Here is a 72,089-nt window from a genome sequence, read left to right as displayed (position 1 = left end):
CTGCTCCTGGTTAATGCCTGGTCACAGGAAAATGAAATGGACAAATGGGACTCAGAGACCTGTCTCCACCACAACATCCTGGATCAAGCTGTTGCACTCAATGGGAGGACCGTGTTCCAAGCCAGAGTGCAGAACTACAGCAGGACAAGGCGAGGTGGACTCTGTGCTTACATCATTGATAGTTTGCGCTCATGCACAGTCAAATTTGCTCAGTGTTTAGCTGATGTCTAACTTTTAGTGTGAAGATTCCAACCATATTATCATCAAGCTCTTGTTACTGCTGTTAACATTCACCTTGACCCAAACTAGTCTGCTCAGTTCATGGAACCTCGCTGCTTATCTGTTAGCCAGATAGCATTATGCTATCAAGATTCAAAGTGAATAACATTGCATACAGTCAGCAGCATAACCAGCCATGGCGCTGTCTCCAAATCAATAAAATATTTTCACAAACAAATGACTGGCAGGCTGCAGCCTGAAGAGGTGAGTTGAAAAGCAAATGAGATGTGGGAGGATGACTCAATACAGTAAGCTCTGAGGGAAAGGGTAGCAGGGCTGAAGTGGGGAGAAAATGCACATATAGTCAGTTTACCCAGCTTTTTCAAATCAAACAGGGTTTTCTTAACTTATTATGGACAGTTTAGCCAGCAGATAGTTATGTTACCCACTTCATAATTTACAGCCCTGAGTGTAAGCTACTTGTTGCAGCTTGTCTGTTACAAGCATCACCCTGTGGTGTTCGGAGGATGATCCACAGAAGGACTACATTACGTGTTGTAAATAAGATATTCGGATTTATTTTACTTTCATTTTTTTCAAACGATGAGGTGTCTGCAGTCAGCTGACGACAATGCCACTCATTGTAGATGCAGGCTATAGCGCATTCATTTAGAAAAGTAAACAGGTAGTTTCACTGGAACTACTTGAGGCCTTCCAGATGTGTCCGTATATCAAATGTTAATTGACACCCTCCAGCCTTGAGTATTCACCCAGACCATGGTTAAAATGTATATAAATAACTGTATATACTGTGTGTTCTATGTTTGTTTGGCATGAAGGAGTTAACGAACTTTATATACTACATAGCTTTAAACCTTGAACCTTGAAATGAATCAGAAAATATATAAAATATCATAAAGATGCAAAAATATACTTGAGTGGGACTTTCAACCTATTACTTTTTCTGATATTCATTATGTGACATGTTCGAGAGCTGTATGATTCCTGTTGGTATTATTTGTGTGTGGTGTGTTATGGTGGCTGCCATTTGATTTGATTGATGATGCTTTCTGAAACACTTTGGTGTAACTGCTGTGTGCTATGCTATAGCACGCACTAATTCCTGTTGATGTAGTTAATGTGTGTTGTGTTATACAGAAGACTAATTCCTGGCAGGTATTAAAAGAAGAAGTCTGTCTAATTAGAGCGTTCCTGTGATCAGAGCAAGATAATTAATTATGAGTGATCTGGAGTCATGATCGTAGTGTCGTGGCATGAGATGTGTGTGTATGTGTGATCCTACCTTACACACACACATGCACAGACATGAACATACATGAATCTCTAGTCTCTAGCCATGTGTTGAGAGGACATAATGAGCAGCATCTGATTACTGCCACTAATTAATAAAACACACACAGTAATAACACACAGTGTGTCTCTCTCATCATCATTCTGTCATTCGTCATTGCAGCTCTGGCTGCATGATCTCTGTCATCTGAAAGGTTAATGGTTCCACTAAAAACTAAAGTTCCCTTTCAGGAGCATCTCAGCACACATACACAGCCTTAATTAACAGCGTGCACACACACACACACACACACACACACACACACACACACACACACACACACACAGTGTTAAGCAGCAGTCAGTTTATGATAAATAATGATAAACCATCTGACATGTAGGTAAGGGCCACCATTGTTCCAAATTAGCTATTAGCTGTTTCCTGTTTACCATGTACCCATGTATTTCTGGAGTTCTAAGATATCTAAGATGCATGTTTTTCCCTATGATTTCTGAGTTTATGATGTTTATGGACATTATTCATGTTGGGCGTAGATGGACAGAGATAATGATACTGGGAAGTAAACAAAACCTTAAAATACGCGTCTGTGTTTGACTCCAACAAGGAGATTTTTAATAGTTGCCTTGTTGGTGAGCAGACCAAATCAGTGGGATCAAACTACCAGTTTCATGCATTCATGGAAAGACAAGTGAAGAAGTTGCCCAGTCTCCAAGATAAAATGTTGCCAGTTAATGTTGCTGCAAACCACAGATACATTCAAATTTGTACGTGTCATAGGCTACGTGACATTTCCACGAAATGTGCTATGTTTATTATCTGATTTTTAGTGTAAAACCACCGGATATTTTTGACAAGATCTCCAGATGTGTTTGTGGTGAGCAAAACATGTATTTTAAGCCAAAACATATTTTCCCAATCCTAATGAAGTGGAATTGTGCCTAAACCTAACCAGAGAATAAACACAGCATTGTAAAAAGAGAAAAGTTGAAAACCAAACATAAAGTTTTAACTTATCTGTGGTTTGGCAGAAATGTACTTTGCCAACATTTATTCTGGTGATTGAGTTGGAAGGAGACATCCCACTCATTTGAAAATCTGAGTTTTTATTTAAATGTATTGTTAGAGAGTTAAATTCTGTTTAAAAGGGAGATTAAAAGAGGAATTCTACATGTAAAATTGAACCTTAAGAATGTAAATTTGCAACATAATATGTAAAGTTTTTGCTTATCTGTGGTTTTACAGAAATGTACTTTGCCAGAATTTATTCTGACGATTGGTTTGTTCTGTAAACTGTGTTGAAGTGTTTTCAGGTTAATTTTTTCTTCAAATTACATGTGTTCATGTGCTTTGGGTGTATTTACATGTGTATGTTTCCAACAGTATGTGTATAAATGTGTGTGTGTGTGTTTGTGTGTGTGAGGGAGAGAGAGAGAGAGAGAGAGAGAGAGAGAGCGAGCATGCACGTGCCTGTCCTCTCTATAATAGCCACATTGCTATCAGCCACAGCCTCTCACAGCTACTGTGAGACAACCAATTCCTTTTATCAGGCTACTGATAACAGGCTTTAGCTCTGCTCTGCCATCCCACATACACACCATCACACACACACAAGCCACTAAATAACTAATTAGCTTCTCTCTGGGGGTGAGGAGTGAGGAGGTGAGGGGGGCGACCCAAAGCCCTGACAAAGGCATGCAGCATTTTTAATGTAAAAAAATGAAATCAATAAAGGCGTGGGGCGTTGGGCAACTAGCAACCGGCCCCCTCTTAACATTAACAATTATAGTGATTAACAATGATACCCAGAGCTCATTATTCACAGGCAATGGTGAGAGAGAGAGGAGAGATAAGCTTGTTTATTGGAGAGGGCCCTTTTCACAAGGTGCAGTCGTTCATCATTTGGGCTGAGGGGGTTGGTGGAATGCACTGGGGGGTATGGGGGCTGAGGGGCACCACAATTAAAAACACACTGTGACCTTGTGGCTGGAAGGACCAAGGTGAAAAATTTAAACAGGGAGAAGAAACATCTGTATGGTGCAGCAGTTAGTGTCCTACCCTTCAACAGCCATCATCATCATCAAAGTATCAAAGTCGGTTACTGTTGTAGTGACTGATACTAATGATTTCTCAACTGCCATTCAGGCTCATGAGGTAGAGTAGGCTGTCCAGTAATCAGAAGGTTGCTGGTTCAATTCCCTGGCACCCCTGGCTGCATCCTGAGCAAGATACTGGACCCCAAATTGCTGAGCAGGTCCTGGATGGAAGCCTCTGCCATCAGTGTATGAATGTGTGTGTGAACAGGTGAATGTCACAAGTGTTTTAAAGCACTTGGAGCTGTCAGAAGAATGAAAAAGTGCTATAGAAATGCAAGCACATTGGACCATTTAATATAAAGCCTCTTTCAGAAATGCGTTTCATTATGTAAATATAGTGGCATTTTACATGTTGTCTCATTTCTAAACCAGTGTCTGAGTAATATTTGCAGTAACACCACATTAAATACAGACAGAAATATAAAATCCTCACCTTGTCTCATGCAGCATGGTTAATCATGCTTCCACTCGCCACTGTGCCTGATATGAATATGTTGGTTGAGTCTCTGTCACTTTGAATACGTACAGTGCCTATAATAAGTATTCACCCCCTTGGATGTTTTCCCCTTTTATTGCTTTTATGAATGGAGTCATGGACAATATACTTTTGCTTTTCTGACAAATACATTTACAAAAAAAAACAGTCTAATGTCAAAGCAAAAACAGATTTCTACAAAGTAATGTCAATTAATTAAAAATATATAATGTAAAATAAGTGATTGCGTAAGTATTAACCCCCTTCAAGTCAGTGTTTAGTAGATGCACCTTTGGCCTCAATCACAGCACTGAGTCTGTGTGAATAGGTCTCAATCAGGCCTGCACATCCCAACACTGCAATTTTACTGCATTCGTCATTGCTAAACTGCTCAAGCTCTGTCAGGTTGCACGGGCATCGGGCATGAACAGCCCTTTTCAAGTCCAGCCACAAACTCTCTATTAGATCGAGGTCTGGGCTTGACTCAGCTACTCCAGAACATTCACCTTGTTATCTTTAAACTATTTATGTGTAGCTTTTGCTGTATGCTTTGTCATTATGTATGTCATTGTCTTGCTGAAAAATAAAACTTCTCCGAGGTGGTAGTTCTCTTGCAGACTGAATCAGGTTGTCCTGAGAAGCATCCCCCACTACATGACGCTGCCACCACCATGCTTCACGGTAGGGAAGGTGTGTTCGTGTTGATGTGCAGTGTTTGGTGTCCGCCAAGCATAGCGTCTAGTCTGATGGCCAAAAAGCTTAATTTTGGTCTCATCAGACCGAAGAACCTTCTTCCAGCTGACCCTTGAGTCTCCCACACACCTTTGGGTGAACTCCAGTTGAGATTTCTCTTTGCCACTCTCCCATTAAGCTTTGACTGATGAAGAACCCGGGCAACAGTTGTTGAATGCAGAATCTCTCCCATCTCATTTGCTGAAGCTTTTAACTTCTTCAGAGTAGTCATAGGTGTCTTGGTCGCCTCCTTCACTAGTCTCCTTGCTTGGTCACTCAGTTTGTGAAACGGCCTGTTCTAGGCATATTTATAGGTCCCATATTCCTTCCATTTCTTAATGATGGATTTAACTGAACTCCTGGGGGGGGTGTTCAGTGACTTCAAAATGTTTTTGTATCCATCCCCTGACTTTTCTGTGACTTGACCTTCCAGACACAGGTGTTTTTTAATACAATCACTTGAGACACATTCACTGCACTCTTGTGATCTCCATTTCCCTAACTGTGAGACTACTAGCACTAAATGGCTGGAACTCTGTTGAAATAATACTTGTACAATACTTGTGCATCAATTATATAGTTTGAATGAATTGACATTACTTTGACATGAGTTTTTTTTTTTTTTTTTTTTTTAGTAAATTTTTTGCCAGAAAACCCAAACCATGATTCCATTTTTAAAAGTAATAAGAGGGGAAAACATCCAATGGAGTGAATACTTAGTATAGGCACCGTGTGCAGTTTCCTTTAAGGGAATGATGCACCTTAGATTCTTTCCAGTCTAACTTACCCATGTTAGCATATCTTTGTTGCTGAAGATACATGTACATATATATACTATGTATATATGAGTCTATTTCTATTTCTTACCTTTTTATTATATTGTTTATTTTTTACTATTATTATTGTTTATTGTTAAATTGAACTATCCTTTGGCTGCTGTGACACAGAAATTTTCCAGTTTGTGGGACAAATGAAGAATTCTGATTCTGATGTTCCAAAACAGGTCAGTGACAGAACTGTTTGGCTATTACCAAAGTAAAGCAACTCAACCAGGAATGTGGTGTCTTTATTTAACACAATGCAAGATTACACCTGTTACACTCGTACTGGAGCAAAATCACTTAATTATCATCGCTTATGCACAAAGAAAATAAAAATGAGGTTAATAAAAACACAAAACACTGAATGAGCCAAGATTTTGAGGAGATTTAGATCCATCTATAAAAATAATTTCTTCCTCTTGCGCTGTGCGGTGAAAGATTACGGTTCCAATGAGAATCTAAAATTATTTTTAAAACACAACTCACTGCTCCCTCTCCTGTACCAGGTGCCAAATATCATGTAGTATTGTGGCTCTTTTCTTGTCATGTCTGAATCCCCATTCACACTATATTTTCAAGGTGGGAATCTTGCGCTGATATTCCGCCTTGCTGTCTGTGTGAAAGATACAGAGGCGGAATGGGGGGGCAGTTTTGTTCCGCTTCTGATCCGTCACCGGATGTAGTAACAGACGAGACGACGTCTGTGTTAATGGAAATGCCAGCAGCGTGGGACAGGAGTGTGACTGTCTAATGTTGTTCACAGTCTGACAGCTAAACAGATCCTTCACTCATTAAATAAAAGAGAAGTGTCCCATACTTCGACCCACAAAGCAACGTTACCAGACCAAACAGTAATGTCGTACCAGGTAGTGTCTTCAACATCTTATATGAGGAATAAAATATGGAACTTATACGTGGAAAAGTGGCTGTCATCCTGTCTGTCCTACTGACTCTTCCTCACACTTCTTCCCGAAAAACAGTGTCTGTCCCTGGCAGCGAGAGGCAGGTGGCTCCCGCAGTTAAATGGCAGTGATTATGTGATGCAGTTTAGAGCAAAAAACATTAACTCACACATTTCTTCATCGCCTTCCACTGTTGTGTTGTTGTAGTTACTGTCTCTGACAACTTGGATGGAAAAAACTCACCGCGAACGTCAGTCTTCCCGACCGAGACTTCAGTGAACATTCCCCCGGAAAATAGCATCCCTTCTCATGAGTGAGAGCCAGACAGGATCTGCTATTTAATCATGGCAATTATGTGATGTAATTTAGAGCAAAAAACACTGTCCACGATGCATGGTAGGTCGGGATTTCAATTACAACACATTAAAACAGCATCCATATGAATATAAATAGTCAGCGGATACACCAGATTAACAGGTGGAAACTGGGGTGAAACGTTAAAAAAAACACAAATCTCAAGGTTATGATGTGTACCGTCACACCTCTTTTGGTTCCACAACGCTGGCATGCTGTATGAAATGACACAGTGGAGCAGCTTAGTGCCGGTGCTTCTTGGTTCAGCATGAACAATCAAAGGTTGCATAGAGGCAAGCCTTAGTTGCAGCGATAATGCAGAATCTCTGTTTGAAAACAACTTGAGAAAAGATCCACAATTGACACCCCTTACACCTATTGTACTGTATGTCTGAATGACAAAAAGCCATCACTATAACAGATACAGAGCTTCCAAGTCTCACGCATTGACCGTGAGAGTCACACAATTGAGTATCTTCACACGGTTACACGCGAAGCCTCCTATTTCACACAGTGAGAATGATAATCCCTTTTTATTTTATTCCTCTCTAATATATTTCCTCACTTGTTGCCTGCCATACCTGGGACCCTATTTGGCCTCTGATTGGCTTACCCAGATATTAACCCAAATCGATTGTAAAGGACTTTGCCAGGGTGTGGGCTACTGGTGGTCAAGGACCCCCCAGCTGATGCTTCTCTTCCTGCCCCGGGTGTCTTGGGGATGAACATTTTACAAAGATGCTACAGCACCTTGTTTGGGCAACATGGCTCTGCCCTGTTTAATCTGCCCACCGTCACTGAAGCACCAAAGTCTGTGGTGCAGGCATTGCAGAGATGCCATCAAGCCTCTCTGACCTCCTCTTCAGATGTCATTGGCAAGGTCAAGCTGCGAGGCAAGAAAGCTTGCCGTATCTTTGGTGGCACCATGCAGTTTGTTCCAACCACCTGTTCGGCCCAGTGCTCTGGGACTGTTGTGCTCTTTGAGCCCTTGGATCGGGGCCTTCCTGCTGGACTGCTCGCATCCCCAGCACTGGTTCGAGTTGAGGGAGGTACTGTGTACGTACCTGTTGTAAATGTGGGAACTGCTGATGTGTTGCTTTACCCTCGTACCGAGGTTGGTGCTTTGCGTGAGGTCTGTGTGGTGAGCTTACCTTCTGGTGTTAAGGAGGTTCCATCTTTCCTGGCCACCGTTGCATCCCAGGCTGTAGTTTCTACGCTGCAAGACCAAATAGATGCGGTTGACCTATCTGTTTTGTCAGCTGACGAACAGCGACTTGGGGTGCACCAACCTGATGGCGCATGAAATCCCGCTTCTGGATGACACTCCCATACGTCAGCGCTATAGGCGTATTCCGCCATCGGAATACGAAGTGGTCAAGGAGCACATTAACCAGCTGCTCAGTGCGCAGGTCATCAGGGAAAGCTGCAGTCCGTTTGCTTCACCAATTGTGTTAGTTAAGAAGAAGGATGGTAGCCTGCGCTTGTGCGTAGACTACTGGCAGCTTAACAACAAGACCCGAAAAGACGCATTTCCTCTTCCTCGGATCGAGGAATCGCTGGATGCACTCACAGGAGCCCGCTGGTTTTCCACTATGGATTTAGCCAGCGGGTACAATCAAGTCCCGGTGGCAGAGGCCGACCGACCCAAGACAGCGTTTTGCACTCCTTTCGGACTCTTTGAATGGAACCGCATGCCCTTCGGGTTGTGTAATGCACCCAGCACTTTCCAGCGACTCATGCAGCGGGTTTTTGGAGATCAACAATGTCAGTCATTGCTTTTGTACCTGGATGACATTGTGGTCTTCTCCTCCACCTTCCAACAACACCTTGAGAGGCTGGAAGTGGTGCTGCAGCGGTTACAACACGAAGGTCTGAAGGCGAAGTTGTCAAAGTGTTCTTTCTTTCAGCAAGAGGTGCGTTATTTGGGTCACATCATTTCGACCGAAGGTGTTTCCACCGATCCAAGCAAGGTTGAGGTGGTAGCCAACTGGCAGCCCCCCACCACCATCTTGGCGCTGCGGTCCTTTCTCGGGTTCGCAAGTTACTATCGTCGCTTTGTGGAGGGCTTTGCCAAGTTGGCTGCCCCTCTACATCGCCTTGTAGCTGAACTTGTGGGGTCCAAGTAGCGGCCCATAGCCTTCGCCAGCCGAAGCTTAAGGCCGACTGAACGCAACCCCGCCAATTATAGCTCCATGAAGCTCGAGTTTCTGGCGTTAAAATGGGCTATGGCGAATAAATTTCGGGAATACTTGCTTGGCCACAAATGCATTGTCTTCACAGACAATAACCCGCTCAGCCACCTGACATCGGCTAAGCTTGGAGCCCTGGAGCAGCGTTGGGCAGCCCAACTTGCGTCGTTTAATTTTGAGATCCGATACCGTTCTGGCAAGAGTAACACGAATGCGGATGCTCTGTCTCGCTTGCATCCTCCCAGAACCCTAGATCTTGAGACAATGGTCTCTGGCACATCACTTCCTCAGCCCTTGCAACAGGTTCTCCAGGTCAGTGGGCTTAGAGCCTGTCAGGCTGCTGTTCAGGCCCTGCCTCAGCATCTGCCGGCAGACATTGGCGAACTTCAGCGAGCTGATCCTGTGACCCAGGAAGTTCTTGTGTTTTGGCAGCAGAAACGATACCCGAATCATGACGAACGTAAGCAGTTATCTCCATCAGCCTTGGTGCTTCTCAAGCAGTGGGAGCGATTGATTGAGCGGACCGGAGTGGTGTACCGGCAAGTCTCTCGCTCCGACAGGGGGGAAGTAGTTCTCCAGGTGCTTTTGCCGGCTGCTCTGAGGGACAAAGTCCTCATGGAGGTCCACCAAAATCATGGCCACCATGGGGTGGGCAGAACTTTGGAACTGCTCCGGCAGCGGTGCTATTGGCCGGGGATGTCGTCTGATGCGAAGCGTTGGTGTCAAATGTGTGAGCGGTGCCAAGTGGCTAAGGACTCCAGGCCACCAGCTCATAGCTTTATGGGACATCTGCTGGCTTCAGAGCCTAATGAAATCCTTGCAATGGATTTCACCCTGCTTGAACCCACCCATAACGGGCTGGAGAATGTCCTGGTGCTGACGGATGTTTTTAGCAAATACACACTTGCCATCCCCACTCGTGACCAGCGCGCCTCTACTGTGGCACAAGTGCTCGTCACGGAGTGGTTTTCGAAGTTTGGTGTTCCAGCCCGCATTCATTCCGATCAGGGTCGCAACTTCGAAAGTGTACTTATTCAGCAGCTGTGCTGTCTCTACACTATCGAGAAATCCCGCACCACACCATACCATCCGGCAGGTAACGGTCAGTGCGAGCGTTTCAATCGCACTCTTCATGACTTGCTGCGCACTTTGCCTCCCTCTAAAAAGCGTTGCTGGCACTCCTGTCTACCTCAGATACTGTACGCTTATAACACTACACCACACCAATCCACTGGGGAATCCCCCTTTTTCCTCATGTTTGGTCGTGAAGCAAGGCTCCCTGTTGATTTCTTGTTGGGAAGAGTGCAGGATCCTGTGGACGGGACGGTGAATGACTGGGTCCGGGAGCATCAGACCCGGTTACACGTGGCGTTTGAAGGCGTCCGGGGTAGGCTAAAGGAGGCAGCTCAACGCCGGAAGGAAAATCATGACCAGTCTGTCCGGTCAGAACCGCTGGTGGTGGGCCAGTCGGTGTTTTTAAAGGAGTTTGGTTGGAAGGGTCGTCATAAGATCCAGGACAGATGGAATCCTGTGGTGCATCGGGTGATTAAAGCTCCCCCTGGTAATGGTGCAGTGTATACAGTTGCACCAGAGGACGACCCTGCCAAGGTCAAACGGGTACATCGAACACTGCTTAAAGCCATAGTTGGGATGGCTGCTTCAGGCGACAACCATGCTCCCCTCCCCATCTCACTTGGCCGACCAGCAGCGCTGGCGAGCTCGTCTGATGACGAGGACTTGATGGCTGTGGTAAGGGACACCATCCCCCCCCCCACTGGTCATGGTGCTGGAGAAGTCCAACCGGCTCTTGCCTCGGCAACACCCGTTGCCTCAACAGCCCCATTGACCCCTGCTTTTTCAGCTCCTTCGGCCTCTCCCTCTTCTGGGAGTAGCGACACCACTGTGCTACGTACAGTACCTTTACCCTCAGCACTTCCTGCCCACTCGACGGCACGGCCTCCTACTGTCAGGGCCGCTCCCTTGGCAGTCCCTCCTCTAGGGAATGATGAAGCTGTCAGGCGACGGACGACCCGATCTACAGCTGGTCAACATTCAAACCTTCATCACTTACCCAGGCCTGCCAATGAGGTGGCTCATGAGGGGCCTTCAGCCGTTCAGTCAAGTGCTGTGTCTGCTTTCTTTAGACCATGGTCTTAGAGTCAATCTTTCAAGTGCATCGTCGGGTCGACGATGAAAATGGGGGGGGTGGATTGTAGTGATATGAGGCATCATTGCCATATCAAACTTAGTTTTGCTGCACCACCGCCCCTCTGGCTCATTAGCCAATCGTTACGCAGACAGAGGGGATAAAAGTAGGCCGTGCTCCTCCTCCTGATCTCTCGCTTCCTGCCTCTTCGGCCCGTCCACTTCCGGGTCGTGGTACTCGCCGCTAGCATCTGAGCACAGGTAGGCGCACGTTGCCGTGCTGTTTGTGTACATTAGTCCGTGTTCCATGTAAATCAAACCGTGACTCTTTAATAGATCCGGCGTTTCCACTGCGGTCGAGGCGATTATTTGGTGTGTTTGCTGCTGCCGACCGGAGCATTGGTGAGTTATGACGTACTTCTGTTTATTGCTGTAGCCAGGTGCTAAACTCCCCTTCTGCTCCTCTCCCTCTAATAGTCTGCTGGTCGTGTGCTGCATGCATGGTGGTTGTCTTCCCCCGCTGTGTGATTTTCTTCACCCCTCTCCCTCTTTGGATGGGACGCTAATACACTCGGACTGATACCGGAGTAATTAAGCTAAGTAAGCGCTGCTGCTCAATCACGGCACCTTGGCCACTGCTACGTCACTACCGCTGCTTCGCCGCTTTTCTGCCACTGTGTTATTGCTGCCGCTGCTGCTGCTTTGCTGCCGCTGCTCCGACGGCTTGGTTTGGGTTGCTGTTCGGCCACTGTACTGTGCTGCTGCTTTGCTGCCGCTGCGCCGACGGCTTGGTTTGGACCCGGTCGGCCACCTTTGGTCCGCTTGCTTCCTGCTACTGACCCTGCGGGCCGCGTGTGTGTGTGTGTGTGTGTGTGTAAGGCAATCCGCCGAGGTTTGGTGTTATTGTTTACTTGTTTATCTTCTGTTTAATGGTTGAATTTCTTTTGGTTTTTATTTAGTATTTTGGGTGTTGTTTTTGTTGGGGTAATTTGTTTATTTTGAGAGTTGATTGCAATTTAAGTTTTTCTTCATTATTATTTGTTAAACCTAAGTAGTTATGGTTAATCCTTGAGTTGATCTCTGGCCAGAGACTCTTGACTTCTTGTCTTGGTTGGTTGATTTATGATTAATTCAATATTTTTTTAGTTTATTATCTATAGTTTGTTGGCACAAATTATATAAATATTGTTTGTTTTTCTTTAATTGTGGGCCCTCCTAATTGTGTTTTTCCTCCTCCCCTAGTGCTGAAGGCCGACGGTGTTGGTGGTGGTGGTTCCCCTGGGTGGTGGTGATCCCTTGTGTGTTGTGTGATCCCCGTTCAAGATTTTCTTTGTTGCACATCACCTTTTTGCTATGAGTGGGGTGTTCTCCTTTTTCTTTTTGGATGTCATCTCCCCTGTCACAACCCCTCCTCCAGCCGGTAAGCCTCAGCCTGTACCCCCCCCTTTTTCTCCAGTTGGGCTCCTTTCTCCTTTTTTTTGTTTACAGTGCCAAACCTTGTGAAATTTTAAACAATAAAAGTTTGTATAAGTGATCATTGAACTCCGTCTCCTGCCCTCCCCGAGTGAACGAACCTGAGTGTCCTTTTGTTGTAGGTAATGATTGACCTTTAGTACGGGTCCTTGGGCCCTAACCCAAGGTGGCGTTGTTGGTATTTGGTATATGACATAGTAATCACCCTCGTGTTGCCACATGTGTGTATATATATATATATATATATATATATATATATATATATATATATATATATATATATATATATATATATGTGTATAGGTCAGGCTTTCCAGAACCTCAAGACCTGCTTCACATCGGCCCCCAACCTTCAAGTACCTGACCCTGAGAGACAGTTCATTGTGGAAGTAGATGCCTCCGATGTGGGGGTGGGACCTGTCTTATCCCAGCAGGCTGCCAGCGACCAGAAGCTCCATCCCTGCACCTTCTTCTCTAGGCGACTTTCCCCCATGGAAAGGAACTATGACATTGGTAACCAGGAGTTACTGGCGGTTAAATGACCTTTGTTGGTTTGAACAGACCACAAGAACCTTGAGTATATTCAGTCCGCCAAGAGACTGAACTCTCGACAGGCCCAGTGGTCCCTTTTCTTCACCAGGTTTAACTGCTCCTGCTCCTATCTGCCTGGTTCCCGCAACATCAAGCCTGACGCCCTGTCTCACCAGTTTGTGGAGAGGAAGGGCTTCGCTATTGATCCTGACCCTATCCTGTCTGCTCCTCTCATAGTCGCTTCACTCACTTGTGAAGTAGAGGTGGAGGATCAGCTGGGTCCTAGCTCCTGCCGTCTAGACCGCCTGTTACCCTGAGATCCAACGTTCACCAATGGGCTCACAGTTCCAGACTAACCTGCCACCCTGAAATCCAGTGGACCAGGAAGGTCCAATGAAGGTTCTTACATTTTAAAAAAAAAAAATTTCTGGCGTTCCACCCTCGAGAAATACACCCAGGGGTTCATCTACGTCTGTCCCCTCTGTTCACATCTGTGCTCTGGAGAGAGTTCTGCACACTCATAGGGGCCACAGTCAGCCTATCATCAGGATTCCACCCTCAGTCCAATGGCCAGACTGAGCGCAAGAACCAGGAAATGGAGATGGCTCTACGATGCACAAGCATCCATCATCTTGATCCCACAAACTTCTGTGGGTAGAATACGCCCACAACACCCCAACCAGCTCAGCCACCAGTCTGTCCCCTTTCCAGTGCTCCTATGGGTACCAACCTCCACTGTTCCCTGCCCTGGAGAAGGAGGTTTCCTGCCCGTCTGTCCAGACCTACATCTGGCGCTGTCGTCGGACTTCGGCCCTAGCCAGAACTACTCTCCTTCGACCTGCCATTCGATATTCTGAAGCAGCCAACTGCCACCGCACCAAGGCCCCCACCTACAGGCAGGTTGTCAACCCGGGACCTACCCTGGCAACCTGGGACCTACTCTACCTATGGGTAGAGTCCAGGACAATGGTGCCCAGGACCATTTGTAATACAATCCCGCAGCAGTGAGGCTCAAGTTACCCCGGTCCATGCAGATCCATCCAACATTCCATGTCTCTAAAGTTAAGCCAATTCGAGAGAGCCCACTGGTTCCTGCTGCCCCACCCCCACCACCGGCTTGAATCATCAATGGAGGCCTGGTCTACATGGTATGCCACCTGTTTCTCTCCCACCGCCGCGGAAGAGGGCTTCAGTACCTGGTCGACTGGGAGGGGTACAGCCCAGAAGAAAGATCATGGGTCCCAGCTGGACATATTCTGGATGCCATCTTTATCAAGGATCAGGGATCAAGGGTTTTATTTTCATCTCAAAGAGATGTCTAGATCTAGATCTCTTTGGCTTGTCAATTAGAAAAGGTTCCAAGAAAACCAAGGGTTTTTAAGTCGAGAAAGTCCTTGGAATTCATTTTTGATATCACTACAACATGCCTCACATTAGGCAAGTGTCAGTCCATGCTGGTTGTGTTTAATTGGTGCTAATTAAATACATCTTTTCATTAGCGTAAATATTGTATGTATTCAGGACAAGGTTTTCACATCCCAGAGCCTCAGCTTTTCACCCGTCTTTCCATCAATCCTTTCCCTCCCCTCTGCTCTTGTCTCTGCTCTCCAGCACTATAGATGCTTAATGAGCCATAAAATATAATTCAGAAATGATAGTCATCTGAAAGCGATAAAGAGGGAGAGAAGGAGAGAGAGATGGAGAGATAGGAAGACAAAGACAGTCTATTGTCTAGTGTTTCCATATCAGCAAAATCTCTTCCTCTGTTTTCAAAGTGATCCAGTAGTCTGAGAAACCTGGATCAACACTGTTCTGGATTAAAATTCTGTGAAGGCAGATAGGTCAAATAGCTGCACTTTAAGTCATGTTTCCTTAATTAGACTCATGTTTCCTTAATTATTTCCTTAATCCTTTGCTTGGAGGGAAAGTTTAGTTTAGCCTCTAGTCCACTTCAGGGTTTAGAGTCTTCCTACCAGCTCCTTCATCATTTTGCCACATTTTACTCAGAAGATACTCATACTTGTAAAATGTTGAGTACTCAAGTATAATTAAAACAAATGAATAATTTACAGAGACACAGAATAAAGTATTTTTTATAGTCTTTCTTACTTAACATCTTTTGAAATGTTATCAAACAGCAACAGTTTATTTGTTGCATTCTTGCTTAACATCTTGTAAAATGTTTCATAGAAGAGAGTTGATTTTATTCTCTCACCACTCAACCATAGTAGTACAGACTCAGAGAGAAAGTGTTAAGTAATACAGTTATTCCATCTTGTTCACTTTTTCGTTAAATCCCAAATATATCATGAATCCATCCCGCTTTGCTGTGAAGAGATAGTAAGAATTAAATATTGTTCATACATACATGTTGAAGACATAAAAAGGAAAGAAAAGAAGAAGAGAGACAAAGACACACACAGTTATACTAATATTCTAATGTGCTCAGTGGGTTTCAATAGGCCACATTATGCAGCTTAATCCATTGATGTATTCTGCACCTTAACCTGCTGCAGTGTGACAATAGAAAGCTTTTTTCTTCCAGCTCAACTCTACAGCTCACACTGAGAGCTGGCCTTCATGTACCAGTCAATAATGGGCGAGACTGATTTTAATAGATCTACTGAGAGTGGAAGTCATACTTTAAGTGTACCGGCTTCACTGGGCAGCCCATTATGTTCTTTTATCTATTCCGGACAATATCAAGATAAATGGACAGCAGGACAGCAGAGTCTGTACAATTTCAAAGAATGAGGAGTTAAAATTAAACATTTCTGTTACTTATTAATATAGTTTACAGTGCTTTTATAAGTTCGGAAAAGTTGCCCCACAAATAAACACACTTAACTATAAAGCAATAAACTTCTGTTGGTCTATTTGTCTGTCTGTTATCCTTGTACTTTGAGAACCATTCATTCGATCTACTTCACACTTGATTGGTTTGTTGCCCAAGGACCCAAGGAAGTGCAGTGTCGAATTAAACAGTGAACAGTGAACATAGCTCTGTGCAGCAGCAGGGGCATGGCTTCAGTGCTCTGGTTTCATGGCTATGCAGACAGAAGCTGGGCTCACACGTGATCCTTCTCACTGGAGGTGCAATTTTAGGTTTCTGTCAACAGTAGTATGCTAGCTTACATTAGCCTCAAGGGCTAGAATGTTTACCGTTACTAGCTGCTCTGGGATGCTTCTCTCATTGTTTGTTGTGGTTGGGCTCAGAAAGTACTGATATAATCATCCAGATTTTAAATGGTTTTAAATGTTTGATATTATTGGAGTGACCTTGATGAGTCTGTGAGCAGTTCAGGAGGCTTAAGACTAGATCTGTAAGCCTCTACCATTACCAGATCATCTCTGCCTAATAGCCTGTTTTGAAGGGCCACTACACTAGCAGATTTAAAGACAATACTTAGACATATTTATTAAAATAATAAAGCTCCATGAAGAAATTTCTGGGATATTATGTTGAATCAAATCAGCAACCGTGAAGTTAAACACGTTTCTGGTATTGCCAACCACTCCCTGACTTTAATGAAGTTTGGTTCAACTATGAATTTATTGTAAGTTTTCTGAAAATGTGACCAAATCTGGTGGGTCAAAAATGTACATACAGCAACTCGAACGATCAAATTAGGTGATTATTGAAAGTTGTGTCAATCAAATTAGCTTTGTAGCATGGCCTCTTACCTTCTTCTGAGTGATTCTTATTGATAACGGCTAATGACTTCAATCAATCAGATTTGTACAGAAATAAAAGAAACATGACTTACTAAAATGGTGACCCTGTGAAACCCCCCCAGTCAACAGAGCAGAGTTGATATCCAGCAACATTAAGCAGTCCATTAATGATAAGAGCTAATTAAAGATAGAATCAACGCAGATGAAAAGATAGGTCCGTGAGGGTGTTAGCTTGCCGGCGTGTGTACAGTGACGTAGCACTTAGCCAGAGGGTTGAGGTGTTTGACCTGTGTTTGACCTAGTTATACCTCCTCCCTCATTCTATCCCTCTTTTGTCTCTCCTCTTCCTCCTCTTCTCAATCTGTCATCCTCATCATCAGAGGCTGACAGGGAGCAGGGACAAAGTCAAGGGTAAGCCTACCTCAACTCACTTCACCACAGTTTTACACAACCTGCATGATGCAATGGGGACAAATGTGACATGTCCACTTCATAGCATATTTCAGTTTGTTTACAAGTGAGTTTTCAGCCATGTCACAACAATGAACCAAAGAAGCAGCTAGCCGTGTGTGAGCTAAACAACATCAGACATTCTTACGATTCACATGCAAAATTAAATTCAGGTTGTGTGTTAGTGTGCCAAGCCAAGCACATTGTTACTGTATTAAAATGTGAGACAGATAATAAACGTTATGACAACAGGCTTTTCTTTTTTTTTTTTTTTACATTTTGCACCTATATTTGCTTTAATGCTCAGCTACTAGTTGCTATTATTATATTTTCTGTTATTCTGTTATTTCAGGTAGATTAAGTGGTCTAAAACTAAATGTAGCAAAATGAAGAGGGCTAAGAAGTCTTAAGAGAGTGTGTGTGGGTGTGTGTGCGAGTGTGTGTGTGTGTCGTCCTTCACATCATCACACATCAGCTCTTTCATTCACCTACTGCAACCAAGTGAAAGACATAGCCCTCCTTCTCTGCTACTCTAATCTTTTTCTTATTTTTTTAAACTTTCTCTCTTCTTATTATCTCCTCTCCTCTCTCCTATCTATCTGTCTTGGTGAAAGGCAAGTGTGAGCATAAAGGCCTGCTGTGGTAGGTGTTTATAGAGCTCCATTGTCAGGCAGCCTTTCTCTATCTGCTCCATCTTAATAAGAGCAGTCATCATTTAGAGTCTAAGTCGCTCTCAGCCTCCTCACTTTAATTATGACGTATCGATTGTCTCGTTAAGTCTAGTTTGGCTTAATGAAATCTATTGTTACCTCTAATTCTGTCTTCCATTGTCCCGCCCTGCAGGGCTCGGTGTGTAATGTGGACCGGGTTCTCTTTGTGCCATCTCTTCTGTTTGTCTCTCTATGTTTGTGTCCTGCTTTATCTGTGTGGTCGGTGTGTGTACATATTTGCCTCAGTGCCTTAAACCTGTGTGTGTGTTTTTCTTAAAAGTCATTGTGTGTGTGTGTGTGTGTGTGTGTGTGTGGTCTTTGCATCGATGGGTCTCTGCTCTAAAAGGCGCTGCTGTCACCGTTTATCTGCTGCTTCCTGATTCCCTTCCATCGACTCTCAGCCAATCAATTCACTAAATGATGCAATTATACGCCCTCCCTCTCCCCCCCACATTTAAAGTTGAGAGGTTTATTTTGGATCAATCCAGACCACTTTGTGTGCAAATTACACAATTGCATTGCCTTCAGATTCCTTAGGCAGCCCAATTGGAGCAAGCCCTGGGTGTGAATCCCTAATGAGAGACCCTGTCCTTCAAAAAGGCTCTGTCGAACATAGGCAGAGACAATTAGAGAGGCAGCAGTAAAAAGCAGCCGTTCCTGTTTCTTTGCAGTTCTCCTCTCCTCGAGCTGCCTTTACACCATATTGGATTCACAGGCAAGTTCCATTGACCAAAATCCATCAGTTTAAATGGTGCTGTAAGGTTGATAGCTCATGTCATTTTGAGCCTCTTGTCCACTGAACAAAAGAGGCCTTAATTTGCTGTAAAGAATCCATTGTAAGGGTTCTAATCATGGATGAAAATGCATATGGGTCATTCCATGTCAGCTCACCCAAAATCCAGAACTCTTCCCAGTTCACGTCTTGGATTTTCTTGAAAACATTAATGTTGAAACGTCCATTTAATTCATGAGACTCTGCAAAATGCTATAGCTGTACTCTAACTCTTGAAGTTTGGCCCTTGGAGCAAAATTTCAGCATTTTAGTAATTCTTTGTACATGTATTCTAAACCTCACCAATCGCTCATTTTTCACTGGATTGGGTTGAAATTTGTCCTGAATATCCAAGAGACCCTAAGGAAACTTGCCAACATGTTAAATAGTTGTTGCTGAATGTTTAAAGTAATATATTAAATAACAGGAACTATATTAAATAACAGGAACTTTTTTACCAGAACGAAGAATCTGTCCAAATTTTGGTTCTGTGTAGTATTAATGTAGCTCTGTTACATTTAGAAATTAATTGGTTCTACTAAAAATCATCATTGCATATATATATGTATATATATATATATATATGTGTGTGTGTGTGTGTGTGTGTGTGTATATATATATATATATATAAACAATTCAAATATGTTATATTACTCCATCATTTATAATTTTTTTTAAATTAGCTAGTTTTTAACAAATTTTCACTGGCTGTAATGTTACATTCAGTGGTTTTATTTCATCAGTAGTTATTTGTACTGTGTTAACTTGACTTGAAGTTTGGCTGAGTTGTTGTCAGAAATTAACTCAGATAATTTTCAAATTGTGAAATATGTCAGTATAACTGAAATTCATATTTTGTTCAGACATACAGCACAAGATGACATCAGCTTTATGCAATAAACCAAGTAATTTTAAGCTTTAACCTGCAAATAGATTGAAAGGAGTAATATAACATTTTTGAATTTGTTTTATATATATATACAATGAATATCAACACTTTCATATACAAAAGTTAAAAAAAAAAAAAAAATCTTTCTTGGGAAAATCTTCAGTCAAAAAAACCCACCAAAAGTGGGGTTTTCAGCTCCAAAGCTAAATTTGTGAAAGAATATTATTGATGGCAAACATGTCAAATTTTACAAATACATATAAACAGCAACTGATATAGGCTACTTCTTTGTTGCCCTTGGAGAAAGTCCCAAGACGCCCTCAAAAAATGGCTCGATTTTGAGAGTTGTTGCGTCAGGAGAAAGTTTATAATGCTTGTGAAACTGTAGGTTACATTGTAACCGTGGTTCTCTGAGTGAAGAGACTATCTCTCCACCCAGCTACATATTCCATATGTACGGCAAATGTCCCCACCTGACAGATGTAATTTATTTATGACACACCAGGTGTACTGGCACACATAGGTGAATAAGGCACAGGTGTGCGTGATCACTCTGATTTTAGTTGATCGACAAGAGATTCTGAGTGATCTTGAAAATGGAGAGATTGAACCACAGCGAAGAACAGAGGCTGTCTCAGAATCCCAGACCCATCAGCGGTGCTCTACCCACACACAACCTTAGGCCCATGCTACAAACAAACTATGTCCATTATGTACAAACCAGGCACGTGCAGAGGGCGGAGATAAGGGTGCTTGGGCACTTGCCCCTTTGCCCCTGATGTCCAAAGTGCCTTTTTGTCAAGGTGTATTTTATTGTTGTTGTTTTTTTTTGTAGTAGTTGAAGTTTTCAGTGTTTCCCGTAAGTTAACGAGACCAATGAGACTCTGGCGGCTACTTGCTGCGGCAAGGTCTCATATTGATCCAAAAATGTTTTTCACCTCTAAATATAGCGCTGAAGATCTCCATCATTTTGCGTACTTGCTTCAGCAAAGTGTCTTTCACTCCCAAACATTCTACGCCCCCACCCCCTTCTGTAGGTGGACACACACACACACATACACACACACATACTCTGGTACGAGGCCAGCAAATTACACCATCTCGCCCTCATGTCAAAGCTGTGTCAACAACTTTAGTGAGGTGGAACTAGCTATATCTTCTGGTCATGGAAAGAAAAAAGCATAAGAAAGACTTTGAGGAACAACTTCTTTTGAGCACCTAGAGTAACATGTAAGTGAAACATTTCGGCTTTAAACTGAAGCTAGCGTTTCAAAGACACTGTTAACATGCAGTGCACACAGGGAACATGTGTGCACATGCAAAAAACAACAGCCATGGCAAACAAACAAATCTCTGACCTAAAGGATGACATCCGTTGACTCTCCCAGGAACTGCAGGACAAACAGACCATGCTGACCTCCTGTCTGGACCTTGCACACAAACAATCACTGCACATTGCCTCGCTCAAAGCAGCCCTCCAGGATACTGCCCCATGGAACACCTCCACCTGTCCGCGGCCTTTCACCTCCTCAACACCCAGCCTTCAGTCATCCTGGGCCGAAGTTGTAATCCGTGACAGAAAGAGAGTCCAGGATGCGACTGCCTCTCCTCACCTGAGCCTCTCCAACCACTTCGAGGCCCTGGCCGACAACCAAGGTCTTCGCCCGGTGCCAGGAGGCCCCGCCGCGTGCTCTGCGCACACGGCTGCTGGTGGTCGTGCGACTCCTGGCTCTGGCGGCCCCATGACAGGAAAGGCCGCAGGCCCCACTCCGTCTGCGACGACTGCCGCTTCGGCCACTGGCTTGGACGACTCCGCGTCCGGGGTGGCTGGTCCTACACCTGCGGTTGATGGGGTCCCTGCGGCCTCCTGCTCCGCTGCCACCGCGGTCCTTGGTGCCTCGGCGGCTCCTGGTGTGTTGTCTCCCCGCTCCGCCTGCCCTGGCTCCGGGTCGGTCGCTGCGGCTCGCCGGCCCGGACAGTGGCTCGTCACCATCCCGCCCGGCCAGACCTCATCCTCGCCCACTTTTTCCACCAACCACCCTGATCATCGGTGACTCCATCACCAGGAATATCCGTTTCTTCAATGCCACCACCTGTTGTTTCCCCGGCGCCACAGCCCCGGAAATTCTGGAAAAACTTCCTGGGCTGCTGCAGTCACTCCCATCCTCCATAACGCGCATAGTGGTGCACGTAGGGACCAACGACTTGGCCCGGGGTGCCTCCGAGCTGACCAAAAGGGATTTTTACCTCCCTCCTGGACTTCTTGGGCACATGTGGAAAGTCCATATTCATCTCCGGTCCCATTCCCACACTTGGTCGCGGGGACGCGCGCTTCTCCAGATTGCTCCAGCTGGACTCCTGGCTCAAGCATGCCTGCTACGCTCGAGGTTTCAACTTCGCAGGCAATTTTAATCTGTTTTGGAACCGCCCCTCCTTCTTCAAGCCCGACGGCATTCACCCAAACACCACAGGTAGTCGCATGCTTGCAGCCAACATACAACACACTGTACATTATGCTCCACGTGACTGACTATTTACACCACACACCCCCTTCACCGACACTCTTCCTCATCCCTCGCCAGCAGAAGCACAGACCACTGTCCAGCTCACTAGCGCCCCCGTACGACCCAACCAGTCATTATCCCTCCCACCTGAAACATTCCCCATACAATCCATCATAACACAGAGACCACCCCGCCCATGCTGTACATCCAGGACTATGAACAACAACAACTTGCTCCCCATACACTGCACTCCTGCCACCCCCTCCTCGACCCAGACCCAAAAACACCTCAAACTGGTCCTACTCAACACCCGCTCACTGACCAACAAAAGTGCCATCCTACATGAACTTATCACTGACAATAAACTGGACTTCCTCTGTCTAACCGAAACCTGGCACAAACCTCTAGATTACCTCTCCCTAAATCAGACCACACCCACTGACTACACCTACACTGACAAACCACGCCCTGACGGACGGGGTGGTGGCGTTGCTGCCATCTTCAAGAAAACTTTCCATGCATCCACTATCTCCATCCCCTCCTGCTCAGGACCAAGCACCGTACCTGGGGGGACAGAGCCTTCTCCATTGCTGCCCCCTCCCTCTGGAATTCCCTCCCCAAACACATCCGCGACTGCCCAGACTCATCCACCTTCAAGTCATTACTCAAAACCCACCTCTTCAAATCCGCTTTTCATTTGCACTTGTAGCCGTTCGTTGTCCTCAACCTGTTCTCCCTAAAAAACCTGCACATATCCATATCCTTCATACATTGTTCTTTTTTTCTACATATTTCTCCTTTTATCGCACCATGCACTTGATTTTATGCACCATGCACTTGATTTTATGTATTCTTGTATGTATTTTATTCTTGTAAAGTGTCTTTGAGAGTTTTTAAAAGTGCTGTATAAATAAAATGTATTATTATTATTATTATTATTAAATATATAGTTTGGTACTTGAGAAATTTTAAATGGCACAGATGGTGCCAAAATGTCAAAATGGCACATTTGGAGATTCTGCCTGAGTACTAAAACCTCTCTAATTTTGTTCTGATTCACTTTATTGGCAAAAAAAAAGTTGGCAGAGGTAATGTTCAGATGTTTTGCTATGGTTTGCTAGAGATTTGGAGCTGCAGCTGCATCACTCCTCAGGGATATAATAAATAATAAATTGTAATTTTTTTAAATTTTCATTTATGCTGTGTGCCAACTTGATTTACTCAGTAACAGTAACATATATACTTATTCTTACACATCTGAACAAATATTTCAAGTGTTCTCTTTGTTATGATAGCTTGAATTATTCAAATAGACCTTGTAGTTGCAGAGACACAGTCCGTTAATTACTGAGCAGAGACACAAAATAGAGGCTTAGTTGTTCAGGTTGAGTTGATGTGCTAGCTTGTAGTCAATATCTCCCGAGTCTCTTTGTCTGTCTTGTTAACCCCGCCAGGCAGTGGTCTTAGCCTATATCTCTCTGTCTGTGTTTTATTTACCGGCCAGTATTTTACTTCCAGCACTGTTCTGTGACTCTGTGCCTGAAAAACGTGACACTGAAATACAACTCACTATATTTATTATGTTTGATAAATGCCAGTGGGCATTTATGAATGAACCACAGCTTGGAAAGATAACCCCGTTGCGGTGTACACACGTTCACATGCGCACACACAAAATGACCGTCACATTTTCCAGCAGCAACCTCAACCACACAGAGCAGACAATATATAGTTAAGATCACACCCATTTTAAAGTCTCTGCACTGGCTACCTGTCTGCTTCAGGATTGATTTTAAGATCCTTTTATTAGTTTTTAAAGCTCTTAATGGCCTTGGCCCAACTTATTTATCAGATTTGCTTTTATCGTATGAACCCTCCAGGACCCTCAGGTCCTCTGGTCACGGCCTTTTAACCATTCCAAAAGTGAGAACAAAAACTCACGGCGAGGCCGCCTTTCAATACCGCAGTCCACGTCTGTGGAACAGCCTCCCAGAGGACCTGAGGGCACTGGAGAATGTTGATACTTTTAAGAGCAACCTTAAGACCTTCCTTTTTAGGCTGGCTTTTAGCTGAATTCTATTTATTTATTCATTGGTTTTTATCCTGCTTAAACCTGGTTTTATTCGATTTGTCTATTCACTTTCTATTCATTTATTTATTTTAATAATCTTGTTTTATCTTGTTTTACTTTATTTATGATTATTTTTTATTTTTTCGCTTATAAACAGTTATAGACTTTTTAACCTCCTTTAGTATTTTATCATTCTTAGTTAGTTTTAGAGTTTTATTATTTTATCTTTATTTTATTTATTTTACTGCCCCTAGTGTCTCCTCAGTGAAATACATCGATGATAGCGTTTCCTCAGTTCCGCAATACCTGTTGTTAGTGCCCTGTTTCATTTATCACTATTTAGTTATTTATTATTACTCACTTTTGTATTTTTCCTGTTGGGTTTTAAGTAGCTGGGTGTGTGTTTGTATGTGTGTGTGTGTGCGTGCGTGCGTGCGTGCGTGCGTGCGTGTGTGTGGTGGGGTGGGGGGTGGAGGGGGGGCAGTTGTTTTAATTGTTGCTGCTGCTGTTTTTAATTTCTGTAAAGCACTTTGCACTACATTACCATGTATGAAAAGCGCCCTACAAATAAAGTTTGATTGATTGATTGATTGATGAGATGGCACTCTTGGGTGCTCATAATTTCAAAACAAGACAATGATCTGGTTGTTTTGCTAGTTTCAAATGTGTTCCATAAAGTTTTTCTATCTATTCTCTTTTAATAGTAGAAAGCATTATATTTGAGAAAAATAGGCCATAAGTGTTCAGCCCTACCACCATGGCAGCCTGCTTGTCTCCGACTGCTCTGCCTTGAGGCATCCAAATAGGACCTCGGGTCCTCAGGGGGTTGCTGAGGGCTTTAAGCCTGAGGGGTAGCTGATCTGCATCCACCCTCAGTGGTGGCCAAAAGTACCAGGCACATCTCGTTCGCACAATGACGGGCCTTTTTAGTTCGCTACAGTAACACATTAGCCTCCTGGCCACACATGGCTAATGGCTCAACAGGTAGCTTTATGAAACACACTCGGTCCTCCTGCTGCAGCCTGGATTGGGACAACCAGAAATGGTGTCTCACTCACCACAGTGCAGCCGTAGCTTTCTCAGCTGCCTCTGCCTGGTCTTTCATCAGCCTACGCTGACATAGCGGGAGGATAGCGCCTGTATTGGCTATTTGCTCCTGGACAGCTATGGCTCTGTGCGTCTTGGCCAACAAGGCAGTATTTGTTTAGCAGTTTCTCCTGGGGGTGCCTGCCACGCCCAGTATGGGCTTTGGTGAAATCAATGCTGCTATAGCCTTATCCACCGGAGGTAACTGGCCAGAGCAGATGTTCTACCGGTTTCTGGTGGCAGCACTCTCTAGCAATCTGCCCTCATGGGAGAGACAGGTGGCCTGGGAGGGATTCTCAAGGTGTCCCCAAACTCCCCTCTCAAAGTCAGGGAGGAGGAGCATAGAAAAGGGGACTGGCCTAGCCTCCCCAAAGAGGGAGGGGGTGTAATCAGCCTCTGTTGAGGGGTTGATGCCAATGGCTGTAGAAGCCCTTTCCACCAGAAACCTAGTGAGGCGGCCCAATCGTTTGGTGTGCTCACCACCTTCCTCCTTTGGATCTGCCTGTGGCTGACCAGAGTGTCTGTCTCTGGGAACAATGATTTAACATCTATGTCCTAAGTCCTCTTCTGCCTCCTCTCCTTTATCTGCAGGCAGGAGGTACAGTCCTGCAATCATCCCTGTCCTGCTCATCCTGGTGGATGGAGATGTGGGGTCAGGGTGAGCTTAGCTCCTTTAGCTCTGCCTTCTTGGGACACTTAGCTTGCTGAGCTACAGGCTACAGGCTTTAAAAAAGAGGCACCTTGCCTTCCTGGTATGACCTTGCTGGCATAATAAAGCAATTTATACAGGTGGCAGAGTCCTCATGGGCTGTCATGGCGTGGCTGTGGCTGAGGCTTTCTTTTCTCTTTTCTCGTGAGAGATCAGGTAGTTATCTGATCCACCCAAGACCCATGAAGTGACTCAGTGTGAATGGGTGTTATGCTGTGTTCAGAATTACTAGTTACTTTAACACTAGTAACACACTAGTTACTTTGTAGATAACATGCTACATCAAAGCCAACCCTGCCCGGCTTGTGGGGAAACTCATGGTAGAAGTCCGTCAGGAGCGTATGATCCAGGATTAGGGACTGCGAGACCCAGGAACGTTCCTCAGGACCGTAACCCATCCAGTCCACCAGAAACTGGAAGCCCGGCCCCGACGACGGACATCCAGGATCTTATTGACTGTGTAAGCAGGGCCATTGTCGATGAACCGGGTGGGTGGCAGGGGTTCAGCCAGAGGGCTGAGATCACAGGAGGACACAAGCTTGAGCTGTGAGACGTGGAATGTGGGGTGCACAGGTAGGGATGCGGGCAGCTTGAGACGAATGTCAGTGGGGTTGATTATACGATCCACCTCAAGTGCGGCACCAGCTTGTGGGACTCCACCTGAAGAGAGCCACACCTTTTGCCCGGTTGGTACTGGGGAGCGGGAACCCGGTGACGATCCACCAGCCGCTGACTCCGCCTAGAGGACTGGGTGATGGATTCACGGGCCAACCTCCAAACCTCCTTGCACCGGGCAACATGAGCGTGGACCGAGGGAACAGCGATCTCGCCCTCCTGGGCGGAGAGAAGGGGCAGTTGAAATCTGTAAGCGGCCATGAATGGGGTCATTCTGGTGGCTGAGCTGGTCAGTGAATTGTGCGAGTACTCGACCCACGGGAGGAAGGAGGACCAGGATGTGGGGTTTTGGGTGGTGATGCAGCGAATAGCGGTCTCCAGGTCTTGGTTAGCTCTCTCTGTCTGACCATTTGACTGCGGATGGTACCCTGATGTTAGGCTGGAGGTGGAGCCAAGCGCCTTACAAAAAGCCTGCCAGACTTGGGAAGTGAAGTGGGGACCGCGATCAGAAACTATATCAGCTGGAAGCCCATGGAGCCGGAAAACGTGGAGGACAAGTAGATCGGCAGTTTCAGAAGTGGACGGGAGCTTGACCAGGGGGATATAGTGGACCATCTTGGAGAAACGATCAACAATGGTAAGGATGGTAGTGTGTCCATCCAAGGGAGGAAGCCCTCGGATGGACCCACCGCTATGTGGGACCAGGGACGACTGGAGACAGGCAGAGGCCTGAGGAGGCCGGCGGGAGGGCGATGAGATGACTTGCTCCGGGCACACACTACACAGGTTGCCACAAACTCCCCCACGTCCTTAGCTTGACCGGGCCACCAGAAGTGCTGATGAAGAAATTGTAGCGTCCGCTGGGCTCCGTGGTTGGCAGGTGAATCTGGACGAGTGGCTCCAGTGTAACACCTGCCCAAGAAAGGGCATCTGGTTTAGCATTTCTGGAGCTGGGACGGTAGGACAGGGTGTAATTAAATCAGCTTAGAAATGGAGACCAACGAGCACAGGTAAGCGAGATTTTTATGGTCTGTCCAAATGAGGAATGGCTCCAGGGTTCCCTCCAGCCAGTGTGGCCACTCCTGGAGAGCCAGAACCATGGCCAGCAACTCACAATTTCCCACATCGTAGTTTCTCTACGACGGGAGAAAAAGGCGCAGGGGTGGAGCTTGTGTGTAGAGGCATTGCGCTGAGAGAGAATAGCCCCCACTCCAGAGTCTGAGGCATCCACCTCCACCACAAACTGACGATCCGAGTCGGGATGTTGAAGAATGGGGGCATGGGTAAACAGCACCTTCAGTCTTTTGAAGGCAGTGTCGGCACTGGGAGACCATGTGAGTAGTGTGGCTGTGGAGGTGAGTTGGGTGAGAGGAGCCGCGACCCGGCTCTAGTCATGGATGAATCTGCGGTAAAAGTTGGCGAATCCCAGGAAACGTAACTGTTCTCGTGTGGAAGGAGTTGGCCACTCCTCTACGGCCTGGATCTTGGCAGGGTCCGGCTGAAGCCTTCCCCGAGCTATAATGAAGCCTAAAAAGCTCACCTCAGACGAGTGGAACTCGCATTTCTCCGGCTTCACATATAGTTTATTGTCCAGGAGTCTCTGCATTACCAGCCTCACTTGCTTGACGTGCTCGTCCAGTGTCTTGGAAAAAAAAATCAAGATATTGTCCAAATAGACAAACACAAAATGGTTGAGCATATCGCGTAAAATGTCATTAATGAGGGCTTGGAACACAGCAGGGGCGTTTGACAGACTGAACGACATCACCTGGTATTCGAAATGTCCCAGTGGGGTGTTGAACGCCGTCTTCCACTCATCCCCCTCTCGGATGTGGACCAGGTGGTAAGCATTCCTGAGGTCCAGTTTAGTGAAAAACCTGGCATGACACAGAGGCTCGAAAGAAGGATCGATCAGGGGTAGAGGGTACTTATTTTTGATGGTGATGTCATTAAGTCCACGATAGTCAATGCAGGGGCGAAGGGAGCCATCCTTCTCTCCCACAAGGAAAAACCCCGCCCCGAGGGGGGACGAGGAGAGCCTGATTAAACCAGAAGCCTTAGAGTTATTGATGTACTCCTCCATCGACTCTTTCTCGGGGCGTGACAGATTGTACAGGCGACTGGAAGGGAGAGGGGCACCAGGGAGCAGATCAATAGCGCAGTCATATGGGTGGTGAGGTGGTAGGGACAAGGCTCATTCCTTGCAGAACACAGTGGCTAGGTCATGGTACACTGGTGGCACAAGAGACTAATCAGGTGGTTTGGGAATGACTGAGGCAGATGACTTGACTGTTGTAGCGGCAGAGTGGAGACTGTGAGTGGCAGAAAGTGCTCCAGCTGGAAATGGAGGATGAACGCCAGTCAATATGGGGGTTGTGTACTCGAAGCCAGGGGAGACCCAGTACGACTGGAGATGAGGGTGAAGAGAAGACATACAGTTGGAGACACTCACAATGATTTCCTGAGATTATCAGAGTGACGGGCTGGGTGCAATGAGTGATTGTGGCCAGGCACCGCCCATCAAGGGCGTTTACAGTTTTGGGGATGTCGAGAGCTTCAATGGGGATCAGAGATCGTTCAACTAGGGAGGAGTCTATGAAGCTGTCATCAGCACCAGAGTCCACAAAAACATGAATGGCTCACGTGACCACTGGAGAGAGGCAGGAAGGTTGATTTGGGCAAGAGGGCTTGGAATAGATGTAGTCTGGCTCACCAACGTGCCCCTGTTCACTGGCGAGCCGGTCCTTTTGGCAGAACCGCGCAAGAGGCGAGGTAGATGCATAGTCTATTGTTAAATCTGCGTTGATGTTCCTCAAGGGTTAGCCAGGTCCTCCCCACCTGCATGGGTTCCTCCAAAACAGCAGGGGGTGCTCTTGGAATCCAGGTGGAACGGGGGAAGCTCTGGGGTATTGACAGAGAGTGAGGGGACTGACTGGGGGCGGAGCTAGTTGGTCTGCTGCTGGTGGAAGCTCTCTCCCGCTGTCTCTCCCTCAGCCGGTTATCTAAGTGAATTACTAATGAGATGAGCTGCTCTAGGACACTGAATGGCCGGCTCCGCCTAGCTTCTCAATGTACCTCTGCGAGCAAAACAGAAAAACAACAAACAACAAAACACAAGTATCTGCCACAGAAAGTGACAGAATGTGACATTGAGTTTGCGACTTGATCTTGAGTTGCATTTTAGTGACTCAGTGACTTGAGACTTGACTTGAGACTCGCCCTCAAAAGACTTGAGACTTGACTCAGATTCGAGATTTGCGACTCATGAACAATCTTTATTTTTTATTTTTTGGCTCATCAACATTAAGAAAATGTCTGATGAGCTGAACATCATCCCCTCATGCTTAACTTTATGCATCTGGTGTGCGCTGCCCCAGATGACAACAGCACTATGGCGACGAGCACAACAACTGCTGCTGCTCTCCCGTTTATCATATGCTTTGCCTATAGGAACTACACACAAGGTGCAAACAATAAATTTGCCAAATGCAATGTTTGCGGAATTAATATAAAGGATGCTGGATCGACCACATCAAACTTTATCATGTACCTGAAAACACACCCGGATAGAGTGGGTCACTTGGTAGGGCAAGGCAAGGCAAGTTTATTTGTATGGCACAATTCAGACACAAGGCAACTCAAAGTGCTTTACAGGGACATACAAATTACATTAAAAGAAATTAAAAATTGCATTTAAAATACATTTAAAATACATTAAAAACACGTAGGAAGACATCAAGAAACAAAACATTAAAACAAGTTACGAAATAGGAAAGTAAGCTTAAAAAGAATAGAATTAAAAAAGACAAGACTAGAAAATAAAAGTCACAGTGCAGTTCAAAGCCTTGAAATTGCTTTAGTGAAAAGCAGTGGCAAACAGAAAGGTCTTCAGCCTTGATTTAAAAGAGGTGAGAGTTGGAGCAGACCTGCAGTTTTCTGGGAGTTTGTTCCAGATATGTGGTGCATGATAACTGAATGCTGCTTCTCCATGTTTAGTTTTGACTCTAGGGACTGAAAGCAGACATGTACCTAACGACCTCAAAGGTCTGGATGGTTCGTAACGTAGCAGCAGATCATAAATGTAATTTGGCCCGAAACCATTCAGTGCTTTATAAACCAACAGCAGGATTTTGAAATCTATTCTTTGACAGACAGGAAACCAGTGTAAAGATGTAAGAACTGGAGTGATGTGATATACTTTTTGGGTTCTTGTTGGAACTGGAGCAGCAGCGTTCTGAATCAGCTGCAGCTGTCTGATGGATTTTTTAGAGTGCTGTACAGACACCGTTACAGTAGTCAAGTCTGCAGAATATAAATATATGGACAAGTTTTTCTAAATCCTACCGAGACATAAGTCCTTTTATCCTGGATATATTCTTGAGGTGATAGTAGGCTGACTTTGTAATTTTCTTAGTGTGGCTGCTGAAATTTAGGTTTGAGTCCATGATTACACCAAGGTTTCTGGCTTGGTTTGTAGTTTTCAACATTATAGATAGAAGCTGAGCAGAAACTGTTAGTCGTTCTTCTTGGCTCCAAAAGCAGTTATTTCAGTCTTGTTTTTTTTAACTGAAGAAAACTCTGAGACATCCAATCATTGATTTGTTCAACGCATTTACTCAGCATTTGTATGGGATTGTAGTCCCCTGGTGATATGGTTATGTAAATTTGTGTGTCATCTGCATAACTATGGTAACATATTTTGTTGTTTTTCCATTATCTGAGCTAGAGGAAGCATGTAAATGTTGAATAGTAGAGGCCCCAGAGTGGAGTCCTGGGGTACTCCACTTGTCATTTTCATCTGCTCAGATGTGTTATTACCTGTAGACACAAAGTAGTCTCTATCATTTAGATAGGATTTAAACCAATTTAGTGCTGTACCAGAGAGTCCCACCCAGTTTTCCAGCCAGTCCAATAGTATGTTGTGGTCGACCGTGTCAAACGCAGCACTGAGGTCCAGTAATACTAAGACTGAAATTTTGCCACTGTCTGCGTTTAAATGAATGTCATTGACGACCTTGACAAGAGCAGTCTCAGTGCTGTGATGTGATTGAAATCCTGATTGGAAGACATCAAAACAGCCGTTTATTATTAGGTAATTGTTCAGCTGTTGAAAAACAAATCAATGATTTTTCAAAATTCATTACAGACCCTGGTAGATAGATGTTCAGAGGCTACTGGCACAGGAGGGTTTGTTAGCCTGTCGACAGTAGCAAACAGGGCATGTTCATTATTATTGTTTTTGGTGATAATGTCTGAGAAGAAGGACTGCCTTGACTTTTCAGTTCTAAATTAAGAATGTAAAGTCTCTCTTTATAAACGTCAAAATGAACCTGGAGATTTGTTTTTCGCCACCTGCGCTCAGCTTTTCGACATTCCTTTTTCCTTGGTAATGTGAAAGTTAACCTAAGCGCCTATGGACAGTTAGCAAACATGTTTAGCTCAGCATCAACAGCATGCAAGGGGTCAGGTCACTTTAAGTTCAGAATTTTTCACTAATTTAAACACTGAAAAATGTTCAGCATGAGAAGGTTGTGCTATCCAGCCAATAAGTAAATTTCTGATAATTGATGCTCTATCACAAGAAAGTAAACTGCAGTGTCTTTTTACATTTCAATTTGGTTTAATTGTAAGTGACTTGAACCAGTGCTGCTACACATGTTTAGTACAGTGTGCTACTTACATGTAAACCTAGAACCGATGGTGAAAAGCATGGTTTTGATGGGTTTGATTCCAAAACACAAACATTTCTTTCGGGAATCTGAATAGAATAATAGAATAGAATTACTTTATTGATCCCAGACTGGGAAATTATTTTGTCACAGCAGCAGTGGGAAAGAAAAAGAAAAACACTCTGTACATAACATAAATAGAAAGCAAGATATATACAATGTATATACACAGTGCAAACTAGACTATAAACAATAATAATCTATACAACTATACAAGAAATAAACAATTCCTATGAATGTGCAATAACAGAACCAAAATGTACATATGGGTGTGCAATAATAGAACCACAGGTAATATAAATAGATAAATAGACTTTTAAAAAAACCCTAAAATGTGCAGATCTTAACATGTTATAAACGGAGTAAAAACAGTAGAGAGATCACAGATCTCTCTGTCAGGCAGAGGCGAGAGAGTTATTGTATGAGGTGATGGCTTGTGGCAGGAAAGATTTCCTGTATCTGTTGTTACGACAGCGAAGCTGAAGCAGCCTTTTGGAGAAGGTGCTCCGCTGTCTGACCAGTGTGAGGTGGAGAGGGTATAAAAGGAATAACCTGGAATAAAAGTCAGTTGCTGTTTATTGTGAAACAACACAAACAATTGAATCCACAAAAATGTTCTGTTCAGTAAGAAAAGGCCTCCAATGATATATGAGTTTTATATATTCATGCAAGGAATCATTTTTGTCACACAAAGAAAGGTGCCAATTTTCGCAAATGGTAGATATCTCTTTTTGAACACAATTGTTCATGTTTTAATATCACCATTTTATGGACTTGCAGTATATTTCAGATAACTTGGCAACAATAGTGTTTTGCATGTAGCTACTGTAGCTATGTATTTATATTGCAAAGCAAAATACAGATATTAATTTTAAAGGTAAGCTTTCATTGTGTTTTTTTTTTTGCATACTATTGCATTACAATAGTCTGTTTAATATGATCATATACCAAACAACTAATCTGCTGTTAATACTCTTTGCTAATAGATAAAGGAGTGATGATAATACAGTACATGCTTTGAATTCCTTAGATTTCTATGCAGTGTTCTAAGCAGACCGGATGGCATGCAGCAGATAGATAGAATGCTCATTACAACCAAAAGAGACTTGACTTGGACTGACAAAAGACTTGTCTCTGATATACATACATGTAAATATATGTATAATTTACTTTTTACTTGTACATTTAATATCAGATACTTAAAGACTTTTAGTCAAGTACTATTTGTATGGTTGACTTTTACTTTTACCAAAGTAATATTGTAACATAATATCTTTACTTTTACTCAAGCATGACTTTTGGGTACTATGCAACACTGCTCAAAAGGGACTTTTATAACTGATATGTTTCTCAGTATAATATATATATATATATATATATATATATATATATATATATATATATATATATATATATATGTATATATATATATATATATATATATATATATATATATATATATATATATATATATCACTCCATCTGTGCATCTTCTCCAGATAACAGAGATCTGACTGGCAGTTGTTTGTCACAGGCAGGATTGTAAAATTAATTCGTAAAATGCATCTGACCACACTCAAACTCACACACAAACTGTTGGTTGTTTTGTAGCCAATAAAAAGCCAGACAAAAAATAAGTGTTTGATCATGCTCAATGAGCAATCAAAAAGCAACATATATATTTGATTTACTTACTTCTCTTTGGCCTACCCAGCTGACCTGTGTTGTTACTGCGGACCTGTTAAGTATGATTCACACAGTGCATCACCAGTACAAACAGGTGTTTCTTCAGCTCCACCTCTCTTGGTCTCCATATAAACGTCCATGTTCTCCCTGTGAATGACTGACAGCTTAGCTGCAGTACTAGGGTTTTAAAAAAATCATTCACCCAAATCCTTGTCTGACCCTGGCCTTTGGCTCTTGCTTCTTCTATGCTTAGTTCAGGTTCTAACACCAGTCAACTAGAAAACACTCTGATCCCTGGCCATGACTAGTCCCCTGTGTGTGTGTGTGTGTGTGTGTGTGTGGGAGTGAGAGAGAGAGAGAGAGAGAGAGAGAGAGAGAGAGCTAGACAAATCTACCAATCTATTCCCCAGCAGCAGTCCGGAGCAGTCAAACATGGCTGGCAGTGCTGGCTGACTGGAGGGATGATGGATGGAGGCTTAGTTAGCTCTGCATCATGTACTGAACATCAAGAGTACACATGGCAGGCTGGAAAAGGCCTAGAGTTACAAAATCACAGGTTAGATCCCAGAGATCACAAGAAAGGTGAGGTGAAAACATAGCAGCAGCCCCTAGTAACACAGTAAGACTGAGGCAAATAAGGTTGTGTTGTTTAGCTCCCAGTGGGCAGATATATAGACTGGGCTTGTACTGGCGAAATCCCAGTGTGCAAAGGTTTAAGCTGGAGTAGTTGTGGGCTGCTCCCAATGGGCAGCACTGTAGACTCTGGTTGAAAGGGGCAGCTCCCAGCAGACAAAGCTACAGTGCAGGTCAATGCTGTAAAATGTTGGCATTTTATACCATTCTATTAGATTCCCTACATTTACAAAGCCCATAGAGAAACTGGGATTGGCTCCAGTAACCCCTGCAACCCCCTGAAAGGGGATAAAGCGGTAACATCCCTGCGACCCTCATGGAAAAAGCGGTAGATAATGAGATGAGATGAGATGAGATGAGATGAGACATTTACAAAGGTTCAGCTGAAAAATAAACAAAACATCTACATTTCATGTTCTTTATTTAATCTCGCTCTTTAATTCCAACATTTGACTTGGTTACTTTGTGCACCCAGTATGAATGTGAAAGTCACATTAGTTTTCTGTGCAGACATTGCTAGGTGACATAGATGGCATGGATGAACATGAAGCTGTCCAGGGGGAAGCAATCAGTACCAAAGAGCCAAAATATATATATATATATATATATATATATATATATATATATATATATATATATATATATATATGTATATATATATACATATATATATATATATATATATATATATGTATATATATATATATATATGGGACAAAATATATGGTTCACTGGTTAAAAATAATGAAGCTAAAGGGCATTAGCCTTTATACTGTGCATAAACCTTATAGTGAGAAAAGAAAATGAGAACATCATCCCAATTTGGGAGTGATCACATATTATTTTGAAATCCACTGGTAGATTGTAAATTGTAAAAGGCTACCAGAAATGTTGGTATCGTACTGTAAAAAAAATGTGAACATGGTGGTTTGCAGAAACGTGAATTGTCAGCACTGTATTCTGATTCTGATGGTTTCTTAGCAGGTTATCTCTTAATGACATCAGAGATAACTAAAATCCCAAGGAAGTTTAAGTCACACTGACCTTAATAATATGTGTGCTCAGATTTGACTGAAAAGAGGAAGGAGTGTAATTTTGTGATGCAAACTGAAGCAATCCGACACTATGGTTTTAATGTTCTTTAATTTCCTCCATAAACTGTGTCAATAACAATCAAGACATCCGTGTTGAAGACTTCATTTTGGCTTCACTTCATTCATACATCTCCTATCTCATTGTCTTCCTTCAGAGGTACAACAGCTTCCATATAGAGCAGAAATGGCATTGAATAAAGAGAATGAAGAGGAGGATGGAAATAAGTAAAGGTGGGTTGAAAATAGAGGTGTAGATAGACAGAGAAATGGAAATACTGTACAAAGAGAAAGAACTGGGAGAGGAGAGAAGAGAAGGATACAAAAAAGAGGAGAAGGAGACAGAGGAGAGAAACATGCAGCTCTGTGTTGGGAGAGACGGGGGGAGGAGGCGGCCCAGTAAATCAGCCAGCCTCTTGTCAACACCTCCTACCAGCTCCCCCCCAGGGGCTTCTGAAGCCAGTGAGCTGAGAATAACAAATGGCCGTCATTGGCCAGGCAAAAAGCTGTGATTATAATTATCACATCCCACACTGACCTTGCATAAACCTTAATCCTTCTCCAATGGAGCATTTAAATAGGCTAGGCTGCCAACAGCGACAGCGAAAAGGAGCTGGGGGTGGGGTGGAAGGAGAAAAAGAAGCTGAGGGGCTAGAGGAAGAGTAAAGCGAGTCATGGAGAGGAAGAGGAGGGGAAACGAAGAGAAGGAGGAGAGAAGGAGGGAGTTGAATTGGGGAGTGTGTGATGACTGTCATGAGTTTAGTGGTTCAGCAGCACACCTGGAGGTTCATCAGTTCAACATGAAGAGTAATGAGGAGGTGAAACTGAAAGTCAGTGAGCACAGGAAGAGAAAGCAGGAGTGCAGTCCAAACAATCAACTGTCGGACTGATTCTTAAGCCTTAAAAGTTTGGAAACCATTGCTATAAACAAATTTGAACGCATCTTAAAAAAAGAAGCCAAAAAGGCTTGACAACACCCTCCGGTCCCCCTTTTTGAATAGAGGGACCACCACCCCGGTCTGCCAGTCCAGAGGCACTGTCCCCGACTGCCAGGCGATGTTGCAGAGACGTGTCAGCCAAGACAGCCCCACAACATCCAAAGACTTGAGGTACTCAGGGCGGATCTCATCCACCCCCGGTGCTTTGCCACCGGGCAGCTTCCGGACTACCTCGGTGACTTCGGCTTGGGTGATGAATGGATCAACCTCCGAGTCCCCAGCCTCTGCTTCCTCTATGGAAGACGTGTCAGTGGGATTGAGGAGATCCTCGAAGTACTCCTTCCACCGCCCGACGATATCCCCAGTCGAGGTCAACAGCTCCCCGCCTCCACCGTAAACAGTGTTGGCGGGGTGCTGCTTCCCCTTCTTAAGGCGCCGGATGGTTTGCCAGAATTTCCTCGAGGCCGACCGGTAGTCCTTCTCCATGGCCTCCCCGAACTTTTCCCTGACCCGAGTCTTTGCTTCCGCGACCGCCCGTGCTGCAGCACGCTTGGCCTGCCGGTACCCATCAGCTGCCTCAGGAGTCCCCCGAGCCAGCCAGGCTCGATAGGACTCCTTCTTCAGCTTGACAGCATCCCTTACTGTCGGTGTCCACCACCGAGTTCGGGGATTGCCGCCACGACAGGCACCGGAGACCTTACGGCCACAGCTCCGAACAGCCGCGTCAACAATGGAGGCGGAGAACAAGGCCCATTCGGACTCAATGTCCCCAGCCTCCCTCGGGATCTGGTCAAAGCTCTCCCGGAGGTGGGAGTTGTAGACCTCCCCGACAGAGGGTTCCACCAGACATTCCCAGCAGACCTCACAGTACGTTTGGGTCTGCCAAGTCTGTCCAGCTTCCTCCCCTGCCAGCGAAACCAACTCACCACCAGGTGGTGATCAGTTGACAGCTCAGCCCCTCTCTTTACCCGAGTGTCAAGACATACGGCCGGAGGTCAGATGACACGACCACAAGTCGATCAACGACCTCCGGCCTAGGGCGTCCTGGTGCCATGTGCACTGATGAACACCCTTATGCTTGAACATGGTGTTCGTTATGGACAAACTGTGACTGGCACAGAAGTCCAACAACAGAACACCACTCGGGTTCAGATCAGGGAGGCCGTTCCTCCCAATCACACCCCTCCAGGCAACACTGTCGCTGCCTACGTGAGCGTTGAAGTCCCCCAGTAGAACAATGGAGTCCCCAGTTGGAGCACTCTCCAGTACCCCTCCCAGGGACTCCAAGAAGGCCGGGTACTCTGCACTGCCGTTTGGCCCATAGGCCGAAACAACAGTGAGAGACCTATCCCCGACCCGGAGGCGCAGGGAAACGACCCTCTCGTTCACCGGGGAAAACTCCAACACATGGCGGCTGAGCTGGGGAGCTATGAGCAAGCCCACACCAGCTCGCCGCCTCTCACCGCGGGCAACTCCAGAGTAGAAGAGAGTCCAGCCTCTCTCAAGGAGTTGGGTTCCAGAGCCCAGACTATCTCTAGCCGGTAGCGCTCAACCTCCCGCACCAGTTCAGGCTCTTTCCCCCTCAGCGAGGTGACATTCCATGTCCCCATGGCTAGAGTCACCATCCGGGGATTGGGTCGCCGGGGCACCCGCCCAGGACAGCCACACAAATCGCACCGCACCGGCCCCTTCTGAACCCTCCTGCGGGTGGTGGGCCTACTGGAGGGCGGGCCCACGTCGCTCCTTCGGGCTGTGCCCGGCCGGGTCCTGTGGGCAAAGACCCGGCCACCAGGCGCTCGCCTGCGAGCCCCAACCCCGGGCCTGGCTCCAGGGTGGGGCCCCGGTGACGCCATTCCGGGCGACGTACACTTCCTTGATGTAATTTCAGTCATAGGGGGCTTTGGAACCGCTCTTAGTCTGACCTGTCACCTAGGACCTGTCTGCCTTGGGAGACCCTACCAGGGGCATTAAGCCCCGGACAACATAGCTCCTAGGATCATTCAGGTACTCAAACCCCTCCACCACGGTAAGGTGTCGGTTCAAGGAGGAGTTCAGTTTGAGAAACACAAGTAAAATCTTGTCGAAAAGCAAAGAGTAAGCAAGATAATGGTGATTGCAGTGGCTGATACAGTGCATGTTCAGAAATACATTTCTAAATTAAATAAAATAATAAATAAATAAAGTAGTCAGGCACATTCTTGACCAATTAAACTGGACCTGGGTTGGCTCTGTACTTGGATCACTGTTTTCCATCTACACAAAATGTCTTTGCCAAAAATAGCCAATCTACCAGCTCACAACGTGTCACATTGCAAAGCGTTGTGAGCCTGCTGATCTGCCATTTTGGCTAACACCCCGACAAGAATATGGATGCTGGGTTCAAGTGGTTAAAATGAATAACATTTCCCATTAGATATGCAGAGGGACTTACAGGCTTATGGTCGATTAACGCCAATTTGGACTCCTCGATGGTGTTCGGGAATACCTTTCGGCCAACTTTGTACACGGTTGGTGGAAGGAGTGTTGGTAGCTGGCTCAGGGCCAGTTCCCCCAAACAATCTGTAGGAAGACAATTTTATAGGATTCAATACGTAGAATGGCATATCTGGGATTTGGTCATTTAGTAGCAAAATAAAACACCTGCTGAAATTGACATTTGCATAGTCTGCTGTACAATATAATATTGTATTACCGGGTGTTAATCCATCAAGCGAAGAGGTCAGTTTCCCTTCCCGTCTCGCCAGGTACAGAATCTTTTCAGCATAAAACGGCAGCCAGGTTTCGAAGAGTTTTGGTGCAGCCTCTCCATGTAAGACTTCAAAGTCTTGTGCAATCTAAAACAAATTGAGGAAAACAAATTAAATGTGGCAGCTAACATGCAGATAAAAGATTGTTATTAACAATGAATCCTCAACATATACTCCTTCCTAACTTACCATGCCTGGAGTGAGTAGATGCGGGAACTCTTGGCAGGTCTCCTGGATGTCCCACTTGTTTCCCCTGATCATCTTGGCCCTGTTTGATTGAATACTTTATTAGCAGTTGCAGAAAGTACAGCAGTACAATTGTACAAGAATGTTAAAAGGATAACACAAAAAGCCCTGAGGGCAATTGCAGACAGGTGCTCTTTTATGGCATTTTTGTTGGCTGTTTGCGGGGTAGGTGTTCCACATTTTGGTAGCATAATAGAAATGCATTCATTCCAAGTTTGTGCTGATTTTTAAATTATTCTATTTGTGTAATGGAGCTCCCTCTTTGTTGTGCCCGTTTCTCACTCTTTTCAAGTAGTTTGACAGTTACATGGGCACTGGTTCCTTGAGTATCTTGAAAAGCAGGTTTTTAATAACCACCTAGCAAAGCAACTACCAGTGAACTAGCCTGTTAGTTAGCTCGCGCGCACCCAGCGAACCGTCTAGCTGGCGAAGTACCGGGCTGGAGAGCAAACCAGCAGGATAATTAGCCTGCTAGCTGCCGGCTGCCAGGCTAGCGAACCAGCGAGCTAGCTGGCTAACTCAATAAACAGGACCAAAAGCCCGCAGGCATTATGGACGTTTCATTAATTCATTTGGTAAATGGCTAAAACCAAACAGATGAACTGCATCCTTGTGTGCTTCCATAATAACAACAATATAAAGATACTACTTTAATAGATAACGCAAGACGGACAATGTGAATTAGATATGTAGTGTGCACAAACCTTAATTAGGACTTGGCTCGCCGCGACGAGGCTGATCGGTCGGGTTGCCGCTCGGTGCTTCGTGGTGGATGACGGGAGAAGTCGACGTGATGACGTGTGACATGTGACGTGTTGACATTCAAAGCATAAACATCCCAGGTGCTGGGTCAACTGATGTTTGTTGGGTTGATGGATTTTAACCATAGACTGTATATAACCCAACTGTATTTAACCCAATGCATGGGTTGCACAAAAATAACCCAAATAATAACCCAAAACCCATATAATAACCCAAAATGGGTTACACATTTCATAACCCAGCCGTTGGGTTGATGAAATAACCCAGCATTATAGGACTACGCTTCTGAGTTTGTAGTTACCCTTCTAGAGTCACTTCTTGAAGGGCCCCTGAGATGTAGTAGTATAAAAAGCAAGAATAGTCCAGCCCGGCACGCAGTTGGGATGGTTGGATGAGTCATACACTGGACTTTTCCTTCCAGGTTTCTGTTATGACCAAGAAGCAAGAGTGATTTGTTTTTTAAGTTATGTAAGTGTGTTGACATGTAAATGATGAAGCTTACGTCACGTGAGCAACATATTTACGTCCCCTCCATCCCGTGATGTGACTTAAGTTAGTTATTTCACCCCAAAATATTTCTCCAAAACCTAACCATGTAGTTTTTATGCCAAACCAAACCATGACCGTTTGACAGTGTTAATAACAGTCCAAAAGTCATAATATGTCATAATATGTGAACTGTTTGTCAGCAACCTTTATATCAAATGTCTAACTGGACATTGCATTATTGCTAACTTGACCGCGGAGCCATTCAATTGCAAAAACGTCATAGTTTGAATTTTAAGGCCACTGACAAAGCTGCTATATTTGATGAATTGGTAGTGAGAACATGTTGCCAGTTTCATACATGACCACCTGCCTAATATTGTGACGGTTCCTCTTGTGTAGCTAAAACAGCTCTGACCTGTCAATACATGGACTTAAGACCCCTGAGGGTGTCCTGTGGTGTCTGGCACCAGGGTGTTTTATAGTGGATCCTCTGGGTCCTGTGTTTTGGGGGGTGGAGCCTCCATGGATCAGACATGCTCCAGCACGTCTTACAGATGCTCGACCAGATTGGGAACTGGGGAATTTGGAGGCTCGGTCAACACCTTGGGCCCTTTATTGTGTTCCTCGAGCTGTTCCTGAGCAGTGTTTGCAGTGTGTCAGGGCACATTGTCCTGCTGGGGGGCCACTGCCATCGGGTAGTGTTGTTGTGATGAGGGGGTGTACTTGGTCCACAACAGTGTTTGGATGCGTGGTGCGTGTCAAGTGGCATTCACATGAATGCCAGCACCCAAGGTTTCCCAGCAGAACATCGCATTGTGATGAGATGATCAATGTTATTCACGTCACCTGTCAGTGGTTTTAATGTTGTGGCTGATCGGTGTATGACATGAAGCAATGAAGCTCTTCTGAGGAAAATGATCTTGTAAATCACTGGCTGGAAACTGACAACTCCTGTAAGTTGTCTATACATAAAATGAAAATGTTTGAAAGTGGAAATTTACTTGAAAAATAAAAATGATAATCACTCAGAAATGTGTCCATAATTTATATGAAATAGACAATAGCAAGACAAAACACATTTTTTAAAGATGAGAGTTGGAGGTTTACCTTGAATGTCTGATTACCAAGTTGGGCCTGTAGATCCTATAATGTTGACCTGTAGACTTTTTTTTTAATTATTTTTTTTATTTTTGCAAAACAATGATGACCTGACAAATCTATTGGAATCTGCTTCTGTGAATAAATGTGAAAACAAAGAAAAACAAATCTATTTATTTATTTATTTAAAACTTCTTCTGCATAGATGTGCTTTGAGTAGGATTACAATTATTGGCTTAGACTTAAACACCAAATGACAGAGGTCATTTGTTGTTTCACACATTGATCTAGGTATCACTGCAAAGCCTGCTCACTGCTTCCATAAAAGCAGGTAAGGTGCTGGTCCAGCTATCTGTAGAATGTGACCTTTAAAGAAGAAGCCAAAGGCCAAGATAGACATTCTCCACTGGCACACACTTACAGCAAGACTGCATGCTTTTGAAGCGAATATGGATATGTTAAAAATTAACCACAACGGTCATCTGGCAGTTAAGATGCATACAACAACAATGTCCCCGTTTCCACTATCGCAAGGGACCCTTGTTGCATATCTCCCTCTCTCTCTACCTGCATTTCTCCTCTGTAGCTTTCCTATTACTACCAAATAAAGGGTAAGTGCTGAAAAATATATTTCTTAAAATAACTGTACAAGATGTCTTATTTGGCATTTTAGCCTTTGTCGGGAAGCTAATAGTATAGATCAGACAACAAGGTCAGAGAGATGGGTATGACATGCAACAAAGGCTGCTGGCCAAAATCCAAGTATGGACTTGTTATGTGGCTGTTATATGGTATTAAGCAAAAACAGTTGTTTTAAGGGAGCATGGAAAGAAGAAAAAATCAACAACTTATTCCTCCTATATAGTGCAACAACATTATTTACAGTACATACTGTACCCTAATGGACATAGTGTACAGTAGGTGTTACCACTTCTCAGCACTAGATGGGGTAAAATTGAGGTAGTATAACTGCAATTACATCACTCAAAGCCACTGGACACAGCTCAGCAATGTCGTGACTCCGACACACATGTTATAATATTCATTCTTTATTTCAAGTTAAATGTAATTTCCAACCATAAAAACTAAAACTTGTGATGAAAACAGAATTTTTGCAGGATCAGGACACAAACATGAAAACATTAAGAACATCAAAAGTTCATGAGAGCATAAATAAAACTCTGTTTATACAGTCGCAATCAAAAGTTTACATACACTTGTAAAGAATATGTACAGCACATACATATGAATGTATGTGATTCATATAGGAAAATAGTAAATCATGTGAAAATGTGAAAATCACATGTAAGGTAGCAAGTTTCACAGGAGTTTATTTACCATATTATGTATGTTTCTAATCCACATGTGAGATAAAGCCCATCACATATGAACGTAGGTAATTCATGTTTGAAAATGTAAATTTCACATGTGAAAATGTCCAGTTCACGTGTGACATTTTCTTTTTACATGTAAAAATTTTGGTTTACATGTGAAACTGTGATATTCACATATGAAAAGGCAAATTTCACGTTACATTTTAGCAAGGCTATCTTAATGTCATTGAGTGTACTTGTATGCCAGTGCCTCCTAACCCCTGAAAACAAGCATGTTGTGAGCCAGAAACATCAGATTTAATCTGACCTCTCTTTGTTTATATGTAGGGTGCCTACACAAGGCTCTAATGCTGCTTGTATTTCTATCTGGTATCCATGCACCAGTTTATATGAACAATGCTTCTATTACTTATGACAAAAACTGCACAATACAGACCGGTCTGACAGCACGTCTGCATCACAGTCACTCAGTTGAAAAGGTGTCATTTCCCAAACACACGCTGTTGTTCTTTGAGTCAGTTTAGTATTTGTTACAATTCTTTTACATGGGTAAAAGAACGCATCATTTGATGAATGAAGGATTGAAGGAACAACATCCACAGTAGTCACCTTGTTCTTGCTCTCTCGCTGTCTGGGTGGGTGCATGTGAGTGAGGGTGAGCCTCAGGGAGGTCAGAGGTCAAGTGGTTTGACCCTGAGGTCAATTGAGTGGCGGTGCCCTCACTCCTACAGCATTTTACACACACTCATTCACACACACATACACATACACCATATATGAAGAGCTGAAAATGTGTTGAAAATAGTAATGCTGGGGTCTAAATCTTCTGCTGCTTTTCTTACTGCGACCAATGGCAATTATGTTTGTGCAAGAAAAGGCCAACAATCATAAGCCAGCTGTAGTCAAAGCCAACGGTAAGCAAAGCAGCAGTGTAGTTGAAGCGTGAGCCAGAGTAGCCGTCACAACTCCCCAGTAAGGCTGCTAAACACCAATGCAGTCCTGATCCGGCAGCTCTTGTGAGCCCAGGGAGGGGAGCGGACGAGAGCCTATGGTGCTTATTCTGCCACTATGAGTGAATTCCTAAACAAGAACACCCATTTAGGTACTACACACAACATGATAATATCACAGCGCAAGGTATAGGTGGACCTACCTAAAGCAAAGCAATACGGGCCCACGTAATACAGAACAGAATACAATACAGCTCTGTTCTGCAGCATATGTCAAACTGGAACGGCAGTCTTTGAACAGGGTAGGTGGCCTACGACATTGTTCCCACCTACAATGCAGTACTGCGTTCCCTCCCCAGACAGATTAACAACCATTCACACCTGGGCTCACCTAGCCCTAGCAACCCACATGAAGGCTGGTTGGGTCAACGACCTACAAGTGGCCCTAATGACTCTGAAACTCAGAGCTCACAACTCTGTAAGGACACTCCCACACAGAGTTTAAAAGCCTGCAACTCCCCTCCACTTAGTTAAAACTGAAGAAGCCTCTTGGATGAGAGGTGAAACGTCTTCAAGAAACTGAAACAAGTCCAGTTGCCTACGATACAGCACTTAGTAGTAGTAGTAGTAGGAGTAGTAGCAGTAATAAAGGTCTGAGTCGTACCAGTGTGCTGTAAAGAGATTAGTCATCTGACCTTCCACTGAATGCGTGTGTTTATTGAAGTGATTCAATGGAATAAACGATAAAGTGGATTTATTATTGTGATTCAGTGGAAGAGGAGAATTAAAGTCACACTCAGGTAGTGTAAACAGGATTAAATTAACTAACTGCTCACACTGCTTTACATTACAATCACACATACACACTTACACAATGGACAAGCTGCATTTTGTTAGCACATACACATGTAGAGCACACGTTAGGCTTTCCACACAGGAACACGTACACTCACACCAACACACACAGATATGAGCGCTTGTGGACACAGTGCAGGCCACCAGTGCTGTGCTCCCAATCCATAAATCATCATGTTTCAGCAAAAGCAGAATTTCATTTCCCTGCCGGTGTCTTATCAGGCTGAGGAGGAATGTACAGCCCATCACCATGCTCGTTTATTATCTCTGTGAAAAGTCTGTGGCAGGGATAGGGCTATTACCTGGCAAGAGCAGGCAGTGGACTGGATTAGCCTATTAACTGGAATAGCATATCAGGGCTAAGTCTATTACTTAAAGCACCAGTATCATGCTCTCCTCCAGATAGTCACTATCCTGATGCAGCCATGGCCATGCTGGAAAGTCCCTTTCATTTGTTCCATTAGTATAAATTCTCTCTCTTTCTCTATTGATTTGCACACTTGAGTGAATTGGTGCCCCTGCAAACCCACTCTGGCCCTGACCTGAAGCTTTGCCTTGTTTAAACGTTACAGCATTGGCTTTGTCAGGCTTCACCACACAGGCTCTGAGGCTCATTACATACTGTACATTCTGCAAACAGCCACAGAATTCATGTAGGGGGGATTCCTGTTACTCTGTAGTTTAGAGGCTTGGAAGGGGACATCAGTCATTGCTGGCCTTTTTTTATAAAAATTATGATGATCTTAAGATTAATGGAAAAAGGCTTTCAATGGTGAAAAAACGTAACTTGATTCCAAATGTAACAAAAGTGATAAAATCATAAGCAAACATTACAAACATCACAGGGCTGGACCAAGGCTTATATGTGGCCCTAACATTTTTCTTCATGTATAAAGTGTGGAATTAACAAGAAGGACCAAACAGTTAAGAATTTATTGCAGACAGAGTTTCACAAAGTTTATAGTTTCTCTTAAACTCACAAAATTGAGCTATTTTTAAAGGGAGTCTGGGGACTTTCTCCACAGGCGTCAAAGAAGTAGCCTATATTAGTTACTGTTTACTGTACTTGACATGTTGACCATCAATAAAATGTTGTCATCTCTCATAAATTTTGTGTAAATGCTAAACTGTTAAATGTTGGGAAGTAAGACACGACAGACACAGAAGCAGACAGCCTGGTAAAGAGATGCCTAAACAAACTAACAGTTTTTGCAAGGAAAGAAAAAACTAAATGTATTGCATTTAATTCTGAATTTACAAGAAGGCATAAATTATTTTGAATTTGTTTTAGCAAAGTTTCACAATGTTTGAAGTTTCTCCTCGCTCAACAACTCTTAAAATCATGCAATTTGTAAGGGAGTCGGGTCATATTGCGGTTAAAAGTTCAGTGGTTGGATGGATGAAACAGTGTGTTCACAAACTTCTGCTGCTAACATTGGCAGGTTAGGAGAGCCCAAACGTTTGATTGTGTAAACATGTTGTCCATTTTGCTTGTTGTTCTTTTTAGGGCCTGAGCAGGAAACCTGCGAGGTCCCTATTGTTTTTGTAGTGATTATTATTATTAGGGCCCGAGCAGGGAACCTGCAAGGACCCTATTGTTTTTCAAATGATTATTATTAGGGCCAGAGCAGGGAACCTGCAAGGACCCTATTGTTTTTGTAAAACATACCCCAAAACTCACCAAACTTGGAATATACGTCACACCTGGCGAAAACTTTTATAATCTGTTGTTGTTGTGAATTTCAACCACTAGGTGGCGCTATAATCAAGGAAAGTTATAACTTATAACTCCCACATACTTTGTCGCACATTCAAAAACCTTATATCCACACATTCAGTGAATTGTGCTGAATGTTGTGATATAGGCCACGCCCATTTTCGCCATTTCGCAAATTCACGAAATGTCGCAAACCTACTTTTTCGAACTCCACCCAGGCAATTTCACCAATTTGCACCAAACTTTGCACACAACATCTGTGGACCCTCCTGACAAAAAGTTATTAAAAGAATTTTGATATTCCAAAGAATACTCAACTTATTAAATAACAACTTCCTGTAGATTTCGTTCCAAACAGGAAGTGTTGCATATCTCCACATTGGTTTGTCCGATTGACATAAAACTCAGGATACTACTTCCCCATGAGCCCCTAAGGCCCTGTGCAAAATTTTGGTGGATGACCACTAGGTGGCGCTCTTTAAATTGAAGTATTTTATATCTCCACATCGGTTGGTCAGATTAACACGAAACTTGGTACACTCATTGCCAATACCCTCCTGAGGATACCTGACAAAGGTGTTACCAATCCAACACTAGGTGGCGCTCTGGTGGCAGTTTCATTTCATATTTGGCACTGTGCCCACACCATAACACTTATGGATATGAAATTGATATGGTATGGGTGGTATAGACTGGCCCCTGTAACTCACACACAAAATATGACCTACAGGTGGCGCTATTATCAACACAAAACCCTTTTTGGCTAATAACTCCCACATAATATGGCGCACATTGTTAAACCTTATAGCTATGTGTTCCTTGCATTCAGCTGAATTGTGTGATGTAGGCCACGCCCACTTTTGCATTAAATTTCCATTCACAAAATGCTGCAAACCTACTTTTTCGAACTCCTCCCAGGCAATTTCTCCGATTTGCACGAAACTTTGCACACAGCATCTGTGGATGCTCCTGACAAAAAGTTATTAAAAGAATTGTGATAGTCCAAAGAACGCCTAAAATATAAAATAACAATTTCCTGCACATTGTGGTCAAACACACAGTCTTGCCTATCTTGACAAAATACAGTCCGATTAACATAAAACTTTTGCCAGTTGTTTTCCATGGCCCGATGAGCGTTTCTACAAAATTTGGTGCAAATCCCCCAAAAGGTGGCCCTTTTATTGCTAAATGATGAGAGAACAGCTTCACTGCCTTCACTTTTGATTCCTCAACGGAAGTTGTTGCATGAACAAGCCCCGACAGCAGCATGCCGCGACAGCAGCATGCCGCGACGTGCGTGGACTGCGAGGGCCCGTTCATCGCTGCTTGCAGCTTTAATGATAATTATTATTTTTAGGCCAAAATGATCGCATTTTTCACTGCCTGAACATACCCCAAAACTCACCAAACTTGGAATATATGTCACATCTGGCGAAAAATTTTATAATCTGTTGTTGTTGTGAATTTCCACCACTAGGTGGCGCTATAATCAAGGAAAGTGCGTTTTGGCTTATAACTCCCACATACTTTGTCACACATTCAAAAATCTTATATCCACGCGTTCAGTGAACTGTGCTGAATCTCCTGATATAGGCCACGCCCATTTCCGCCTACCGTTTTTTTTTTTTTTGCAAATTCAAGAAATGTCACAAACCTACTTTTTCGAACTCCTCCCAGGCACTTTCACCAATTTGCACGAGACTTTGCACACAACATCTATGGACATTCTGACAAAAAGTTATTAAAAGTGATAGTCCAAAGAACCCCCAAAATATGAAACAACAATTTCCTGCACATTGTGGTAAAACAGACAGTCTTCCATATCTTGATGAAATACATTCCCATTAACACTAAAGTTTTTTCAGTTGTGTTCCATGGCCCAATGACGGTTTGTGAAAAATTTGGTGCAAATCGGCCAATAAGGGATGCTTTTATTGCTAAATGACGAAAGAACAGCTTCACTGCCTTCACTTTTGATTCCTCAATGGAAGCTGCTGCATGAACAAGCCCCGAAAACAGCATGCCGCGACAGCACGCGCTCTGATCGCATTTTTCACTGCCTGAACATACCCCAAAACTCACCAAACTTGGAATATACGTCACACCTGGTGAAAAATGTTATAATCTGTTGTCCTTGTGAATTTCCACCACTAGGTGGCGCTGTAATCAAGGAAAGTGCGTTTTGGCTAATAACTCCCATATACTTTGTCGCACATTCAAAAACCTTATATCCATGCGTTCAGTGAATTGTGCTGAATCTCCTGATATAGGCCACGCCCATTTCCGCCTACCGTTTTTTTTGCGAATTCGCAAAATGTCACAAACTTACTTTTTCGAACTCCTCCCAGGCAATTTGACCGATTTGCACCAAACTTTGCACATAGCATCTGTGGACACTCCCGACAAAAGTTATTAAAAGAATTTTGATATTCCAAAGAATACTCAACTTATTAAATAACAACTTCCTGCAGATTTCGTTCCAAACAGGAATTGTTGCATATCTCCACATTGGTGTGTCTGAATGACATGAAACTCAGGATACTACTTCCCTATGAGCCCCTAAGGCTCTGTGCAAAATTGTGGACAATGACCACCAGGTGGCGCTCTTTAAATTGAAGTAATTTATATCTCCACATCTCTTACTCAGATTAACATGAAACTTGGTAGAATTATTGTCAATGCCCTCCTGAGGATATCTGTTGAAGGTTGTACCAATCCGCCACTAGATGGCGGTCTGGAGGCAGTCTAATTTAATATTTGGGACTGTGCCCACACCATAACACTTATGACTATGAAATTGATAGGGGTGGTATAGACTTTAACTCACACACCAAAAATGACCAGCCGGTGGCGCTATTATCAACACAAAACCGTTTTTGGCTAATAACTCCTACATAATATGGCGCACAGTTTTAAACCTTATATCTACGTGTTCCCTTAATTCAGCTAAATTGTGTGATGTAGGCCACGCCCACTTTTGCAGCAAATTTCCATTCGCAAAATCGGCAAAAATTAAAAACGTACTTTTTCGAACGCCTCCCAGGCAATTTCAACGATTTGCACGAAACTTTGCACACAGCATCTGTGGACACTCCTGACAAAAAGTTATTAAAAGAATTTTGATAGTCCAAAAAACGCCCAAAATTTGGAATTACAATTTCCTGCACATTGTGGTTAAACAGACAGTCTTGCGTATCTTGACGAAATACAGTCTGATTAACACAAAACTTTTGCTACTTGTGTTCCATGGCCCGACTAAGGTTTGTGCAAAATTTGGTGCAAATCGGCCAATAGGTGGCACTTTTATTGTTAAATGATGAAAGAACAGCTTGACTGCCTTCAGTTTTGATTCCTCAATGGAAGTTGTTGCATGAACAAGCCACGACAGTAGCATGCCCTGACAGCAGCATGCACCCACAGCAGCATGCCCCAATGCGCGTGGAACTGCGAGGGCCCGTTCAGCACTGCTTGCAGTTTTAATTCTTCTTGTTTCACAGAGGACGTTAGCTGAGTAGGTGGTCCTTAGATGTGGCCCAGGACACAAGTGTACACACTGCTTAAAGAGTGTGGTCATATGCTGCCCAGACGACCTCTGAATATGATCTGAGTGATCGGATCTCAAATGCGTCCTCTTTGGGGTGTTCACAACTTGTGAACTGATCACTCAGGAGAGATGTTGATTCTAAATGTGGACAGCCTCAATGGGATTCAGCCAGAAGGAGCTTATGACTATTTTGTTTATTCTAATGCTTTATTCGCACTTTCATGGCCATCCTCAGCTCCACTCAGGCTACCTAGGGCCAGTGAGCAGTAACCCAAAATCTCCACAATCCAAACAATGTTTTTTGTTACTCTTAATGGGCACTGGTATATATTGTATTTCTTTTGAGAGGAACTGCATTGCATCTAAGCTCTTACAATGAGTTGCAACAAAAAAAATCTACAAAGTAGCACCCCGTAAACAATTGTTATTATCATTCAATTTGACCACATTCTAGCCAAATCTGTGTCATTATCTGTCTGCCCAACAAAATAAAATGTTCAGCAGACATGTAAAATCCACAAATCAATTCTTTAAATGGTTTAGATATGTGCGACCCACCAGCAGTAAACTCCCTGAGATTATATTATACGCTAAAAATGAATTATGATCACAACAATTTGTTAATCTTTTTCAGATTTCACCACCTGCTGACTTTGACATTAGTTAGACATCAGTGTGCTGAGATGAAAGTCAGCAGGCAACTAATAGGACATTTTCACAGAGCAAGACACACTTTTACCTTTTAATCATTCGATTCTTGTGATTTTAACAATTTTCATTACAATTAAACCAGAAAACAAATAAGAAAATCTATCTGACTGTGTATCCATCTCCCCTCCACAAAACATGTGTAAGGTACACTTTTAAGACTTTTCATTTCATCTCATAGTGTGTACCTACTGTATGTGTATCTTTTGATGTGAAATCCATATCATGCTGTAAGAGAACCAGCAGTAAAAACATACAGCTTCAGTTTATTGTTACAGTGCGTTTTGTCTTGAGGATTTAACACTAAAAAGGCAAGGGAATTTTATGAGTGAGAGTGAATCATTATCTGCCTTTTCCTGAATGTATTCATATTACACTGAAAAGACACTGGCTTTAGGAAAAGTAAGGAGAAGCTCCCAGAAGCTGAGACATTTCTGAAAGAAGCAGAAGTTTTAGTATTAATAGTGCAATATTTTGGACGCTCATTTGTTTCCTGTAGTGAAATAAGAATAATACCGTTCATTACATAAGAAGTACAGAGCTGGAGACAGGACATGATTAGTCTAGCGTAGTATAAAGACTGTAAGCAGGCGAAAACACGTAGCTTGGCTTTGTCCAAAATAAAAAAAATATGTCAACAACACCTCTGAAATTTGCAAATGAGTCTTGTTGAGTTAGATTACCAGGTTTGGTACCTGCTCACCAACTATACCTGGTGCTATATTGGTGTTCACATAAATATATTGGGGCAACAGATGATGTTGGTTCAAAAAATATTTTGAACAACCTAGTGGGACTTTCCTTAAGCATGCTGGCTCAGCTGGACTCATTACATCAGCCTAGCGCAGCAGGGATTTGCATTTCCATTACCACAGGGCTACCTGCCTAAAGGTGAGTCTTTAACTGACAGACTTTTAAACATGTCTTTCTCTCTGATCTCCTGGACAGACATGAGTTGAGTATCGCAACACAGGGTTGCATGTAAGGGAGAAGGGAGGCCACTTAGAATGGGGTGGGTGTGCTTTTGCCCCACTCAGGAAAGGGTCCTTCTCAGGTGCAGTTCGGTTTGACACAGCGCAGTAAAACTGGTAGTGGAAAAGCAAATCAGCGTGGCACAGTTTGACTCGGTGTGGCCAAAAGTGCAGAGGGCAAGCAGGCAGTCTGTTGGCCAAGGAAACAAGCAATGCCGTAGCTCCACAGTGCACTGCCAGCAATTTCTTCCTGAAAAAATATCCGAAATGTCGAAGCAGAAATCCCTGGGCCAGTTTTATAAAGAAAACAAGCAGTGCTGCACCAAGTGCTGCAGTCGAGGCCAGCAGGACAACAGAAGAGCGTCAAGCTCCTGCTCCTCAAGAAATGGAAGATGTGACAGCCAAAAAATCAAAGATGTTTGTAGCCTGAGTGGCAGAAGAAGTTTAACTGGGCAGCCAATCACACAAAGATTGGATGTCCAGCTATTGTTTTCTTGTTGTAGAGTCACACCTCTTGTCAATATCACACTTTGCCTGGGCAACTAGCACACGTGGCCCTTCTCCACTGGCACACCAAGCTCACCAACGCGGCAGGAAAAAATGGACAGAATAGACAAATGAGAAAGGGCAGGTAGACCAAGTCATAGTGGATCATAGTGTTTGTGTGTATATTGCCATTTAAACATAGACATAGAATGGCTATTTAAAACATATGCCCTGTAGTGGTTCTATGTGTCCAGAATGCTATTAAATAATGGCCAGACTGGCTGTCAAAAAAGAAAAATCTACCATAAACTCTGCCATTACAGCTCAGCAGAGAGACACTGTCTGGGAAAAACAATGAATTTTGTGGTAAAAAGGCATTCAGTTTGGAAGATACCCATTCAATTTGATTAACTTAGACTGTTAGGCCTTGTATTGACTTCAGACAAACATTGGAAAATATTTTTCCATGGAACAAGGACTGTTGATTTTGTCCTCCATCTCATCCAAAGCCTGTCAGGAAGGGATATTCTAATGACCAGTATGACCAGAGGGAATGACAGTAAGAACTGTTTCAATGTGAACATGTGAGTCTTGTTGTAAGACAAACTAACATAAGGAAGCATTGCATATGAATATATGAACAGGTCTTACTGGCCTGTGTTGAGGTCATCTGTGTTCAGGTTCTGACTGCTCATCAGCCTAAGAGGAGGAGACATCTGTGGCTCTGACAGCTGATTGGCTGTCTGAGGCTCCTCACGATGCAGCCATGCGTTGGATTGGCTGCACGCCTCTCAGTCAAGCTGACATACTAATGTCATTGAAGTAGACAGTGATAATGTCATTCCAGGTAGATAATGTCTTTTGACGAGGCTGTGATAGTGGGATTATTGCAATGATAATGAATCAAGACAATGAAAGTGCAGTTAAAGGAGATGATCAACACTGACAACTCACCAATGAATAACTTTATTATTTTCTCCATTAATTTAACTTTTTCCTCTAATTTGTCTCCTTTGATCTAACCTTTATTTAAGCAGGAAGCCATTTAAGAATAAATTCTGGTTCAGAATGACAGCCAGGCTATTAAATTACAGCTGCAGAACTGGCAGCTAGAATTACATTGTAATACTATGTAAAGGAGATTTGGATGGAAATGTAATGCAATATTCCTGGATGTAGTGGTTCATTTTGTGATTAACTTATATCTCTTTATGAGCTATACTCTGGAGAAAACCCCCATTTTTACACATTATAAAAGAAATGCATGAATCCCAAAACAATGTGTTCATTTAATTTGGAATAATATGTGATTGTTTGTTGTTTTTGTTTTTTGTTTTTTTTACATTAAAACATGAGTGACAACATTTGGTACTAATTGTTTCATCAGACATCACAATGCCACTATTTCACAGTATTTTCAGACATTCAAGTCTGTTATAAATGATAAAGCCTGTGAGGGAACAGAAAATATTGTTAATACTTTTACTTTTCAACTAGCTGTTCTCCAGCTCTGTGCACCTGGTGCCAAGTGTGGTGTAAGCATTGTGGCTCTGTCTGTCAACAGTCCTCTCATGGGCATAGCAGAACATTTACATTATGGAGATCTATGTTTTAAAACCTAAAATCACAACAAACAGATGAAGACAGCAATGTAACAGATCCAATATCTGAAAAATGTATTAAAGAAGTTAAGAATAGGCAATATTCAACTTCCTTGACCAATCAGATGATTAATTTGAGGGTTTGTTTTTGCACAATTTATAAAATGCCAACATTGTGAAAGCTAAAATTGTGATTTAGGGTAATTCTCTGTTATTTTCAGTCAAAAACTTACATAGATGATAGTTGGCTACATTAGCTGTCTTGAGTCACATCTGGCTTTTGCTATCTTGTAGAGGATCCACAGCCCAGTTGCCGGAATAAAATTTTTCTGCAAACCATGGATACTTCAAATTGCACCTGTCATATGTATCACAACAACATTTCTACAATACATGTCATATCATGTTCACATTACATGTATATTAGCTTTATTCAATGTCACAAGGTGGAGGGGGATGGGGAGTTGGTGGAATTTCAACATTTGTATGTGTGACGGGGTCAGTTCGTAGGATGTTGCATGTTTTGTTATTATTTTACTGTGTTTTAGTTACGATTATGAAATATTGCACGTTGTGTTACCTTGCTTATTTGCATGTTGTGTTAATTTGTTAATTTACTGTGTTCGTTATGTTTATGAAATGTTGCATGTTACCTTGTTTGCAGTATTTTGATTATTTCAGTTAGGGTTTATGTTGAACTGCATGCAGAGTTTTCATTTCCGAACTGACACTGAACTGCACACGGACTCGTCCCTGGCAGCAATCAGCGCAACGAGCCACAGGTGGTGGCGAGCGCAGGTGATATATTCCTTTTAAGCAGCAGGAAAGCAGCGTGCAGGAGAACAACCACACGCCTGAAGCGCAGCAGCCTGTGTCCGTTTGGCCTTACAACATCCAGTGGTGGACCGTGGGACCGGAGGGTGGACAGCAGGCGAAGGGAGGTCATCGGCCGCAGTTGAGAGGAAGTAACGTGGCGAAGCAGAGGGGTGTAATCACGATGCACCCCTCTTGCAGCTAAGTACCCTTTCTGCCTATTTTAAACCATTTTAATCAGGATTTAACTAGCATTTTGGGTCTTAGGGATTTCCCTTTTTAATTGTTGAACAATTTTAGTTTGCCTACTTATCCCAGGATTTTCTCTCTCTTATGTGTCTCCAACCAACGAATGACTGCTTGCCCGTCGTCACCTTCAAGGCCTGGGGTCTGTCACCTTCGGTTTTAGATTGAGACCAGTACAAAAGAACGATTGGACTGCCGGAAGAGACTTTGGGCTGGGGTTTTTATTTTATCACTTTTATTACAATAAATCTTGTATTTAACTTTTATTTGGATTTGTGGTTTTTAACTCTGCTCAACCCTGATTTTAAATAAGAACCTGTGTTGCCTTTTAAAATGAGAGTCCTAGGCTCTTTTAACCTAGGTGGCGTTGTCGGTCTTTTACTAATACATCTTATTTAAGAATTCATTTTCAATTTAACTATAGATTTTTCCAACCTCGCCACATATGACTGAAACCACTGGATATTGAAGTCAGGACACTTTCCAGCCCCATCTTTTCCTACCCCTAACTAAGTGGTTTTTGTGTCTTAATCTAACCAGAGCATAAGCATAGCATTGTCACAACATAAAATCTAAAATTGAACATAAAGAACTGTAAAGTTGCAACATATCTGCAAGTGGCAGAAACTTACATTGCCAACATGAACTCTGGCAATTGGGTTCACCACGGTTTTGAATTCGACTGTGCTCCGGCATCTGGCAGAAATGGAAGCCTTGCGTATCTGCTACGTAAGGTTCCCGTCTGCCGGAAGTGCAACGGGGTAGATACGCAACGCAGCGGAGCCAGTGGAAGTACACACATAGACTAAAGTGAAACCTATCAGCTCCGCTGCCGTGGCAGAGCACGGATCTGGTGGAATTTAGGGGTAAGAGACTACAATCTTCGAGAAAAACCAACTGAAAGATATTTACTTACTTGTACTTACTTCTAGTCTAGTTATTCCCCACAGCCCAAGATATTGGGTATTTTTAATTGTTTCCACGATTCCCTTTCCTTCCCTCCTTTCCTTGCGTCTTAGTCAAGTCAAGACAAATGAGACCTCCTTTCCTCTGTAGCGTCACATGAAGCAACTTCCGTTTCTGATAACGGCTGCAGCTGATCACAACTAGATCAGCTGTCAGTCGGCTTTAACAGCTGTAGAGATGTCAGATGAATTGATGCCAAAATGCCGTTATCTATTATTCTTTAAATTATAACACAGAACTAAAACTTGTCGATAGCTTTAAATAATCAATAGTAGTCATAATAATCAGAGTTAAACTGATGTGTAATTGCGCACAGCTCTAACGGAGAGACGCACTTGTATTGTTTCTTATAGTGCAGGTAATGTGATGTTTTCCTCATTAATGACATCTGATATTAATCACAATGTTTAGTTTTATGACCTAGACCACCCAATCCACAGATTTGGATATAGGTCTACCTGTGATCCGCGCATCATCACCGTGAAAATATCAAACGTGTGTCTGCGGTTTAAAGTGTAATCAGTTCAGACATTGACATGATTAAAGTTATAGTGAATATAGTTTAGGTCTACACTTGGAAATTAAATTGTGATGAACTCGATTCATGGGTGGCTTAAAATAAAGATATGATTTCTTTTGCAGTTAGTACTCGGCATTATTTCAGCTGCTGTCTGTGTCCTACATTATAACAAATCCTGTCCTTTATATCTGTTTAAATATCTTTGAAGCGGACGGCAAACCGTTTTGCTGGATGGTTACTTTATTTTTTCAAAGGCTGATCTCTGGAGACACTCTAGGAGGTGGATCTGTATCTGCTTTGCTGTCTGGTTTTGTGGTTTGTGCAAGTTCAGTTCCAGTTTCACTCGCAGTCTTATCACTCATTGGTCATGCTCCTGCTGATATCCTGATTATTAATTTTTGTGCAAACGAAGCTTCTGTATACACATTAAACTTCTTCTGGATTTTTCTTCTTTGAACCCACAACCTTAAAGTTCAAACTGTACCTTGATTTTCTGTCTGTTACCTGTTTAACAAACAGCTGCTCATGAACAACAAGCTGCAGTCTGTATTCATACTGTGTTCTGTGTATTTATACTGTGTCCTGCTAAGAAGCACAGGATACATTTCAACTGGCAGAATGCGTTTATATATCAATTAATTATTTGCCTCTGTTTTCAGTGACATCCTGATAGTGAAATCATCATTTAATAACCCAGAATGTGATTATGGTGTCTTCTGGACACTGGAAGCTATCTTTAGGCTAAACGTTTTAGGGAAACTGAAATGGTGTAACATATGAAACCTGACACTCAGGAATGATCAGCCTGTTTCAAACAGACAATGAAAAAAATAATAAATTATTTGTTTTCTAATAAATTAAATAAAAAGTTGTTTGTGGTTCTTTCAGGCTGACAGTGGTTCTTTCAGGCTGACAGATTTTAACTCGCTAGTGAATCAGAAAACAAACAAAATATAAAACCTGATGATGACACACTTGAGTTTAATCTGTTATGTCTTCACTCTGGTATGGAACTCCAGTCATGTTGTGATGTATCAGATCAGTCTGATCAAATAACTAAGGGGGTGTGTCAGCTGGTAAAAGACTTCTGTGATGGCAGCTCCTGTGTGTCCTAGCTCATCGATCCTCAGAGGTTGCTCCTCGATCCTCGATTCTCGCTCCTCGGAGCACAAATAAGAGAATTAGGATGGCCTGCAAGATGGCGGACAGGAACGACTTCCAGTTCAAGCAAGGAGCGAGGAAACGACAAACAAGAGACATGAAAAATATTTGAATAGGCTAACCTCATATGGGGTCTCACAGGGCTCTATACTGGGCCCAATCCTGTTTAGCATGTACTGTACATTAATAATTTCCCCCTTTGTGTGTGGAAAATGTGACATCTTAATGTATGTAGTTGATACAGTTATTTTTGGTCATGGTAAAATTGAAGATGCTATTTTGAAGGTCCCATTTTGGCTTAATCAATGCTGTTTGCAGTGGAATTTTTAAAAAAAACAAACATAATATGTATGTTTATTTCTTCTGTCTGGTTTCATCAACTTCAAATCTTCAAACCAGTGGTGCAGCAAGGGGGAACTGCACTCAGAAAAACTGCATTCAGCGAGGCTGTCTTTTCCTTCAGAGCATCACATCAGTGGAATTCAGTACCCCATTCATTTAGAGAGTCCCCTTCATATCATTCATTAAAGTGTAATGCCATGTACTGGCTTGTTGACTCAACAAAAATGTGAACACTGATGCTATTTTAATCCACCTGTATCATCTGGTATTAGATTTTGCCTGATCGTGTTATTTAACTATATTATATATTACAGTGTAGTATGTTTTTTTTAACTATTGTACATGTTGTATTATTTTTATTTATTCTAGGATGCCCATTAACATCAGGTCAAAGGGACTGCCAATGAAAACTAGCCATTCAGCTAACTCTGGTGCATTTACATATGTTTGAATGTTAATTAATGTGCACTGTCACCTTTCAAAAAAGAAAAATTAAACTATCAAATAGTATCAAATATATCATGTAAGTGGTATACTAAGTAATGGAGAGTACTGTCCTTCTCTTTACACAACAGCATACACACACACGCCAAGCACATGGTAGCCTCAGAACTGATATGGACAGTGTCTGATATTAAAATAATGCTATTTCCACAGAGCACAGGCTGCTTCCATAATAGCTCCGTCTATTATACAGCTGTCCTATGGAAACCTCACAGCTTCACTGCTACTTCTCCACTTCCGAAGTGAAGCTAGCTGCCACCTCTTATGTGCTGATTCAGTTCAACAGCAGTACGACCAACTGGCTTTTCTTCACATTTGTAGCAGTTACAGGTTTGTGATGTGACGGCGCTGTTTGTGACAGGGAGCAGAGAGGCTGCAGTGATAGGCCACAGCATGTAGCTACTCCCATTGAGATGCAGATCTGCGCCAATTAATTCTCATGTTTAAGGGAATTAAACATTATTCTAGAGAAAAGAGCGCGCTGGTGGGAGTCACTTTAATATGTAGTCAAGATAAAAGGAGTGTATTTCTCTGTGACAGACATACATTTATTCACATTTCCCTAGCCAATTTAATTTCAATGTAAAATGAGGAGATGAGGTTAGAGAGCACAGAGAGGAGAGTTAGCTAATAGAAAACAATGACCAGTATTTTATTCTCCAGAGGATATTCTGCCGTTGTCAGCGCTCTCTCCCCCCGGCTGCACAATGCACGGAGACAAAGAGAGAGAGAGCGGGGCCAAGTGCCTCTTCTAAAACACACAGCAGCTTATTAACCCCAACATGCACACACACGCACACACACAGAGCACAGCGGTGGGTTGCAAAGCGATATCAGGCAGTAATATATTGAGGTTATATTCAGGTTGTAATGGTGTTATTAAAGCAACAAGCTCAGGCTGAATAGAAAGAAAATCCTATTAAAATAATTATAGAGGCCTGCAACATTGTGTGTGTGTGTGTGTGTGTGTGTGAGTGAGTGAGTGTATATGTGTTAAGAGTAGAAGAGAGAAGAGTGCTTGGCATACAATATAAGTGTGTGTGTGTGTGTGTATGAGTATGTGTGTGTCTGTGTGTGTCCTTGGCTTACTAATGTGTAGTAATAGACTCTGCTAATAGTGATTGCCAGCAAATTTTATTGCAGCCTTTCGTCAGCCGGCTTAATTGGAATGTATTGCTGCTACATTCGCTCCTAGTAGATCTCTTAAAAAATAATTATTCCTACATGTAATTATGTAGTTACATCATAACAAAATAATAGTCCCACTCAAGAGCACTTCACATGCAATTATTAAAATTTGATTTTAAACTTTAAATGTCTTAATTTAACACATTTCTTTTAATACATGTAGTGGACTCTCAATGATTGTGCACTCGTTTTAGGGGCACCACCTCCAAAGAGAAAAATTTTAATCAAATCAATAATTTCTCAAATTATCAGTCAAATATCTAAAAGTGTGATTTTCTCAATTAAATTGATCTCCATTCTCCACTTTAAAGGAATACACAGAACCACGACAGGGTCTCCATGAAAATATGTATTAACTGAGTAAACACTAACACAATGACTTAAATTAAATGATTATCAGATGTGAATTTTTCAATCAAAATGATGATAGTGAATTGAATGAGGAAATGGGTAATGATGGCGGAAACAATCTGTTCAATATGGATTCTAGTAACTAACACTGAAGGAAGATGCAAAATTTCGAGGTTGAATTACTGTCAAAAAAATTATTATTTTTATTATACTATTTTGACATCAACACGAGCAGTTTGAGAAGATGGTTCAGCCTACTTTGGCTGCAATGGCCGGTCCGGAGTTGAGAGCTTGGTCAGAACCAAAGCACTGCATGCAGTGGACAGAACCCCTTCAATGCAAACTCTGGGCGATGTTTGTCCTGGAGACAACGTGTTGTTCGGTTGAAAGGCTCTGCCAGTCCCTTCACTATGGTGGTTCGGCGTTGGAAGTCTGCCAGCAGACTTTTCACTGGAAGCAGCTCAGTGATCGTAGGCATGGGACAGACGGGCTGCCTGTTTGGGTCTCTCTCTCTCCATTGGGTTGATGGCAAAATATTACTCCAGTGCTATTGGCTTTGCTGGATAACTTCATGGTCCTGGTGGTTATCTGTCTGGCTTCTCCAGAAAAGAGAAGGGGGTTTTTCAATGTCCCATGTGTTTGTGTCAGGGCTGTTGCAGACAGAAATTCACACTGGGGTGTTACTGACAATCTGTTTGATGTTGGTGTTTACAGACACTAAACAAACAGTCAATACCAATTCAAGATGATGTCTAATTATTCCCAAACTGTAGAACAGACCATATCTCCATCTTGTGGGTGTCATATGTCCTTTTGGCTCCAGGTAATCCCAGCAGGCCACAATTGTAAATTAGTTTGAGGTGTTAAGAGCTGTCCTTCCTTGGAAGTGGGCAAACTCTGCAGTCTGGAACTCATCATTAATGATAGTTTTATGGCTGTTAAGTGAGGAGGAATCGGTTTATTTGAGTTTACTTAAGATGACCTTGTTGTGGAATGTAATAGTGCTGAGCTGGGTCCGCTACATAAAGAAATATTTTATTGTGTTTATTATGTTTATATTATATGATGTTAGTTATTTCTCTTTCAAATAAGAGCAAATATATTATGTCAATAAAAGATTAGTACAACATATCCTGTGTGGAAACATAGTGTTGTTCTGTTAAAGTATGCATGGAAGGCAGTAAGAAATATGGGGAAACAAGAAAGCAGATGATATCTAACTAATGTTCCATTACACTAGCAGCAAAAATGTAAAGGCTTACATTTTTTATTTATTTTTCCTATGGTCACCTCTCTCTCTCTCTCTCTCTCTGAATAATTTTAAATGTTTGCCTTCCTTACCATGTCTGTGGTCAGTAATTTCCTATAACAGCTGGACACTGGACCACATATTCATGGTCAAAAGGAACATGACACCCAGCACAGTGGCTCACTGGTGTGTCTTTTTAATGCATGGTTTGGGTATTTTCATGGAATATGTTGACAATAAGAAAAATATATAATATCTCAACAGCCGTGTCCTTTAACATTTAACTTCTTGTACAGGAGGTAATGATGAACATTAACATCACAGAGACCTGATAACTTCCTTCTTTAATGCTTGATACATACAAAATTGTTGAAGCAAACGTCTATGTGCTACATATGTTTTGCAGTTGAACATTATGTAAATACTCAGTCATACAATCAGGGTGAAACTGTTTTCATGACCCTCATAGCTGATAGTAATTATAGTACTGAATGCTCTGTTTTATTAAAGCATTCAAAAAAATAATTTCAATAGACCAAGCTGAAAATTTCAGTAACAATTTCCAACTAATTTCTGTCTATCTTTTGCAGGTCAGAAAATTGAAGTACTTTTTTTTTTTAACTATGTAAATTTTCACCAATTTCTGTCACTTCAGCCGATCAGTCCAACTTTGGAACAATTTTCCTAAAAGTCATTTTTTTATAGTTAGCCAACATTTATTGATAATTGCCATCAAATATAACTTGTTAATCAAGAATCAAGTGACTAATTTCCTATTTTTAAAGTTTCATTCCTAAATTGCCTGTGTAGGCCTTACAATAATGTCTTCACACTACTCAAGTTAAATGTCACTCATTTTATACTTTGAGACAATGCTTTAGCAAATAAATTAATAACAGGAAAAAAGTTAATATTTACAACAATTTAAGTACCTGTGTATAATAAGAAAAGGTAAGACAAGATGTGCCTTCATTGATACCCCTAGGAGAAATTCAATTTGGTACTGCAGCAAAAGGGAACAGTGTGCAAACAATGTAATAGAGAAGTAGCAGCATGAGGTAGGAGTTGAAAGAGCAATGTGCAAAATATTCCTCACACAGGGTGTTGGTGTATATACAGGTGCAATATCTGTCATTAAGTATAACTAGTGTATGATAGGAGTCTTAGGGAGTCTTACGCTATTAAGACAGTCTAATGGTCTAAAACCAAGGCACTAGTGCGTTTAGGGCGTGTCTAAGTCAATTTTGCTACTGTCAGAAGCACTGTCATTAATCTTGACTTTTTATCCGGTTTGAGCCCCCATTCAATTGTAAAGTTTTTTGCACTACGTTGAAGTGTAAGCCATTCGCCCAGTCTCTCCACTTACAATTCTTATTCCACTTTTTATTCATTTAAATCCCCTGCATAAATCCCAGACACTGACACTAGACCTGCTGGATCTCCAATCTACTCAGTATCTCCGGATCTCCAATCTACTCAGTAAGTCTTACAGCAGCAGACTTACAGCAGCTGGCTGTAAGTCTCACCCGGCTGCCTGTACTTCTGCCATTCTGCCAGAAGCAGTCTGAATCGATTTATATGTGAGCCATAACACAAACATCTGTGCTGCCATAGCTGTTTTCAGTGTTTCCTTAGTTTCATCTGACTTCATCATAATTAATGGCTCCACTCACCTCACCATCCGCATGCGACACCTGCCTTCGCCTGACCCAGAAAATCATGGCGTTGGGAGGGAGGATATCCATCCTGTACCAAATTCGAGATGAAGAATGGATCCTCGACTCTCTGGTCACCATGGGCCCTGCTGTCTCGAACCTATCCCCCGGAGTGTGTGTGTGTGTGTGTGTTTGTGTGTGTCTGTGTGTCTGTGTGTGTTTGAGATTGTCAAATAAAAGGGGGGCTTGTTGATGAGACCAGCTGCAGATGAGAATTAAGGATATGGGGGGTAATACATCACTGAGGTTGGCTGGACCTGAATTCTCGTCCAACAGTCGGTCAAATAAAGACCATCTTATGATCTTCATGTGCCTTTACATCATAGCTTACTTAGCTCAGCTTTAGTGATGCCACAGTAACAAGAAAACAGTCACATCACGCTGTTACAGTTTGTGTTGTCATTAGTTACACTACAGATATGTTTCAGTAAACAGACTATAGTGGCCCTTTGTCACTATCCGCGCATGCTGGTGGTTTAAAGGGCTTGTACGCGTGCCAGTGTAGGTGTAGGCGCATTCCAGTGTAACACAGCAAATGTCCAAGCATTACTTCTCTTTTTGTTGCAGATTTATTAGGCTACACACAGCCGACTCAAAATATAATACTCACTATCACAGTAACACACCCAATATTCTGACCTGCGGCGTTACACGCCATGGCACGGTCAAAAACCGTATAGATTCCCCAGCATGCGCACCTGCGATGATTAACCTACCTACCTATATAGAAACAAAGCACTGCCTAAACAGATACTGCCACCTACTGGCACAAATGTGTACAACACTCATAAACAAAGAAAATGACCAATCTGGCTCCTACACACCGGCCCCTAATTGTTAATGGTGTGCAAGCATAACAATTCAAACAAACAAACAAAACAAACAAAAGGAGCCAAATGTTCTTCTTGAGTGATAGATGTACACATAACACATCATATTAGTGCATAAACACAAATTAATCATCACAGGCTGCCATCAGCAGGCAAAGTTTAGTTACAGGCCTTTCCATAATACTAGATTGACTAGACAGATCGCACAAACCCATTCTTGTCAGGAAAGGTTTCCAGCACTTTACCGAGCAGCCAAGAGCCTCGAGGAGCTGTTGAGTCCACCACCAAGACAATGTCCCCAGCAACAAGACTTCTTTTCCCCTGATTCCATTTCTGCCTCTCCTGAAGCAACAGAAGATACTCTTGCACCCACCGCTTCCAGAACAAATCTGAGAGGTATTGGACCTGTCTCCACCGTCGCTTGACATACAGATCTTGCTTCACAAACAGTCCAGGTGGTACAGCAGGTTTGCCTTTTAGGAGGAGAATGTGATTGGGTGTAAGAGGTTCAAGGTTGTTTGGATCCTCTGATAACTTAGTGATGGGCCGATCATTTAGTATGGCCTCAACTTCACAAAGAACTGTATGCAGTCCATCATCATCCAGTATTTGTAGACGCAGAACAGAATTGAGCACTTTTCTGATCATCCGAATAACACGCTCTCAAACACCACCATGATGGGATGCTGCAGGTGTATTGAAACTCCACTTGATTCCATGTTGAAGCAGTGCTCCCTGTATCTTGCTGTGATTCAACTTTGCAAGAGCCCCACGCAATTCTCTCTCAGATCCAACGAAATTAGTACCATTGTCAGACAACATGTGAGTAACTTGGCCTCTTCTGCTCATAAATCATCTCAAAGCATTAATGCATGCATCAGTGTCTAATGAGGTCGCCATCTCCAGGTGAACTGCTCTGCTCGACAAACAGGCTAAAATCACTCCATAGCGTTTACACATGCTTCTCCCCCTTTTCACCTCAATTGGTCCAAAGTAGTCGACTCCCACGCTTGTAAATGGAGGGAGATCAGGCAGAGTCCTCTCCAGTGGCAAGTCGGCCATCTTTTGTTCACCTGGTTGTACAGTGAAGCGTCTGCAAGTGCAACAGTCAGATATCACTTTCCTTATTGCTGAATTAGCCCCTGTGATCCAATATTTTTTCCTCAGCGTGGACAATGTGTGGTTTCTTCCACTGTGGCCCAGCTGATGGTGGATGTGTCTTAAGATGAGAGTTGCAACATGTTGATCTTTAGAAAGGATAAGTGGATGCTTACTCTCCTCTGGCAGCGCTGCTTTACTCTGCCGCCCTCCAACTCTCAGCAGGCCATCTTCCAGGTGTGGATCCAGTTTGTACACCGAACTTCTCTTTCTGACTGATGACTTTCCAGACAAGAGTGTGTCAATTTCCTCCTTAAACCGCTGCTGTTGAGCATACTTAATGATGGAAACCTCTGCCTCCAATAGGTCGTCTGAAGAAGCACTCTGCCCCCCAAGTGTCTTTCTGACCCTCTTCATCTCCAACTGCATATGTGTGGATTGATTGTTTGGGTCAGACGTCAGCTCCTTTCTCACTTGGCGCAACTTCAACAGAGCTCTCTTCACCTTGAGGAACCATGCGACCGAGACCTTCAGCCTCTGCCAGCTTGAAAAATAAGTGAGCAGTTGGTCAGTAGCACTGGGTGAGTCTTTCACAATCACTGCACTCACAACGAAGTCTCTTTTTACTTCTGGGTCATCCAATGAAACAGCCGTCTCCACGATGCATTCTGGCCAATGCTCCTCTGACTTCCGTAGGAAGCTGGGTCCCTCCACCCAACTGCTGCCAGTCAGCAGTGCGTCCACCTTCATACGTCTGGATGCATCATCAGCTGGATTCATCTTAGAACTGACATATCTCTATTGTGACACATTGGTGGCATCCCTGATGGTTGAAACTCTGTTTCCCACAAAGGTATGAAATCGTTTATCCTCATTTTTTATATATTTCAGGACAGAGGTACTGTCTGTCCAGAAGACTGAATCTTCCAACTTTAACTGCAGCTCTGCCCTCAACATCCTGTCCATTCGAACACCAAGAACCGCCGCTGTGAGCTCCAAACGTGGGATAGTGACCTGCTTTAGTGGTGTCACTCTTGCTTTTCCAAGCAGGAAGGCGACGTGAACATCATGCTGACAGTTCTCCATCCTCACATAACTGACGACACCATATCCACATTCACTTGCGTCGGAAAAGTGATGCACACGAGCATGCACAAGTGGTCCAAAATCCCAAAAAGTTTCTCCTGCATAGCTCCTGCAGCAACACTTTGCCTGGTAGAGTGATTGGTGCAATGAACCCCAAAGGATCATACACTGAACTGAGCAGAGAAAGCATGCCACGTCGAGTGTTAGGTTTTTCTTTCACCAACATCTTAAACTGGAAGGCGTCACTCTCGATGCACCACTGCAAACCAAGGGCTCTTTCCAAGGGAAGACTGTCTCTGTCTAGATCCAGTTCCTTTAAGTCCTTGGCTCTATGCTTCTCTGCGACAGTCTGCAGCACCACACGGCTATTACTGACCCACTTTGTCAGGTGAAAGCCTCCTCGTAGACAAAGAGCTGTAAGATCTTTAATCAGTTGCACAGTTTCCTCTTCAGATGATGTGCTCTTTAAACAATCGTCCACATAAAAGCTTTGCTTCACTGTGCTGGTGACATCAGCAGGGAAGCAGGCCTGTCCATCCTCAGCTGTTTTCCTGAGTGCGTAGCAAGCGCAGCTCGGGGATGAAACAGCTCCAAACAGATAAACAGTCATCCTATACTCTGTCACCTCTTGATTCATGTCACCCTCAGGCCACCACAAAAAACGAAGGAAGTCTTTGTCTGTCTCTGCTACTTTGACCTGGTAAAACATCTTCTGTATGTCTCCCATAACTGCTACAGACTCCTGTCTGAACCTGGTGAGCACTCCCAGAAGGCTACTGGTAAGGTTGGGCCCCTGCAGCAGCTGACTGTTTAGTGATGTTCCTTTAAATGTTGCTGCACAGTCAAACACCACACGCAGAGAGTTCTTCCTTGGATGGTAGACTCCGTGGTGCGGGATATACCAGACCTTTCCTTCAGAACCATCCAACTGGTGCTGAGGTACCTTCTCTGCATAGCCATTGGAGATTACATCAGTGAAGAAGTTTGCATATTCCTGATGGAACTGATCATCTCTCTGAAATCTCCTCTTGAGTCCTAGTAACCTTTGCTTGGCCATAGACAGATTGTTTGGGAGTGTGGGATGCTCTTTCCTGAAAGGCATTTTTAGACTGTAATGTCCATCCTGAAGCTTTGCAGAATGACTAACAATTTCCAAAAACCTCATGTCTTCTCTTGACATTTCCTCCTTATCATAAGTCTTTTCATTGAAGTCATGCATGTACTGACTGGTGAGCAATTCCTCCAACTTCCTCACAGAGATCCTGTTCACTGTGGCAGAGGGAAACTCTGTCTCCAAGGCACCACTGCTTCCACTCAGTGGACCATTAACGATCCATCCCAACACAGTTCTAACAGCGTACGGGCCATTTCCGTGGCTGTTGATGACCTCCCAAGGTTCCAGTAGTTTGGGAGCGTTGGTTCCTATCAACAAATCAATGTTTGTCTTTATGTGTGGGATATGAACGTCTGACAGGTAAGACCATTTATCCAGTTCCTCAGTTGTTACTATGTTATTAGTGGTGACTGGCATTTTCCTTTGGCTCAGGACCTCTGGGAGACTATAAAAGTCATTGCCATCCAATCCAGCCACCTCCAAATCAGTGACGGAATAAGATGGAACAACAGTCTCCTGGCCCATTGTGCTCAACAAAAAGCTGGTTCTTCTGCCTGTAATATTCAGCCTCTGCATGAGATCTTCGGAGCAGAACGTGGCTGAGCTACCAGGGTCCAGAAATGCATAAGTTTGTATAATGTCATTTCCTTTTGCAGACTTCACACTTACAGGAAGAATTGGAAGAGCACATCCATCCTTACCGGCCCCTGTATGACCACATGTTTGGAAAGAAGCTGGTTGTTTACTGAGTGGGCCCTTTAACTGTTGTGAAGCTGGTTGTTTCCTGTGCTCTGGAGCTGGTGGTTGCCTTTTGATGTGCAGCACAGTGGGATGAGTTTGACCACAGACTTTGCATGTCAAGCGCCTCTCGCATTCACGACTCATGTGACCATCACATAAGCATGCAAAGCAAACTCCCTTTTCCCTCAGAAATTGAATTTTCTCCTTGTGCCTTTTCCCATTAAACTGTTTACACTCCTCCAATGTGTGACTGTGTGAACAGCAAAGACATCCAGCTTTGACTGACCTTCCAAGCTCTGCTGGTGGCTCCTCCCCCTTCTCTGGCGAGGTCATGGATGTTACAGTGGTGGCAACAATGTTTCCTTTCACTCTGTTTCCAGGATAAGATTTAAACCGGGTGAGAGTCTTTGTGCCGGCCGCACCAGATACCGGATCTTGGATGTCGCCGAACAGAGGATCAGAAAGATTTTTAACATGACGCTCCACAAATGCAACCAAGTCAATAAAGTGAGCTCTCTATTGTGTTCTTTCCATGATCCCATGAGCGATGGATCTCCATTGCTCCCTCAACTTGTATGGCAGCTTTGCAAGAATGGCTCTCATATTTGCAGGCATGTCCAACTCTTGCATATACTCCAATTCCCCCATTACATTACAACAGCCACGCAAAAACAAAGAATACGCTTGGAGTGCTTTAACATCTTCACCCTTTATGGACTGCCAGGCTAGAACTTTTTCCATATAGGCATTAGCAATTTTATATTGATTTCCAAAATGCTCTTGCAGCAGGTCCTTAGCCACTGCATAGCCACGATCAGGAGCGAAGTGCTGGCAGCTACGTACCAGTTGTTGTGGCTGTCCTCTGGTGAATTGCTCCAGATAGAAAAGACAATCTGCTGCTCCTGCTTTATCCTCCACTCCTTGCTCGAATGCTTTTATGAATGCTCTGTACTGCAGAGGGTTCCTTTCAAATATAGGAATGTCTCTTGGTGGCAGAGATCTTATGATTTGCTGTTGCACCAAAGCAGCAGTTATTTCGTTTTGTCTGTGCATGATGGTAAGTATGTCCTCAGATGCAATTTGATTTATGTGAGGTTGAGTGAATTGATGAGTGATTTGGGGTTGACTGATTTCCTTGTTTAATTGAAAAGTTGTCATTTGACCTTTAATTTGGTGTGAATTTCCCATGCTTTCCTGGTGGTCATGCATATTGTAGTGATGTTCAGAAGCCGTTTTAAAACTTGGGCCACGTTCCTTTGGTCGCACATCCAGTGGTTTATTTGGATTTATTGAACACTGTTGTTGCATTGATTTCCACAATCCAGGCTGATATTCATTTGCCAAAGGATTTAAGACAATCACAGACTCATTTTTCCTTTTTTTCTTTTCCAGGTAAGAGCCCATTGCATTTTTGGATCCTGAACCAGCACTTCTCACATCAGAGGATTGCAATACTGCCAACTTAGCATTTGTTGCAGCTATTTCCGCTTCTAAGTCAAGCTGTTCTCGTTTCTTCCTCAATTGTTGCTCCTGCTCCTCCAATGCGTGCCTTTCCTTCAGAGCTGTAGCACGGGCAATAAGAGCAGCTTTATCTGCTTCAGCTTTTATGCGCGCTGAAGCGGTGCTTGATCCTCCACTGGCTCTACTTCCTTTACTTGAGCGTTTGCTTCCCACATTAGAAATGCTGTCATTTGGGCTAATGTCATCCACCAGCAGCCCAGTTGCATGTGCATTGTTTTCATTGTTTGTGACATTACCATTTTGATTAATACCAACCTCATTTTTGTTTGCATTACCTTCATTGTTTGTAACACCAACATTTTCTTGTATATTACCTTCAAAGTTTGAAACCCACATTTCTGCATCATGAATACACTCATTTAAAGACAGAAATTTTGCTTTAAACCATATTTCATGTTTTTCTTGTTCATCACCTGGCATTAAACCCAACAGCTGTTTATGCATAGATTTTGCATCATCACACACTACCCTTAATTCATTCAAAGCATCACAAACCATTGTTTTATCACCCTTTGTGATTAGATCTTTCATTGAGTTTCGTATATTGGCGGCTTTGTTCAGCTTAGCCTTTCGCTCTGTTTGCAACCTTGAAAGTTTATCAGCAAGCGCTTTTTCAGTCAATTTAACCTTTCGTCCACTTCCGGTTTCCATGGTTACGGCAGACGCCGTTTCCGCACTTCCTGGTTTTTCAGTCGCAGTTCGCAGTCACAGTTCGCAACAACAAACAAAGTTCATGCAAAGTCAATCACATATTCGTTTCAGCTACCAATGCATTGGATGTTTTCTCCTAATTGTGTGCACACAGGTCAAATGGCCATTAATGTGTAGCGCTACTCATACCTCGGCATCCGTGAGCTGGGTGCCATGCGGTGATCAGCTGATCCGATGCTCCGCTGCCTCGCCTGGCTCCGGTCTCCGCCAAATCGCTGTGGCCATTCCTCCAGCCGTTGCCGAACTCCGCCCGAATCGCTGCAGCCGTCCGTAGCAAAACTCCACCTCAAGCCAAGACCCAGCAGCAACAGCAGCTCCTTCCCTCATCCTCCCACGATCGCCTCCTCCAGGCTTTCCAGAAGCAGCGAAGGCCCACCGGAACCACAACGCCGACTGTTGCTTTCCCCACGAGTCCAATGGGAACCGGGTTTTTGACTAATATAGTGGCCCTTTGTCACTATCCGCGCATGCTGGTGGTTTAAAGGGCTTGTACACGTGCCAGTGTAGGTGTAGGCGCATTCCGGTGTAACACAGCAAATGTCCAAGCATTACTTCTCTTTTTGTTGCAGATTTATTAGGCTACACACAGCCGACTCAAAATATAATACTCACTATCACAATAACACACCCAATATTCTGACCTGCGGCGTTACACGCCGTGGCACGGTCAAAAACCGTATAGATTCCCCAGCGTGCACACCTGCGCTGATTAACCCACCTACCTATATAGAAACAAAGCACTGCCTAAACAGATACTGCCACCTACTGGCACAAATGTGTACAACACTCATAAACAAAGAAAATGACCAATCTGGCTCCTACACAGACAATGTTAGATGTTACTTACCAGTCTACAGAAACTTTGTGAGTTCAGCTCTTTACTCCCACAGCTGTCTCCAGCATTGGAAAGCAGCGGCAAAATGTACTCTTGTTTAGCTTCCTTTTTCTTTTCAGGAGGTATTATTACAAGAAGGGATGGCCTGAGAGGCTAGAGAGGCTACAGTGACTCACTATCACCCTCAGGCCACAAGGACTTATTACAAGAAGGAACAGCGTCTTCAAACTCTCGTAAAATTTCAAAGGTCAGCACGAGACTCTTGCGAGATGCGTCACAGTAACGTTAGGGTAGCGTTGCCTGCCCCCTGCCTGCCAGGTAAAAACAAAACCAACATGTCCGACAAGGCGAGTAAGATTTACAATGCACCGTCAAATCTAAAATCAAAAGTTTGGAAGAGATTTGGATTTCATAAGAAGGATGGAAAGTTGGACAAAAACGTATTGCTATCATTAGCTGTATTCTGTGACTGCTGAGAGTACTGCACACCGTTAACTGTCATTGTCTACTGAAATTATGTACTGAATTGAACCACACTGTACACTGTCAAGTTAATCCAATGTTTGAGTTTGATACCAGTAGTAAACATCTGCCTGATTGTTAATCATAGGTGTGATTTTATACACTGATTATTACTAAGAAGCAGAGGATACAGACAGTCAGAGTCATTCAGCTCAGAGAGGTCCAATGCAGACAGATCCAGCTCAGAGAGACCCTGCTCATGGAGATCCAGACAACAGGATAGTTGTTCCTCAGATCCAGGATGGACAACAGGTGTGTTTTTTT

The sequence above is a fragment of the Pagrus major genome, chromosome 18 (assembly GCF_040436345.1).
Source record: "Pagrus major chromosome 18, Pma_NU_1.0".
NCBI classification, from domain to species: domain Eukaryota; kingdom Metazoa; phylum Chordata; class Actinopteri; order Spariformes; family Sparidae; genus Pagrus; species Pagrus major.
This window is presented reverse-complemented; position numbering follows the sequence as displayed.